At 45.2% G+C, this 60,948-nt stretch overlaps 2 non-coding genes and 1 pseudogene across 2 annotated transcripts; 1 reads left to right on the top strand and 2 right to left on the bottom strand.

Annotated features, from left to right (window-relative positions):
- Window positions 1–467: 467 nt before the first annotated feature.
- Window positions 468–13,921, top strand: LOC144947485 (E3 ubiquitin-protein ligase TRIM11-like; annotated as a pseudogene).
- An 8,993-nt stretch (window positions 13,922–22,914) lies between these two features.
- Window positions 22,915–22,987, bottom strand: TRNAR-CCU (transfer RNA arginine (anticodon CCU)). The gene has a single exon. It is a non-coding gene; the product is annotated as a tRNA-Arg (tRNA).
- A 1,552-nt stretch (window positions 22,988–24,539) lies between these two features.
- TRNAR-CCU (transfer RNA arginine (anticodon CCU)) lies at window positions 24,540–24,612 on the bottom strand. The gene has a single exon. It is a non-coding gene; the product is annotated as a tRNA-Arg (tRNA).
- Window positions 24,613–60,948: the final 36,336 nt, after the last annotated feature.

The raw sequence follows: 60,948 nt of genomic DNA, 5'->3' as shown, positions 1-60,948 counted from the left end.
GAATCTACAGGTACATCTATACAGGTTTGTGTGATGCAGGGCTTGTTTTTACATTCTTTAAACGTCTGAGCACATTCCTTAGGGTGCCTCGTGAGGTTTGTAACCCCGTGTAAAGTAATTTACATCCTTGTTTCTTGTCTGTGTCGGAAGTGCAGGGGAAGAACAACTATCTAAACACAAAAAGCAGTTTTAGCCAACACAGTGCGTGACTGGAACGCGAAGTCTACACAGGTGAGCCTGGCAGCCGTGTGGAACATTGCAGGGTGCGTCTCAAGGTATTTAAAACTTAACTGCAGGTGAAGTCAAGTTCATTTCCTTGCTCGCCTCTGCCGTGTGAGCTGCGCACAGAACACACCTCGTCAATGATTTTCAACATCTCAAGAGATTATTAACATGAACCTATTTTTGTTAAAATATATATTTTCCGAGCGACAGGGAGCGACTAACTTTGGGTGCATTCTCGATTAATGGCGAGCGCAGCTCCCTCTGAGAACGTGGACCGTGAGTTGAGCTGCTCCATCTGCCTGGACACGTTTGACTGCCCCTCCACGCTGAGCTGCGGCCACTCGTTCTGCCTCCAGTGCCTGAAGGACGCCTGGAAGGAGACAGACTCCTACTGCTGCCCGCAGTGCCGCAAGACCTTCCCTCGACGACCCCAGCTGACCAGGAACGTGACACTCGCCAACCTCAGAGCAGCTGCGAGTGATTAAGACCATGGCTGCTGTTGTTTTCTGTGACCACTGCCCAGAAGGCAAGACGCCTGCAGTGAAGACTTGCCTCAAGTGTGAGATGTCCTTCTGCAAGGAGCACCTCGTGCCTCACCTGGAGAGAGTGAAGTTGAAGGACCACGTCCTGGTTTCACCAGATGTGAACCCTGAAGAACGCAAGTGCAAGAGGCACAAAGAGGAGCTCAAGTTCTTCTGCAAGCAAGACCTCAGCCTCGTGTGCAGGGACTGCACCATCGAAGGACACCACACGGGTCATAAGTTCATCACACTGGAGGATGAGCATCAGACACGGAAGGTGAGGCCCGCGTGGGTTGAGTTGGAGCAACTCATGACCTGAGCCCATTTCATTAAATCAAACCATCTCGATGGGATGATTCTCTCTCCACGCTCTTTTTCCTTTAAAGCTGACTTCCTTGGACTCTTTTCTGGTGGGCAGTTATAGAACGATCACTGTGGAGGGCTCCGTATGGAGTGGGGCTGAGAGAGAACCGGCATAGGAAGTTGAGTCTCCTCTGGTGGAATCGTCTGTTACAGAGTGGAGTCGGAGAGGAGACGCGAGCGGTGGAAGAGAAGAGAAAGAAGGCCGAGGCGTCCCTGGGACGGATGGAGGCCACTCGCAAGGACGTGCAGGTACCCTGTGACCTCCACCCTGCGTGGAGTCTGTGACTCTCTCCCTGTGAGGACAACTCCGTAGATTCAAGTGAACTTTGTTAGTCTTGAGTCAGTGTGTAATAGCTGTGCAGGATATTGCATTATCATGGCTATGGGTGCTTGAAATATAAATTATAAAAAAATGCAACGTTTTTGTAAAAAAGTTCATATCTCGTGAGACTGCACAGCACTTCGCAGATTAACTCCAATGGCTTGCAATGCGTGAGATAAAATAATGCAGTATGGAGCAACGACTGAATTGAATTAAAAACTAGAAATTAAACGAGTGAAAATGAAATAGAAGTAAATCGACTGTTAAATGCTAGAGATGGGGCATCAAGAGCGTGTAGGGAACGCTGGAAAAAATGTTGCTCTCATGACACGCACCCAACTCTCAAGCAGACATAACATAGAGTCTATGACTATTTAAAACTTTTTAAATTGAATTTGCACGAATAATGATGTTAAAAGTAATACATCTTAGTGCCTACATTTTATTGGTAGGGATAATTACGTAATTGTGTCTACTTTTGATATATCTTAAACGATATTGCTATGAGTCTGTTTGTGTTTTTGCATGCAGAAGTATCCATTGTAATGCAGGGCATAGATCAGCGGGTGATATTCATAATTTACAAAAGAACGTGGAGAATATTAGTAACAAAAACATATATGTAGATAAAACCTCTCCATCATTTATCTGCCTCTATAAAAGTCATGAGAAAAAATTTACACATCCCATCAGCCCCACGACGTGGCAGTACATCGTTTCAAAGGTATTGATTCGGTAAAAAGCAAACTCTCGACTAATTTCCACACCCAGTGTATCGGTATCAGAGTCAGTCTTGCTTGAAGTAAGGCTGATGTACTGCCCTATGTTTATAGGCAAGGACCCTTTTGTAATGATATGGGTTCTAGTTAGATGCCAAATTATATAATACACAACACAAACATAATCATTAGACTCGTGGAGAATATAACTATAAAATAAAATAAACAGAAATAATTTCAATTTAAAGCGTTCGTGACTGCAGGGATTCGTCTTCTTGGTGCTTTCGGTAAAGTCACGTAGAAGGAAAATAATAAAATAATACAAATAAAACATAATAAAATAATTCTCACGACGTTTCGGCCACAACGCAAGCAGCCGTCTTCAGGTGGAGAACAGGTCTGTCGAGAGACAGACAGACTCTGTCTACGTGACTTTACCGAAAGAACCAAGAAGAAGACGTAATTTTGTTACACATCTGTCTCTTCACCTAATACATAACTTAATAAACATCCCATCCGCTCCACAGTCTTATGGGAGTGCATCATTTTAGCAGCATTGATTCTGTAGAGGAAACACTGGAATTTTTTATGCATCAAATAATTATTCGTCTGACTAAGATTCATATCATAGAGGGTTCTTCTCTATAACATCTAGCAGTTCACCTGCATTGATTCAAGCGAGTCTGACTCTGCTGATGAGACACTGCATGCCAAAATCTGTCCGTAGTTTGTTTGCACTGAATGAATACAGTTATGCTAGAATGATAAATCCCAAAAGGCCGTCGGGCCAATAGATTGTGTACAAAATCCGTTTATTGTTGATGTGGAGAGACAGGTCTATGAGGAAGGCGACTTGTGTGCTTATGTATTTTGTAAATAATTTACAGATCCTCACCAATACACTTTTGGATGAAGGCTTCCCCACATTGTGTTGATCATTGAGGCTCGTTGGTCATACTTAGTGGTGCGGATCAGTGCGAATTGCTGAAGGTAAAATCCAGAACTGGTTCATATCTCACTCATCATGCAGCTCTCTAATCGTTTGGAGGGTGGGGAGGAAGCCCAGCCTAGGGTGAGAGGCAAGTACATTCCAGTAATGTGAGGTAGTAGCAGCAGCATGGAAGTTTTAATGATGGATTTTTTTTAATGAATAGCGAAATAATTTTGAAGTTGTGACTGAGAATTTGCGGAGTTTTAAGGTCCTTACATATGTAACCACTCCAGGAGACATTGCTCTTGTGATGATATTTATTGACGACACGTTCACGTGACAGGCGAAGACCCCGACTCCAACAGCAGCCTCGAGCATCTCCTCTCGACCCCTTTTATCCCCAGCGTGGCCATCCCTTTACCCTTGGCCATGCCCCTTCTCTAGAACCTTCTCGATGGTTCTCAGCCCCTGATCCACACCCGCTCCCTTCTATCACTTGGCCACAGCCCCTATTCTAGATCATTCTCGTAGACCCGAGATCGTTTCCCTGTCTGTCCATAAACCCGCCATTACCCCCTGTGGCCCCTAGTCTCTTGCCATGCTAATTCCCCTGTCATTACCCCCTGTGCCCACTATGTCAATTAACCTGTCATTACCCTTTGTGGCCCTAAAGTCTCTTCCTTTGCTAATTCCCCTGTCATTACCCCCTGTGACCGCTAGTCCCCTGTACTGTTTTTACACATATTTGGCAGTTTTGTTCAAAAGGACGTTAAGGATGAAGGTATCCAGGGGGTACAAATTAGAGGTGATACAGAGGCATCAAGGTCAAAGTGGGCGGCCAGGTGGTATAACGGAACAAGAGGCTAGGCGGTCGATGATTTTACAGGAGTCAAAGATGGGGAGGATGGCAGTTTGGACTATATCATTACTGGTCATATGATCAATGTGAAGAACAAGATAACACCTAGATACTTTAAGTTATTGACCTGTTCAATGAGAGTCCAACGACAATGTCGAGGCAGGGAAAACTAGGTTTGAGTATCCAGAAAACAATGTGACTTTGGTCTTTACAGAATGGTATATAAGTTGATAGAATCTATCGCACGCTCCTTGCAGGATTCCATGGCCCAGACCAAGGCTCGCATCTCAGGCGAGTTCACCCACATGAGGGCGACGCTAGATGAGGACGAGAGGGCAGCTCTGAACCACGTGGACATGAAGGGACGTGAGCTGCTGTCCCAGATCGAGGAGAACATCGCTCATTACGAGCGCGAGATCAGCGACCTCCAGGCAGCAGCCACGCGCCTGCACGCTCTGCAGGAGGAGAGGGACTTGCTCACGTTCCTGCAGGTAGAACACTCACAGAGCCAGGGCGAGTGCCCCATTTCGTGTATATTCGCTGCATTTTTTAAAACGCAGCACATGCGATGCAACTCAATGCACAGGATAACGCATCTTGCATTGTCAATACAATGTATAGCCCATGTGTTCTGAAATTAAATTGAGAATGAAGTCCACCAACGTGGATTTGTATATCCTGATACAAATATAAATTACTGCTGAAATTCCAATTAATAAATGAACGACTAACCCTCGAGTTAATTGGTTGGTAATGTATGCAGACGTTGTCATTTAAAACTGTAACGGTATAGTCCTATAATATACAACAGACTTAGGCTACTTGACACTATATTTTAATTATTCATATAACCAAAGGTTACGCTGAAAATAGAAGTGCTTTTAACTTCAGGAATTCCACGGGGCGTTTTTTCAGCACTGACTGCTGACGAGTCCAATGTGGAGATTGCCTGCTTCAACAAATGTCCACCCTGTTCAACTATCGACTCTGCTAACGCGACGCTCTGGGTGTAATTCACCCTCACAGTGCGTATTTATTTTGAATGTTGGTTCACAATCACTGCGATATTGAGTGCCACGGACTCCTCTTGCCCATGACATCAGGTACCGAGTGGCAACGGTTTGGGAGGCCACACCTTGCTGATGAGAACCATCGAGTCCGAACGAGTCCGCGGCTTTGTCTTGTTGACAACCAACAACACTGGGATTTGCGAATGGCTGAGCGCAGCCCAGATCATCGCGTCTACCAGTCACCGTGTGGTTAACGTGGCTGGAGGTGAACTGACTCGCGCCCCCTGTGTCTGACTCCTGCAGATTCACCTGATGGAGACAACCCGGTATGAACTCATGAAGTCACACAGATTAACACACAGGGTGACCTTCTTGGTTCTTTCGGTAAAGTCACGTAGAAGGGAAATAATAAAATAATAAAAATAAAACATAATAAAATACAATTCTCACGACATTCCGGCCACAACGCAAGCGGCCGTTCTCAGGTGAAGAACAGGGCTGTCGGAAAGACAGCGTCTGAATGAACACCACCAAGCTTAGCAGCGTATATTTAAGCTGGGTTAGAGGAGGAGGGTGCCTTGACAAAGGAATTTGCATATCAACAGAGGAATTTAGCATATTTATGGTAAATGCAGATATGGGATTAGTCATTACTTGTGAAATGTTCTTCACCTGAGGACGGCTGCTTGCGTTGTGGCCGAAAACGTCGTGAGAATTGTATTTTATTATGATTTATTTTTTATTATTTTATTATATCCCTTCTACGTGACTTTACCGAAAAAACCAAAAAGATGAATCCCTGCAGTCACGAAAGCTTTAAATCGACACGGGGTGACGTCGTGTGTGGGACATGGGCTTCGTGATGATGATGTGTGTGATGATGATGATGTGGGGTATGATCCTGTGAGTGATGGTGTATGTTGATGCTGGGTGATGATGTTGTGCGTAATGATGATAATGTGTGGTATGATGCTGTGTGAGATGATAGTGTATTATGGGACCTTTTTGCCAGTATCAAAGTATGAAAAATAAGAATAGGTTTTACCCTTTCTGGCAATTAAACAGGTGTTAAGATCTACACTATGGGAACCTCATTTGCCAGTAAAAATATGATAATTGGTTCTTTACCCTTCTATCTGGCAACAAAACTGACACCTTTTTACAAGGAGTCATGTTTGCATAGACCGCAATACCTGCAGTCATAATACAAACAAAAGAACATAACTCTGATAATGTGCTCTGTCCTTGAAGTTGATTGATCCACACCCGAGACAGCTTTCCTTAGAGCCTAGTCTCATATGGGTTGGACCAGATGACGCCAAAAGGCGCACAACTCAAAGACAATGCACCATCAGAGTATGAGAGCTCGGGGCAAGCATCTACACTATGGGAACCTCATTTGCCAGTAAAAATATGATAATTGGTTCTTTACCCTTCTATCTGGCAACAAAACTGACACCTTTTTACAAGGAGTCATGTTTGCATAGACCGCAATACCTGCAGTCATAATACAAACAAAAGAACATAACTCTGATAATGTGCTCTGTCCTTGAAGTTGATTGATCCACACCCGAGACAGCTTTCCTTAGAGCCTAGTCTCATATGGGTTGGACCAGATGACGCCAAAAGGCGCACAACTCAAAGACAATGCACCATCAGAGTATGAGAGCTCGGGGCAAGCATCTACACTATGGGAACCTCATTTGCCAGTAAAAATATGATAATTGGTTCTTTACCCTTCTATCTGGCAACAAAACTGACACCTTTTTACAAGGAGTCATGTTTGCATAGACCGCAATACCTGCAGTCATAATACAAACAAAAGAACATAACTCTGATAATGTGCTCTGTCCTTGAAGTTGATTGATCCACACCCGAGACAGCTTTCCTTAGAGCCTAGTCTCATATGGGTTGGACCAGATGACGAGTTGTGCGCCTTTTGGCGTCATCTGGTCCAACCCATATGAGACTAGGCTCTAAGGAAAGCTGTCTCGGGTGTGGATCAATCAACTTCAAGGACAGAGCACATTATCAGAGTTATGTTCTTTTGTTTGTATTATGACTGCAGGTATTGCGGTCTATGCAAACATGACTCCTTGTAAAAAGGTGTCAGTTTTGTTGCCAGATAGAAGGGTAAAGAACCAATTATCATATTTTTACTGGCAAATGAGGTTCCCATAGTGTAGATGCTTGCCCCGAGCTCTCATACTCTGATGGTGCATTGTCTTTGAGTTGTGCGCCTTTTGGCGTCATCTGGTCCAACCCATATGAGACTAGGCTCTAAGGAAAGCTGTCTCGGGTGTGGATCAATCAACTTCAAGGACAGAGCACATTATCAGAGTTATGTTCTTTTGTTTGTATTATGACTGCAGGTATTGCGGTCTATGCAAACATGACTCCTTGTAAAAAGGTGTCAGTTTTGTTGCCAGATAGAAGGGTAAAGAACCAATTATCATATTTTTACTGGCAAATGAGGTTCCCATAGTGTAGATGCTTGCCCCGAGCTCTCATACTCTGATGGTGCATTGTCTTTGAGTTGTGCGCCTTTTGGCGTCATCTGGTCCAACCCATATGAGACTAGGCTCTAAGGAAAGCTGTCTCGGGTGTGGATCAATCAACTTCAAGGACAGAGCACATTATCAGAGTTATGTTCTTTTGTTTGTATTATGACTGCAGGTATTGCGGTCTATGCAAACATGACTCCTTGTAAAAAGGTGTCAGTTTTGTTGCCAGATAGAAGGGTAAAGAACCAATTATCATATTTTTACTGGCAAATGAGGTTCCCATAGTGTAGATGCTTGCCCCGAGCTCTCATACTCTGATGGTGCATTGTCTTTGAGTTGTGCGCCTTTTGGCGTCATCTGGTCCAACCCATATGAGACTAGGCTCTAAGGAAAGCTGTCTCGGGTGTGGATCAATCAACTTCAAGGACAGAGCACATTATCAGAGTTATGTTCTTTTGTTTGTATTATGACTGCAGGTATTGCGGTCTATGCAAACATGACTCCTTGTAAAAAGGTGTCAGTTTTGTTGCCAGATAGAAGGGTAAAGAACCAATTATCATATTTTTACTGGCAAATGAGGTTCCCATAGTGTAGATGCTTGCCCCGAGCTCTCATACTCTGATGGTGCATTGTCTTTGAGTTGTGCGCCTTTTGGCGTCATCTGGTCCAACCCATATGAGACTAGGCTCTAAGGAAAGCTGTCTCGGGTGTGGATCAATCAACTTCAAGGACAGAGCACATTATCAGAGTTATGTTCTTTTGTTTGTATTATGACTGCAGGTATTGCGGTCTATGCAAACATGACTCCTTGTAAAAAGGTGTCAGTTTTGTTGCCAGATAGAAGGGTAAAGAACCAATTATCATATTTTTACTGGCAAATGAGGTTCCCATAGTGTAGATGCTTGCCCCGAGCTCTCATACTCTGATGGTGCATTGTCTTTGAGTTGTGCGCCTTTTGGCGTCATCTGGTCCAACCCATATGAGACTAGGCTCTAAGGAAAGCTGTCTCGGGTGTGGATCAATCAACTTCAAGGACAGAGCACATTATCAGAGTTATGTTCTTTTGTTTGTATTATGACTGCAGGTATTGCGGTCTATGCAAACATGACTCCTTGTAAAAAGGTGTCAGTTTTGTTGCCAGATAGAAGGGTAAAGAACCAATTATCATATTTTTACTGGCAAATGAGGTTCCCATAGTGTAGATGCTTGCCCCGAGCTCTCATACTCTGATGGTGCATTGTCTTTGAGTTGTGCGCCTTTTGGCGTCATCTGGTCCAACCCATATGAGACTAGGCTCTAAGGAAAGCTGTCTCGGGTGTGGATCAATCAACTTCAAGGACAGAGCACATTATCAGAGTTATGTTCTTTTGTTTGTATTATGACTGCAGGTATTGCGGTCTATGCAAACATGACTCCTTGTAAAAAGGTGTCAGTTTTGTTGCCAGATAGAAGGGTAAAGAACCAATTATCAGGTGTTAAGATGTTAAAACAGCAATAGATACCTTTGACAAGGAATCAAGTCTACATTCACCACAGGTACTTGTGATGAACCTACAAACAAACATGTTCACTGTTCGCCTTTTGGCGTTCTCTGGTCTTACACTGGTGAGACTCGGCCATAAAGAAGGCCGTCTCTGTTCTAGGCCGATCAGTTTCAAAGACATTGCATCATATATAATTATCAGATCATGTTTGTTTGCATGTTCACCACAAGTAGGTGTGGTTAATGCAGATCTGATTTCTTACAAAAGGTATCTATTTGGTATTTGAACATCAGAGCACCTAGTTTTTTGCCAGAAAAGGGCAAAACTTATTCTTCTGTTTCATAAGATTGTAATAAAAGACTCCGTCAGGCACTGCTGGTCTCTGTTAGTCTTTTATTGGGTTCTTTCTCCGCACCCTGCGGTCCTGTCCGCGGACCAGCGTCGTCTCGCACGCTGCCCCGCACGTGCTCCCTTGGCAGCTCCTTTACTCTTCCTCACATCCCGCTGGTCCTGACAAGGGACCAGCGTCTCCTCGCGCGTGCCCGCGCACGCTCCTCCGTTAGCTCCTCCACTCCCGCACTCCGCACACCGCTGGCCGACGGGGTGCTGAAGGTCCTTCGGCCACGTGGCCGATGGCGCGGATCTCCTCTCACCACCCAACGTGGCTCAGTCTCTTAACTCCCGCAACTCCCCCGATCTCTTCCGGGCTCCCACTTATATCCTCTCCCCCACGTGACCCTGACTCCTCCCCTTCCGGATCGTCAGATCCGGCCTTCCCATACTGCCCTGCTGGCTCCACCCCCATTCTACTCGCTTCCCATTGGAGCCGAGGTGAACGGCGGCCCCTCCCACATGCCTCCCATACCGGGCTCTGTCCCCAAATACTCCGGGCCATGTGATTGAGCCAGAGCCCCAGCAGCAAACCCCATTTACTACACTCGCATTACATGACCCCCCCCTGATGAAAAAGCCAGCCGTCCTGGCTGCAATAGGATAAAATAATGCGAGCGACGGCATCACAATCAGGAATCACACCAGACACAATGGAGAGTACAACGACAACACAATTAACGAAAGGGAAGGGATTTGGAATAAGTGCGGGTCGCCGGCCTGTCCTTCACAAGAGGTGGTACCCTCGAAGGTCGCAGTCCCGACAGGGTTTTAGGAGCGGCGGAACCGGAACCATCCGCAGCTGGTGGAAGCCTGTCCGTCCCAGCACCCCGTTCCCCAGAGAGGTCCGTAATCGGGGCCCCCTGCAACTGCAACCGCGGCAGGGTTGGAGGGGCAGCGGGGCCAAGTGTCCCCGTCGCCGTGGTAGGCCCACCCGGTGCAGGAATCCATATGTCCGGCAGGATCACCGCCGGGCCGTCTGACATGATTGAGTCTCCGGCGTTGATGGCGCATCCCTGGTCGGGGACTCCGGGCGAAGAGGCGGATGAGGGCGACTCCGGCAGTCACGCGCGAAATATCCAAGACGTCCACAGCGGTAACACGCTAAGTCGGCCTGCCGCCCGGCTCCCTCGGCGTCCCGGCGATCCGTCGGCGGTGGCCCGGAGCGCGACACCAGTCCCCCTCGAGGAACCCACTGGGCCGCTGCCGCAGTGAGATCACCAGGCCCCCTCTCGTCCGGGACGAAGACGGCCTTCGACGGTGTCCACCCGACGGCGTCACCCTCCACGGTCGGGCTCCCCGTCCAGGCAGTCATCTGCGCCCAACAGCACAAGTTGAACTGCGTGTCGAGGCACTTGGCAGCCATCCGGGAGGTCAGCTGCTCGTGGCCGCACACAGGCAGTGGAATGCCCAGGTCCTTGGACAGCTCCAACATCTTACCCAGTATCAAGGGCTCCAACAAGTCGGGCTCGGTCTCGGGATACGCGGCCATGGCCAGCGCAATCACAGCACCCCGGAAGGCCACAGGCGATTCCTTCGGCGCCCGTTGCCTCTGGACAAATCTGCTATGTGCATCGTCCGGAGGCTCGTACGCTTCCGCCATCTCGTTGAATGCCCCTTTCAGCGTCGCCTTCTTCGCGGCCGCGATGGAGCGGAAGAATTTCAAAGACTTGTCGTCCAGGAGCATCGGCAAAACCTCCAAGGCCTCCGCATCCGTCCACTTGGCGGATCGGACAGCCGACTCAAAACGCCAAGCGAATGCGCTCCAATCTCCTCCAACTGTGAATTCTTTAATCATCGTCAGGCGGTGGCTGCGAGTCCCCGAGCTGCTGTCATCCGAAGCAGGCGCCCCACGTGGCGGTGACAAGATGACAGCTTCCCGCCGTTCAGTCGTAACCACACCCAAGATGGCGGCGTCCTGCCGCGTGTCGGGAAGGGCGGGAAGCCTCGTAGAGGCCCCAATGGTGGATGGCTCGGCCCCACCCGAAGGTTCCCCGCGTGGAGGCCCGACGCGTGGCTGTCCTGGCATCGTCGCTGGCGCGACCAGGGTGACCAAATCTCGCAGAACGGCCCGCAGCGATTCAAGCTGTTCAGCCACGTGCTGCCAGCCGTCCTCGGCGCCCGTTGACGCAGACGGCCCGACCACCGCTACGACATCTTGTACCCCTGTCGTGTCACTCGCCGCCGCTTCGCCCGCGCCCTCCATGGTCAGAACCGCCACCACTGGAGGAAGGTCCTCTTCGTCTTCTGAAGATGGCGTAGGTATATTATTTTTCTTGAGATGTTTTGACATCTCGAAGCACTTCTGACCTCAGTGTAATAAAAGACTCCGTCAGGCACTGCTGGTCTCTGTTAGTCTTTTATTGGGTTCTTTCTCCGCACCCTGCGGTCCTGTCCGTGGACCAGCGTCGTCTCGCGCGCTGCCCCCCACGCGCTCCCTTGTCAGCTCCTCTACTCTTCCTCACACCCCGTTGGTCCTGACAAGGGACCATTGTATCCTCGGGCGCGCCCACGCACACTCCTTCGTTAGCTCCTCCACTCCCGCACTCCGCACACCGCTGGCCGACGGCGTGCTGAAGGTCCTTCGGCCACGTGGCCAATGGCACGGATCTCCTCTCACCACCCAACGTGGCTCAGCTTCTTAACTCCTGCAACTCCCCCGATCTCTCCCACTTATATCCTCTCCCCCACGTGACCCTGACTCCTCCCCTTCCGGATCGTCAGATCCAGCCTTCCCATACTGCCCTGCTGGCCCCACCCCCATTCCACTCGCTTCCCATTGGAGCTGAGGTGAACGGCGGCCCCTCCCACACGCCCCTCATACCGGGCTCCGCCCCCCAATACCCCGGGCCGTGTGATTGGGCCAGAGCCCAGCAGCAAATCCCATTTACGCTCGCATTACAAGATGATGCTGTGTAAAACACGGGTTGTGTGATGCTGCTGTGTGTGATGATGCTGTATGTGATGCTGCTGTTTGTGTTGGTGCTGTATAAGACACGGGCTGTGTGAGTCACTGCTGGTTCTGGTCTCACAGGAGAGACGCTCAGAAGGGATCGCCACCCTCATCTCCCAGTGAAGAAGACATCGCCTCAATCAGCGCCCTGCAGGGAGCTGTGGTCAACCTTCTGGCATTCATGTGTGAGTTCCACGGACTCTTGCTACGTGTGCATCTGTTATTGTGTGTGTAATTGTGCTTGTACATGTATGTTGCAGAGCGGTAGTGTAGTGCTTAGTGAGCTTTGCTACGAACCTGGCGTCCCGAGTGTGAATCCCGCTCAAGGCCAACACCAGTGATGGGTTATCTGGACTGGTCCTGGACCTCCCGTAGGTCGACTCACCCTCAAATGAGTACCTGGTGTGGTGTGTAAACATCACCACTGGTGAGACAAAGGCGGCCTGACGTGGTGCTGGCAACTCACCCCCTCGTGTGCACACTAAAAGCACTTGCTCCTACAGTCTGTGAAAGGTTATATGGGAGATCTTTGTATTTGTTGTACACACACAGATGCTACGTGGTGTTGATATCCACGCTGCTGCTGCTGCTGCGATCCACTGCCACCCACGGGCGTTACCGCACAGAGCGCCCGCAGTGCGCCCCACCTCCTCGCATCTCACAAAGCCCAGCAGGAGGTGGGCCTGGGTAGGGATCACACGTGCGGCCACCACCGTGCGTAGCAGGTGCTATAGGCGGTGGGGCTACGTAGTGGGCAGCAGACGGCAGTGCAGACAAACGCACCGCTGTACTGTACTTCTGTGCTCTCGACAGCTGTGCCACCTGTCTTCGCCAACATGCGTTGACCGGCGTGGTGAAACATGGTCAAATATCCCCCACGACCCACACGGTATAGGGCAGCCCTCATTCAGCAGTGGATTGACAAAGTGCCCGTCACATCTTATCACACCGATAACTACGCATTACAACGTTGTATAAAAATGCTCATTATGAATTGCTCTATTGTAATGTACGTGCGTGTTTGTGCACGAGTGCTATTGTTATAGTTGTGCTGTTGTTACACGGGTACTGTGATTATCTTTACTGCAGACGGACGCTCACCGACTCTGGACCCAAACTCGGCCCACAACAACCTCCAGATTTCCTCGGATCTCAGGACGGTGATGCTGACCGCTGTCTTCCAGGGTCGCCCCGATCACCCACACCGCTTTGATGACTATACACAAGCCCTGTGCTCCGAGAGCTTCTCGTCCGGTCAGCACTACTGGGAGGTGGACGTGGGGAGTGCGGCGGGGGACTGGGACGTTGGAGTCGCGTACAGGACGATCGCACGGGAAGGGCATGGTGACGAGTGCAGCCTGGGACAAAACGACTCATCCTGGGTTTTATGTAAAATTAACAACAGCTGCTATGTGTGGCATAGTGGTGTGGAGACTTCAGTGCCGGTGAGGGATCCTCCCCGGAGAGTCGGGTGTCACCTGAACTGGGAGGCGGGGCTGCTGTCGTTTTACTGCGCTGACTCCATGGAGCTGCTGCACTCCATTCACCACTCGTTTAGTCAACCTCTCTACCCTGGACTGTATGTGTATGGTGATGATGGTGATTCCGTGAAGATTCTGGATCTGAGTCGTGCGTCCTGAGAGCACGGAGTGTGAGCAGCGCAGAGAAACGGGCACAACGCACAGACTCGTGCACACAAAGACACAGATCCCCCGTGTAGCCTTAAGAGAATGTTGGGGCAAGTGCTGGTAGGGAGCACATATGAAGGCCGACACGGCACTCGAGGGTTGGATGGCTAACAGCACGCGTGGCTTCCTTTGTCTCCCCAGTGGTGATGTTTACACACCGCACCAGGAACTTATTTGACGCTGAGTCGACCCAGGGGAGGCCCATGACCCGTTCACCAACACCTAGGAAGGCCGTGCCAGCCTTCCTAGGTAGTCGTGAACATCACTTGCCCCAACAGTCTGTTAAGGCTGCACGGGGGAATTTTGTCTTTGGGTGAGTGGGTTGGTGTGTGTATGCCTTTCTTCGTGTCCTTGTTATTGTGTCTTTGTGTCTGTGTGTGTCTTTGTGTATTTCTGGACATGGTGCTTGACACCCACCCCCTGTGTGCCACAGTGCCGGCCTTGAAAGTTGTTATTCGCTTCTTACAGCATTTGCCCCAACAGTCTGTTCATGGCTACACGGGCGATCTTTGTCTTTAGTGTATAGAGGGGCATGTGTGTAGTGTGGGGTGGAGCGGTGGTGCAGTGGTTAGCGCACTGGTGGGGGGTGGGGGGGAGTGGGGGGAGCCAAGGTTCTCTCTGACCCTATCGTCCCTCGCACCGCACCGCACGCCGCGTGGCGCTCAACGCCGAAAGGGCGGAGTTCCACTGCGGGCGCGCTGTGAACACGCGTCACGTGACGCTACGGAGTGACGCGCGCCGTCCCCTAGCTGTCACTCACTCGTTCGGCGATAAACCAGGGGTGGGAATTTTTGTTATAAGCAGGGGTCGAGTGACTCCCTCCTCACCCCCAACCCAAACTAGTTTTATTTTACAGGGCATAGAGAGTGAGAAACCACCCCTTGTAGTAGGAGGAGGTCTTTTGCCACCAATATTATTCATAATAAAGGTTTGTTTTGATAAATATTGTAATTATCTGCTCTCTGACTTAGACTTGTATATGCAGCCATAACCTTAAATTCATGGGAATACGCCTCCCACTGCCGACAAAAATGGGAATTGTCTTTTGTGTTATTCAATGGAGAGAGACACTGCAAACTCCAAATATTCAGCAGCCGTCGACCTCCTCCATACCAGGCGAGGGAGTTAAAATCTCCTAGCCACCGCGGCGCCCCTCCTTAACGTGAAACACCAATCTGGTGTGAACCCAACCTCGAGTCTCAGGCTGTTTAGCAATGCGTAGATGATATGAGACACATTGAATTTAACGCACCAGTTGTGTAATTTTGTGAACGATAATCGCATTGTGGTCTGGGCTGTGAGTGAGATTTATATTTGCTTCATTGTTGGCATGGGTTTGACTTGTTTTGCTTTTTTCATTTTTTGACCCGGGTAACTCTTTTCAATGAAACTCATCCTGATCTCCTGAGTTCTCGCCTCGTTAATCTCAAATTAAACTCCACTCGATCATCAGCATCAGCAGAAGTAGCATCATCAGCAGAATTAGTGACAGAAGCAAAAGCATCAGCACCTCCATCATCATCATCAGCATCAGGAGTAGGACCAGAAGCATCAATAATAATATTGCAATCATCATCAGCAGCAACGAAATCATCATTCATAGCAGAAGCAACATAATCATTCTTGCAACCGAGACTCATCCTGGTCTCTTGAGTTCTCACCTGGTTATGCAAATCGACTTTAACACTTAGGATTTCGCGACCAATATTATCAATAATAAAGGTTTCTTGGGTTAGATCGCGTAAATATAAATATACTTGATTGTGTTCTGGGTTACCTGTGAATTGGAATCGCATTGTGTTGTGGGTCAAGGGTCATTGTATTCTGGGTGAAAATCTGAAAATCTATTTTCAAGATTGTCATCCAGGCTGTGAATGTTCGTCTCAGAGCTGAGCATGACTAAATTCTGTCAAATTTCGATTTAAAGCTTTCGTGACTGCAGGGATTCATCTTCTTGGTTCTTTCGGTAAAGTCACGTAAAAGGGAAGTAATAAAATAATAAAAATAAAACATAATAAAACAATTCTCACGACGTTTCGGAGGCAACACAAGTCTCCGTCATCAGGTGGGACCGTCACAGCCGAATTAGCTGCATCAAGTGAAGCAATGATTCAAGATGTAATCCCTTATAAGCAAGTTGAAGGGAGGTGGAGAGGGGGGGGGGGGTTTGAAGAGCTTATCAGACTGTGGTAGCCAATGAATGGAAACGTATCGGGAGGGAGGAGGAGCGGTGATCAAAGACTGCACGTAGTACTCAACTGTTGAGTACTACGTGCAGTCTTTGATCACCGCTCCTCCTCCCTCCCGATACGTTTCATTGCTTCACTTGATGCAGCTAATTCGGCTGTGACGGTCCCACCTGATGACGGAGACTTGTGTTGCCTCCGAAACGTCGTGAGAATTGTTTTATTATGTTTTATTTTTTATTATTTTATTACTTCCCTTTTACGTGACTTTACCGAAAGAACCAAGAAGATAAATTCTGTCAACACGCATGTTTGAGATGGTAATTGTTATTTTGTTTGTATAGATGTTATATTATCTGAGACTAAACCCGGCACGGTTTGTAAATCTTCACAGGTAAGTGATGTCTGTAGCCTAGGGCCACATTCCATGCGTGTCTGGTGGTATTTATAGCTGCATTCTCAGTTGGGTTGCTTGTTCCTCGTCACGGTGATCTATGATGATGAATGGATCCTGACTGATGAATGATGATGAAGAGCATGATGATGAAAAAAACAATGACTACGCTTGGAAATGGTGACCACCACCTACTCAACTGCACCCAACACTCTCCTACCCGACACCTGCCACTCCCTAACCCACGACCCACCCAGCCATCTACAGAGCTCCTCCCTCCCACCTACCCACCCTGCCACCCGTTCCTCCTCCTACCCTCCCATCTGCCCACCCACTCGTCCACCTACTCGCCTGGCCACCCTCCCACTTGTCCACCTCATGCATATTCAAGCGCCCATTCATGGATGAGCGCAGTGGACCTGGCTCCCGTCTGGAACTGGTCAAAGCCGACCGTGTAATGTGTCTCACGGTGCGTCTCGACAGCTGCGTGCGATACGAAGCTCGTGTCTGTGACCTTGACCACCTGAGCACATTTCCACGGAGTGTCTCGTGAGGTTTGTAACCTCGTGCTAAGTAATGTTCGCTTTCTTGTTCATTTCCGATGTTGTGAGATCCCAGGATGTTGATGGTTAAAAACATGTACCTGGAAAGTCCCTCGATTGAACTTCTCATAGCACGGGTGTCCAAGGTATCAAGTGACACATAAAACGTTTTATTATATACTACATTTTTATTCTATTGTCTTAGTTAAGGCCCATTGAGCAATGTAACTCTTTAACAGAAACTACCTAGCCATAAATGAAAGCTCAACGAAGTGGCTTAACATCATGTGGAAATATGAAGCAGCCAAATACTCTAAACGCGTGATGTTCATTTTAAATGTGGAGGGAAAACCGGTGGACCCGGAGAAAACCCACATGACATCGGGAAGAGAGACACCAAAACCTCCAAATATGCAGCAGGTGTCGAGTTGGGGATCGAATCCAAGACCCCCTGCATACCAGGCGAGGGAGTTAACATCTAATCACACCAAATAAAAAGATTAAAATCTACATCTTACACGGTTTACGTTTATACACAACGTGAAACACATTGATACAGAGTCAAGAATAGAGGCAAGGCATCGCACCCACGAGCAGCCGAGGGCAGTCAAACGCACGAATGCGCGGTGCGCACCGCCGGTTCATGTGGGACATTCTCTCGCTGCCACAAAATAACTCAGAGCGTTCGTCAAATAACACTGCGTAGCCCTTAAAGGTAACATATATTAAACGCTGTTTCAGGCATCGGCCCTACTTCATTGCACATCATTGAGAGTCAAAGCAGAGGGCGATTCTGAATGAGTGCGTGTGTATTTGGGTTTTACTCTGATGATCGTTGCTTGAGTGAATTTAAGGGTTTGGAATTTGATTCCCACGCACACGTTTCTCTCTATGTGCACGTGGCAGAGTTTAGCGGATTTACAGCGAATTAATTAATAAATAAAAACGCCAGCTTCTGTAGCGCCGTAGCATGCCAAGCCGTTCTCAAATCACATACATGTTTTGACGGCGCTGCGGTTGGCAGTGGCGCACAAATAACAACAACAACAACAAAACAATCTCAGCACATTCGTAGAGTCGTTCTACCTCTTCTCCGGGCTCGCGATGTGCTGTGAAGAGGGGCCGTTGCTTGAAACGTCGCATGTTATATACAGTACTACCTTCTTAGGCCACACAGTGTCATGAATGAACGTGAGTTTTCTTTATTGTTAAAAATACGTGTGAATTTGCACGTATATATATTTGTGTGCATTTCGGTTTTTCCGTGTGTCTATGAGAGTGTAACACACACCACTGATTAGCTATGCGAGTGTGTGGTTATATTTATGAAGGAGTTGTAAATGCGTCTGTATTATCTAAATGAGAGTGACTAACACCGCTCAGTAGCTTTGTGAGTGTGTGTTTATATCAATATTTATGAATTAGTTATAAGTGCGTCTGTATTTTTATCTAAGTGAGAGTGACTCACACCACAGAGTAGCTATGCCAGTGTGTTTATATTTAATACTGAGACCCAAGCGATGAGGTTGTCTATAACATGACACATCACACTATCTACTGTGTACAGCTCAGATATAGTACACGTGTGTGTAATGCTGTTACATACCCTCACCATGTACTATAGCTGAGTTGTAAACAGTGCATAGTGTGATGTGTAATGTTGTTACATACCCTCACCATGTACTATAGCTGAGTAATAGACAGTGCATAGTGTGCTGTATAGTTTGATGTGTAATGCTGTTACATACCCTCACCATGTACTATAGGAGAGTTACAGACAGTGCATAGTGTGATGTATAGTGTGATGTGTAATGTTGTTACATACACTCACCATGTACTATAGCTGAGTAATAGACAGTGCATAGTGTGCTGTAGAGTGCATCAGAATTCAATCCATGCTGGACTAAGTCCTCAATTATTGTTAGGGTGTCCGGTACTGGGACTTTGGTAAACAAAGATACTACATCAAAACTGACGAGGATGTCATCAGGAGATAGTACCATTTCCTTAACCATAGAGACTAATTAGGTTGAGTTGAGTACTGCCGAAGAGGTCTTGCCTGTGAAGGGAAGCAGAGTATCTGATAGAAAACGGGCTAGTTTGTACGTAGGAGAGTTTATCGTCGACACGATGGGTCGTAGCGGGGTGCCTTCATTATGGATCTTGGGAAGACCATAGAGTCTGGGAAGTCTAGCCGCCGATGGTTTTAGAGAGGGACGTTTGCTTGGTTCGATTAGGGAAGTCGAACTCGTGATGATACTGTTGGTTTTTGTCGTTAGGCTTTTTTTGATGTACCTGCGCTGGTTAGGCATTGCCTCACCAACACCTATTTTACCTGGAATGGCACCTTCTACAAACAGAATGAGGGTATCCCTATAGGCTCCCCCTTGTCACCAGTTATAGCCAACATGTTCATGGAAAAGTTTGAATCAGACGCCATCCAGACATCCACCCTGCGTCCTTCCCTGTGGAAGAGGTATGTGGATGACACTTTCGTCATCTGGCCACATGGCCTCCCAGCATTGAACCACTTCTTGGACCACATCAATTCTAGACACCCATCCATCAGATTCACCATGGAAGTGGAGAAAGATGGTAAAATACCATTCTTGGATATTCTGCTTGAGAGGAGGCCTGACGGATCCTTGGGACATTCTGTCTACAGGAAAGCCACCCACACAGATTCCTACTTGAAACCGGATTCCCACCACCACCCATCTCAAAAGAATTATCTCATCAAAACGCTATACCACAGAGCCCATGGCATTTCTGACCAACACCACCTGGCCGGTGAATTAAGACATGTACATCGGGCCCTCAGGATGAACGGATACTCTGACCGCACTATCTGCCAAGCTGTTTCTCCCACCACACAGAAACAGCCACATGAAACTCCGACCAAAACTATCACGTTACCATACATAGCAGGCGTGACCAAAAAGATCTCCAAAATTCTAAACAAACATAAGATCCAAGTCCGATTCAGTACAGTGCATAAAATCCGTGATCTGATTCCATCTGTGAAGGATATCGTTCCTGACTTACAGTATCCTGGAGTCTACAAATTGAGTTGCAGTTGTGGTGATTGCTACATTGGAGAAACGAAACGTCATGTTTCTGATCGTGTCCGCGAGCACAAGTCAGATCTGAAACACGACAGAACTGATTCTTCGGCCGTTGCCGATCATTGCTACAACTCGGTGGGCTCTCATGAAATTGTCTTTTCCGAGACCAAGGTTCTCTGCAAACCTCCTGGCTACCATCAAAGGTTTGTACACGAAGCCATACAAATATACAAACACAGACATAATTTCAACCGTGATGATGGTTACAAACTGAGTAATCATTGGAAAGATGTGATTAACCATGCAAAAAAAAGATTTAACTACACTTATTTGGACCATCTTATTTGATAGACAACTATTACAGGTTATTGATAGACAGCCAGGCTTGTTTTACCATGTTTAGTTGTTTCTTTTTTCACACTATTGTTATGTAGGCCAGGCTTAGTCACAAACCGTACCTCTCCATAACAAAGGCTCAGCCTCTTAAGCCTCACCTTACCATATTAATAAAAAAGTGTGCCGTACTTGGCCCTTCCCCCCTCCCCAACCATTATATATACGGAGTGGTAGCTCTTGTAATCTCTCATTTACTTGATACAGCTGTCGTGGCTGTGACGGTTCCACCTGAAGACGGAATCTTGTGTTGCCTCCGAAACGTCGTGATTTTTATTTTATTTTACTTTGATTAATTTTAATGTTTTACCTACGTGACTTTACCGAATAAACTTAAGAATATTGTTACATACCATCACCATGTACTATAGCTGAGTTATAGACAGTGCATAGTGTGCTGTATAGTGTGATGTGTAATGTTGTTACATACCCATACCTGACAACACATACAATTTTACCCATATTCTTGTAAAGGGAAATTGAGTGAAAAAATTGTAGATTTGAAGTTTTCGTGACTGCAGGGATCCATACTCTTTGGTTCTTTCGGTAAAGTCACGTAGGTATAACATAATATAAAATAAATTAAGTCACGACGTTTCGGGCGCAACACAAGCGTCCGTCACGTTTAATCACAGGTCACTGCTTGCATTCTCAGGATGTGTTATTTTCACGATAGTGATCATGTTCTTACAAAGTCCGTTGTTGGCACTGGTTAAAGCCAACAGCGTGAATCTACAGGTACATCTAGACAGGTATGTGTGATTCGGGGCTTGTTTTTACATTCCTCACACGTTTGAGCACATTTCATGTGGTGCCTCGTGAAGTTTGTAACCCCGTGTAAAGTAATTTTACATCCTTGGTTCTTGTCTCACTCACCATCCACGCCCTGCTCACCACCCGATATTCACACTCACTACTCACTATCCACACACTACTCACCACTCACCATCCATCCCCACTACTCACAACTCACCATCCACACACTACTCACCACCGATATTCACACACACTACTCACCACTCACTCTCCACACACACTATTCACCAATCACCATCTACACACTACTCACCACCGATATTCACACACAGTACTTACCACTCACCATCCACACACTACTCACCATCCACACAATCTACTCACCACACACATACTACTCACAATCCACATACACTGCTCACAATCCACACACACTACTCACCACTCACCACCTGCACACCACTCACAATCCACACACACTACTCAGCAGCCGCCGTCTACCAAGGAGAACATCTCCCCCAGGAATAAACCCCTTTCGCAGATTTTCAGAAGGAGAGAATAAGACCAAGAAAGAACTGCAAAGCGTAAACAAATCCTCGCAGAAGGAAGAGGCAATGACACAAACTTGAAAAAATTAACCCGTAAAAACAAAGTTTTTCACTATAAATCCTTTATATGCGTGGCATCGGTTTTATTTTATTATTCATTTCTGTTTTTCTTGAGTAAGAGTTTCATTTTTATCACATTGGTATTTTAAATTAAATATAAGGAAAGTCGTATATAAGGATTATAAGGTTTTCAGTTTTTGTACGATTGTTTATATTGTACATTTTTGTTGTTTTCTTGAATAATTTTCTGTGTTTAGGAAAAATATATGATTGTGTTAGTGAATTTTTTTTTTCCTAAAAGGTGGAAAATTTTGGAATTTTTTTTTCACGAAAATAAATTGTCACGCACAACGAATCTGTGTGCAAAATGTCAGCTCGATTGGATCACGGGAAGTGGGTTAAAAAACGACCGGAAGATTTGCACGGTCGTAAGTGCACAAGCAAGCAAGCAAGTGAACTTAATATAAATGATTTAACAAGTAAACCAGTAAAAACAAAGTTTTTCACTATAAATCCTTTATATGCGTGGCGGCTAGAGTCCTCTCGTCCTCTGGCTTGAGATGGCTGCCACCTATGGGTCAGATGATTGCATTGCACGATAAAGCAATTGGTAATTAAATATAATATTTTTGTCCTATAAAGTGTCAAATTTTTGAAAAAATAATTTCACGAACATTAATTGTCACGCACAACGAGTCTGTGTGGAAAATGTCAACTCGATTGGATCACGGGAAGTGGGTTAAAAAACGACCGAAAGATTTACACGGTCATAAGCAAGCAAGCACGCAAGCACGCAAGCAAGCAAGCAAGCGAACTTAATATAAAGGAATTAACAATGGATATGTATTTCCCCCTTTCGTCCTCTCTGCTTTATCAATGTTGATTCCTGTCACCAAAGTACACTAATTTCAAACTCTCTTCGATCGGCACAGTACCACCTTCGCTTCTCATCGTCAGATTCATAAACTTGACGTCTACAAAATGAACAACTTTTCCTCAGCTACCTCAGGTGGGACTCGAACCCACAATCCCTGGCTTAGGCGGCCAGTGCCTTATCCATTAGGCCACTGGGGCTACATGTAGCATGATGAAAACCTGGCTTATATAAAGACTTCTTAAATAAACTCACAATAAAAAAAGATATGTTTTTCCCCTTTCGTCCCCTCTGTTTTATTCATGTTGATAATTGTTTTTTTCCTAAAAAGTGGAAAATTTGGGAATTTTTTTTACGAAAATAAATTATCACGCACAACGAGTCTGTGTGCAAAATGTCAGCTCAATTGGATCACGGGAAGTGGATTAAAAAACAACCGAAAGATTTTCACGGTCGTAAGCGCGCAAGCAAGCAAGCAAGTGAACTTAATATAAAGGATTTAAAAAATTAACCCGTAAAAACAAAGTTTTTCACTATAAATCCTTTATATGCGTGGCGGCTAGAGTCCTCTCGTCCTCTAGCTTGAGATGACTGCCACCTATGGGTCAGATGATTGTCTGGCAGCATTAAGCAATTGGTAATTAAATATTTAAATTTTTTTCCCTAAACAGTGTAAAATTTTGGAAAAAAAAATTCACGAAAATTAATTGTCACGCACAACGAGTCTGTGTACAAAATGTCAGCTCGATTAGATCACGGGAAGTGGGTTAAAAAACGACCGAAAGATTTGCACGGTCGTAAGCAAGCAAGCAAGCACGCAAGCACGCAAGCAAGCAAGCAAACTTAATATAAAGGATTTAATAATCACAAGTAAACCCGTAAAAACAAAGTTTTTCACTATAAATCCTTTATATGCGTGGCGGCTAGAGTCCTCTCGTCCTCTGGCTTGAGATGGCTGCCACCTATGGGTCAGATGATTGTCTGCCACCATTAAGCAATTGGTAATTAAATATTTAATTAGTTTTCCCTAAACAGTGTAAAATTTTGGATTTTTTTTTTCACGAAAATTAATTGTCACACACAACGAGTCTGTGTGGAAAATGTCAGCTCGATTGGATCACGGGAAGTGGGTTAAAAAACGAGCGAAAGATTTGTACGGTCCTAAGCAAGCAAGCGAACGTAATATAAAGGATTTAAAAATATATTCGCCTGTGGAGGACGCGGGGATCGATCCCGCGACCGTTGGCATGGGAAGCGAGGGCGCTACCAACTGCGCTACTCCGCCACGGCCTGTGGAGGGGTTACGCTCTGGGCTCTTACACTCTGACGTTCAGCCAAAGCCATGAATGCGTTCTATTTGAATATATGTAAAATAATTTTTTTTGCCTAAAAAGTGTACAATTTTGGGAATTTTTTTTCACGAACAATAATTGTCTGGCACAACGAGTCTGTGTGGAAAATGTCAGCTCGATTGGATCACGGGAAGTGGGTTAAAAAACGACCGAAAGATTTGCACGGTTCTAAGCAAGCAAGCAAGCACGCAAGCAAGCAAGCAAGCACGCGAACTTAATATAAAGGATTTAAAAATGGATATGTATTTCCCCCTTTCGTCCTCTCTGCTTTATCAATGTTGATTCCTGTCACCAAAGTACACTGATTTCAAACTCTCTTCGATCGGCACAGTACCACCTTCGCTTCTCATCGTCAGATTCATAAACTTGACGTCTACAAAATGAACAACTTTTTCTCAGCTACCTCAGGTGGGACTCGAACCCACAATCCCTGGCTTAGGAGGCCAGTGCCTTATCCATTAGGCCACTGGGGCTACATGTGGCATGATGAAAACCTGGCTTATGTACAGACTTCTTAAATAAACTCACAATAAAAAAAGATATGTTTTCCCCTTTCGTCCCCTCTGTTTTATTCATGTTGATAATTGTTTTTTTCCTAAAAAGTGGAAAATTTGGGGAATTTTTTTTTACGAAAATAGATTGTCTCGCACAACGAGTCTGTGTGCAAAATGTCAGCTCGATTGGATCACTGGAAGTGGGTTAAAAAACGACCGAAAGATTTTCACGGTCGTAAGCGCGCAAGCAAGCAAGCAAGTGAACTTAATATAAACGAATTAATAAGTATAACCCGTAAAAGCAAAGTTTTTCACTATAAATCCTTTATATGCGTGGCAGCGAACTTAATATAAAGGATTTAAAAATATATTCGCCTGTGGAGGACGCGGGGATGGATCCCGCGACCTTTGGCATGGGAAGCGAGGGCGCTACCAACTGCGCTACTCCGCCACGGCCTGTGGAGGGGTTACGCTCTGGGCTCTTACACTGTGACGTTCAGCCAAAGCCATGAATGAGTTATATTTGAATATATATAAAATATTTTTTTTTTGCCTAAAAAGTGTAAAATTTTGGGAATTTTTTTCACGAACATTAATTGTCTCGCACAAGGAGTCTGTGTGGAAAATGTCAGCTCTATTGGATCACGGGAAGTGGGTTAAAAAACGACCGAAATATTTGCACGGTCGTAAGCAAGCAAGCACGCAAGCAAGCAAGCAAGCGAACTTAATATAAAGGATTTAAAAAGGCAGCGCCAACCGACTCGCCCTCGCCTTAAATGGACTCGCTCCTCCCTACATTCATGACCTCCTTCAGCCACCAATATTTCATCAAGATCGTGAAGATCCTCAGCTTGTGCATTGCTCACTGTCCCACGGTCTCTAGGCTACACACGTGGGGGGTGACGGTGCCTTGGCAATCGCGGCACCTAAACTCTGGAACTCGTTGCCCTTCGAGGTCAAGGGGACTTCCGAGACACTGCTCATCTTCACATTTCGACTAAAGTCGTATCAGCCTATGGCACCCCCCAACAATCACAGCCTGCGGCGGCCCCAAACTGGTCAAGAAAATCCTTACAATCCACTCGCACAGCGTGCGGTGGTCCTTCATCCAGCAGTGGATTTAAGCACCAAAAAACTACAATACTAATGTAATTAGCACCGTGTGTATATGTCCGTACGTAATAGATGTGTGTGTAGTGCACGTGTATTTTGCCGTCAAAAGTATTATTGTAGAGTCCTGTAAAGAGAACACGAACGGCTTTGCTGTACTTGAAGACTTTCAATAAGTCGAATAAGAGCGGCTTTACACGGCTTTCACTTAAAACTTTCACTTTCCATACCTTTTTTGTCCCGCGATGTAACTTTCATGTGAATGAATGAAAATTTATTTTAACTTTAGTTGTGATATTTATTGATCAATGAAATAACTGTTAGGATGATTTGGCACTTGCGCTATAAAATTATAAAAATAACCTATGTAATTTTGCCTCAAATATAAATCGGCGCTTTAAAAGTTGTAGATGTTTTTGAAAATTGAGAAAAAATGTAAAGGCAAAAAATTATTGTAATTTAGAAGAAATACATACTCGGTTGTTGGGTTTCTTTTATATTAATCTTTTGGCAAGTTTACGCGTTAGTGACAGAATGACAGACAGAATGACACACAGAACTGTGTGTTTGTTATATTATTTTACTTTCATAGTGTAAAAAGTCAGCACTGTACATGAGTGCTGTACTTTTTTTAGTATTCAAATGCACTGCTGGATGAAGGGCCACCGCAGGCTGTGCGTTTGTCGTGGTTGGAGGCGTGACGTCATTACACATAAACGCGGCTGAGGTGTTGTGAAAGAGAGCTGACGTCACCGCCCATACCTGCGTGATTGGGAGCGTACATGTTTGTGAGGGCACACCTCTGGTTGGCTGCTTGCTCGCGGTCACGTGACCCACTTCAACCAATCCGTGCCGCGTTAATCACACAATGACAGAATGACAGAATGACAGACCTGGGTGTTTTTAAAAATATTTATTATTAATTTACCATTACTGAATTATTATTAAATCAGTAATAATACATTATTATAATTTTTAAATGTTGTGATTATATTATAGCATTAAATTATTCTGACACAGTAATTAAATAAATATTTATTTATATTTAAGTGGCAGTATGTAACTGTTATTTAATTATTATTAAGGTATTAATAGATACAATTATTATAAAAAAAATCGCCAGATCATTCTTTAATTATTATTAATATTCTTAGGTTTTTTCGGTAAAGTCACGTAGGTAAAACATAAAAAAAGTAATAAAAGTACTTTTATTAATTTTAATGTTTTACCTACGTGACTTTACCGAAAAACCTAAGAATATGAATCCTTGCAGTCACGAAAGCTTCAAATCTAGAATTATTATTAAATTCGAATTAAACTTTCTTTTCATAATTGTTAATACTTAATTCTTATGATTATAAAATTATATGTATTAAAATAGTATTACTTGCCAGTCACGCCAGTTGGTTCAGAGCACGGGGTCGGTAACCTGCGGCTCCGGAGCGGCGTGCAGCTCTTTGAGGGACGGCTGCTTCGTGAGTCGTTTTTATTTATCAAGGACCACCACCACCGTCTTTCATACTCACACCACGTTCTTATTTATTAAGGACCACTACCACCACGTTGCTTTGCGACTCCAGAAATAATTCGTTGACTGTTTTTTATTGAAATTACCGAATTGTTAAAAACTGAGAAAAAAGTATCTTCTTGTTATTTTCGATGGCAATACCCCTGGTTTGGGGAAATCATTTTTTTTTAACTTTGAATACGAACTTACAGCTATGTGAGTCAGGAAAGGATGCAGGACGGATAATTGACGTGGAAAAGACAAAGACGATGATGTTCGGAGGGGAAGGCATTGAGCAAGAAGTAGTAAAGAAAGCAGAAAGATTGCTAAAGTAAATTAATTTGTATACTTGGGCAGTCTACTGCCATGGGACAATGACTGCACGAAAGACGTAATAAGAGCAAGGATGATTCGAAGCTTTCCTGACTGCGAAAGAAGTTACACACATGTACACAGAGACCCACAGACACTCGGATCAACAGAGACTGACGCATACACAGACATCAGGAGCCTCGTGCTCCTGGTAGGGTCGCCACCCATGGGCGGCAAGGTCAAAGGTCAAAGGGGGAGGTTCCAGACTGAAAGCGATCCAAGAAGTTCTCAACAGCTGTGAAATCCTCCTCTACGGGGAGGATTTCCACGCAACTGACACTTAGCTTCTAATTTAGCAACCTTTGGAAGAACGCAATCAACCAGGCTATGCGTTAACCCTGTGCTAACCGACTCTCTGTGTTGCATTGCATTATACTTCCTAATTTTACTAAATTTGCTTTCCAGCGTGCTTGTTCCGTGCTTGCTTATAAGTCCATTCTCTCCTCCGGTCGCTATGGGCAGGAATTCCAACGCTCCATGCTTGTTTGTTTAGAAGTCCAGTGTCCAACTCGTCCGTCCGCTATGGGCAGGAATTCCACACAACTCCCCCTCTGCCCCCCCCCCTCTCTCTCTATTTAAGGCCTCGACACAGATACGTTGTCTTTCTGTGTGCCAATGTGTGTGTCTCTCTCTGTTTGTCTCTGTGTGAGTCTATCTCTGCTTGTGTGTCTCTGTGTGAGTCTCTCTGCTTGTGTGTCTGTGTGTCTCCGTGTCTATATTTTATCTCTCTCTCAAATTTAGCAACCTTTGGAATAACGTAATCAACCAGGTGGGGTGTTGACTGTTGTGTTGGCTGACTCTCTGTGTTCTATTGCATTATATTTCCAAGTTTAATATGTTTTTTCTCATTCATTTGTACCTGATGATGGTTGCTTGTGTTGCAATCGAAACGTCGTATTCTAATATTATTTAATTTAATTTCTTTCTACGTGACTTTACCGAAAGAACTAAAGAGTAAGAGCAAAGATCGCAAAGGCAAAAGGAGGAACGGCAGGATTCAATAATATTTGAAAAAGCAAGCAAATCAGCTACGAGACCAAACTGAACATCTTAAGAACATGCGTGTTCAGTACAGCTTTTTATTCCTGTGAGACTTGGACTTAAAAAAAGACTGACAGAGATAATATATTGTCACTCGAAATGTGTTGCCACAGAAAAGAAACTACATCTAAGCTGGACCCAAGAGTGACCAAAGTAGAAGTAAACATAAACTATTTTTTACATTTTACCAGGTAAGGTCCACTGATCTATATAGCGCTTTTTCAAAAGCGACCTGGCCACAAATGATAGCTCAACGAAGTTGCTTATCATATTAAAATGTATGACAACCAAATGCTCGAGATGAATGTTTCTAAATGTGGGGAGAAAAAGCAGAGGACTCAGAGACAAAGCTACGGGACCACGGGTAGAACATGCAAGCTCCAAATATGCAGGTGCCAGGGTATGGATTGAACCCACGGACTCTGCATATGAGGCGAGGCAGATAACATCTCGCCACCTGATATAGGCAATAATGAAAAGGAAAATGGTTCTATCTACAGTCTACACACACATGTAGGATGGGCAACAACAGGAAAAATAACACATTCCTGCGGAGGGAGCTGGTAGGAACGTTGGGTTGCTCGGTCAATGGCCAGGGTCAATGGCGGCGTGGTGTATTCCGCAAATATGGCCGACTGTGAGGGTGGGCACAAGCCGGCGTGAGTGTTGCAGAGAGAGTTTTAGAAGGGCACCACGGGGTGACCAGCCCCTCCCCACCCGGCCCCACCCCTCCCACCCCCCACCCAGCCCCACCCTTCCCACCCAGCCCCTCCCCACCCTCCCCTTCCCACCAGACCCTCCCCACCCTCCTCACCCAGCCCCTCCCCACCCTCCCCTCTCCACCCAGCCCCACCCCTCCCATTTTTGGATGCACGACGGACGGATGGACAAAATAATCCCCTGTGAGCTGGTATAACCAGGAGTTTCCTACCAGTAAAAGTGTTGTTCGTAACAATGCAAGAAACCGTGAAGAGAGGAAGACATCACAGATAATGGCTTGATAACATAAGAAGAGATTGGTGCCAGACAGATGCGGCACTACTTGAGCATATTGTGACTACAAGCCAGAGAGAGGACAGTGGAAATAAATCAAGAAATGGGCAGTGGACACGTACTACGGGCTATATGCGCAGACAATATACACAATACTATGATACAAAATGCTATAACCTACACAATACAAAATCTACATTACACTACACCACTATACACTATACTATACACAATACAATACTATACACTAAACTGTACAATCTTACCTATTAAGGGTATTTTTGTCTGTCTCTCTGTCTGTCTGTCTATTTGTGCATGGCTATCCTTGCAACGCTATTAACTGACACAATGTTGGGTTTACGTTTTAACAAAGTACACATATACAACACACTAAGCCCATTGACGAAAACGCGCCATTTGTTTTGCCCTTGGTCAAATGTAAACTAAGAAAAGCACACTTTTTAACTATTTACCCTGATCGCGGTGCCAAAGCATGCATCTGCACATGCGCGGAAAGGCTGACTCACGGTTGCACCACTAGCTTGCTGAGGGGCGACAGGAGAGAGCTTCTCCTTCGCGTAAAAAATAAAAAAAATCAAGCATAGTTACTGCTGCACAAGCACACGCTGATGTAAATCCTGAACAGTGTGATGTACTCTTCTCCCCCCCCCACCCAAGGTCTGCAAGTTACTATTATACAGTCAGTAGATACTACTGTAGAGCCAGATACTACTTATAGAGTCACTAGATACTACTGACTCTATTGTATGCGCAGTGTTGTGGATTCTGGAGACGTCGGCGACGGATCTTGCAGGCAACACTTTTTATTTAACACAATACTTGGCAGTACAACCCGGCACACTCAGGGCAGCGGCCCTTCTAATACCACTGCCTGAGGAGATACTGCCTCCGGGTTAACGTGCCCTAATACGGGACTACAACTCTGGGTCCTCCGGCTATGGGTGCCTCAGGGAGGCTATTCTAACCCGACCTCGCCAGGGTGCGGGTTCCGACCACTGGCCCACTCGGACCCGGCCCTCACAAGGACGTCGGGCCGGGGGTTCCCAGGGTCTCACCACTGAGTCACACAGAGTCCCGGCCCTGACAAGGGCAGAGGAGCGAGGGGTTTTTAGGGTCTTATCTAGCTGGTCTTTTTGCTTTTGTATTGGACTGGCCGCGGATCCTTCCAGGGTCCGGCTTTTAGACACAGCCTGGGTACATCAGCCCTGACTCCGCTTACCTTCCCGAAGGTTCCATTGGGAGGGGTCCCGGGGGATCCTAGACCACCCAAAGCCCCCTCCTACTCTGGGGCTAGGGATATAGCGATTGCCCCTGCTGGACTGTGTCTGCCCCTACAGGTAAGTGTACGCAGTCCATTTACATCGCTACATCTGTAGGGTGTGTAGGTATATATGCCTACAAAACAAAAATGTCTAGGGGGCAGGGGGTTGACAATTTTTCGATACCTTTTAGATCAACTATTTACCCCCAACTTTCTATTTTTATTTTTTATTCAGGACTTCTGCAAGCCTCTTCTAAGTTTGTTGACGGACAAATGGACAAATGGAAAGCCGGGCTTTCACAATAGCTTAGTATTTGTGTATGTATATGTTATGTTTTTTAAAGAGTAGACAAGTTTTGAAATATATATTTTTCCGCCGGGCATAGCCGGGCACTTCCTGCTTGTACACTATAAAATACACTACTATGATGTGCACAATGTGCAGTGGACGCCTACTACTGGATATCTGCCCATTGATGGGGATGATGATGTGGTATCAGCGTGACATCATGAGGAAATTAATATTTTCGGATCTCTGGTACAGCGTTGCAATCGTTGGTGCTCGGTAATGGTCTATGGAGGCTGATACAACATAACTACTCCTGGATCCCTTTAAGTGATCTTATCTAAGACAATGAGGCAGCACTTCCAAACGCACCCACCTGCAGAGTGTTGCCTGATGAGGCTGGTTGAAATTACCAGTGAAACTTTCGATTTAAAGCTTTTGTGACTGCAGGGATTCATCTCCTTGGTTCTTTCGGTAAAGTCACGTAGAAGGGAAATAATAAAACAATAAAAATAAAACATAATAAAATAATTCTCACGACGTTTCGGCCACAACGCAAGCAGCCGTCTTCAGGTGAAGAACAGGTCTGTCGGAAAGACAGCGTCTGAATGAGCACCACCAGGCTTGGAAGCGTATATTTAAGCTGGGTTGGAGGGTGGAAGGGCGCCTTGACAAAGGCATTTGCATATTAAGAGGAATTTAGCATATTTATGGGAAATGCAGATATGGGATTAGTCACTACTTGTGGAATGCGTAGGAGGTGGGGGGGGGGGGTTCAAAGTCATATTATGCCCGTGCATTATGCAGTATGCAGGATAAGCAGCATCAAAGGGAGGGAGTAGGGTTAGCAGTAATAGAGGGAAGGAATTTTAATAGAAAGGAGCTGCAGCAGCTAAACCACCACGTAAAAAACTAAAATATAAACTACATCAGTATCATCTTCTTGGTTTTTTCGGTAAAGTCACGTAGAAGGGAAGTAATAAAATAATAAAAATAAAACATAATAAAATGAAACAATTCTCACGACGTTTCGGCCACAACGCAAGCAGCCGTCCTTAGGTGAAGAATGAGACAATGAGACAATCCAATATGCTCGGTTGATGTAAGAGAATAAAGTTTAGATGGAAGCATATTATATAACTTTTACGACGTAGAATTGTAATGTATTACTTGCTGTTAGTAACTCAGCTTATTGTAGAGTATAGTAAGTATACTGATGGTGCTATGCAGTTTATATTTTAGTTTTTTGTATGTAGTTTATACTTTAGTTTTCTACGGTGTTGTTTAGTAACTGCAGCTACATATCATTGGCATTCCTTTCCTTTGTTAATGCTAATCCCTGCACCCCCCCTTGGTGCTCTTGATCCTGCATAGTGCGTGGGCATGGTATGACTTTGAAGCCCCCCCGCCCCCTGCGCATTTCCCATGTATATGCTAAATTCCTCTTGATATGCACATTCTTTTTGTTAAGGCGCTCTTCTCCCACCCCCAACCCAGCTTATATGTAAGCTCCCAGCTTGGATTGTCTCATTCTTCACCTGAGGACGGCTACTTGCGTTGTGGCCGAAACGTCGTGAGAATTGTTTCATTATATTATTTTTTATTTTTATTATTTTACTACTTCCCTTCTTCGTGACTTTACCGAAAAAACCAAGAAGATGAATCCCTGCAGTCACGAAAGCTTTAAATCGAAATTTACATCAGTATCATCAATATACTAAATATACTCTCTCGGTTGAAATTGTCTCTGTGTTTGTATATGTGGATCGCCTCATGCACGAATCTCTCATGGTAGCCAGATGGCTTGCAGAGAACCTCTGTCTTGGAGAAGTCAATGTCATGTGAGCCCACTGAATTGTAACAGTGATCTGCCACGGCTGAGGTGTTTGTCCTACCGTGTTTCAGGTCTGCTTTATGTTCACGGATGCGGTCTGAGACATGTCGTTTGGTTTCTCCAATGTAACTGCTACCACAGAGGCAGCTTAGTTTGTAGACGAAACGTCGTGAGAATTATTTAATTATGTTTTATTTTTATCATTTTATTATTTCCCTTCTACGTGACTTTACCGAAAGAACCAAGAAAATGAGTACCAGTGAAACGTTGTACTCGAATTGTAAATGTTGCTGGATTTTTCTCCAACACACCGGCTAGTGCTAAACTAGTAACGAATTGGCATGTTTTGTTTACGTGACAAACCTTATGAATTGGATTTGTCGGGGTGGTGGCGCATTTAACGACACATTTATATTTACACTATGAGATCTCTTTTACCAGTGGCAAAATATAATGGTAGGTTTTTACCCTTTTAACTGGTACAAAACTGACACCTTTATTCAAGGCATCATGTTTGCAATGACCAGTTAAAAGGGTAAAAACCTACCATTATATTTTGCCACTGGTAAAAGAGATCTCATAGTGTAAATGTTTACCCCGAACTCTCAATACTCTGATATTGCACTGTTTTTGAGTTGTACGCCTTCTGGTGTCATCTGGCCCTACACCAATGGGGACTAGGCTCTAAAGAAAGCCGTCTCGGGTGTGGGCCAATCAACTTCAAGGACAGTGCATATTATTATCCTTATCAGAGTTGCTTATTTTTGTTTGCTTTATTGACTACTTGTGTTGTGGTCATTGCACACATGATGCCTTGAATAAAGGTTTCAATATTTTACTAGGTCATTTAATTTTCGTGTGCCTGTATACTCCTCTCTATGTGTGCCGTTGTGATGTCTGTCTGCTTGTATGTCGGTCTATAGTTTTATAGTTAGATTTTTGTTGCTATTTCTTTTATGCCTGATGATGATTGCTTGTGTTGCAATCGAAACGTCGTAATGTGTTGTTTTATTTTGATTTATTATTTTATTTTTAGACGTGACTTAACCGAAAAGAACCAAAGAATAATTCCTGCAGTCACGAAAGCTCCCAAATTAAGATTGAATAAAGGTGTCAGTTTTGTACCAGTTAAAAGGGTAAAAACCTACCATTACATTTATATTTACCCGATCTTCCCTAAAAAACTTCTGTAATGGAAAACATTGGTCGTGAAAACCTCCTACGTGTTAAACAGAGTGAAGTAATGTTCGCCCAAGTGACGGTCGCACCAATAATTTTAATTATCAGGCAAGGATTTTTAGAAAATCTTTCACATACCCAAACTCTATACAATGTGTTTGTGTGTGTTTTCTCTCATCAATTCACTACACCTGAGCACTCCGTTTAATCGCAGGTGACTGCTGGATTCAAACCCAGGATCTCAGAATAGGTTGCTTTTTTTTGGCTGTGATTATGATCTTAAAACGTGTTTTGGGACTGGTCAAAGCCGACCATGTAACGTATCTCACGGTGCATCGAGACAGCAACGTGCGACACGAATCTCGTGTCTGTCACCTTGACCACCATTCCACGGAGTGTCTTGTGAGGTTTGTAACCATCAATAAAACTGTGTGGCCTTAAAAAAGACGACTTTCATCAACCCCTATGTATTTATTAAAATAATAAATTGAGAACCAAGGGGGTCCGGGCTGCTGTTAAAGGTTAAGAACCCCTGGTCTACACTGAACTCAGCATAGTCATCAATGCCACTGTGGCCTTAAACAAAAATAATATATTTAAATATACAATATCTGACGTTTGGGCAATGGCCCTCTTCCTTCTCCTTCTTCTTAGAGCGTGTGCTAGGATGAAGAAGTGCCACTGACCAAAACCTCGCAGAATATATTGGGTTTTTAAGGGAACGTATCTATGTTGTATGTTGTCAATGTAGTATAGTGGTGTCGTATATAGTAGTTTAGTGGAGTCGTATATAGCATGTGGATTGTAGTGTATAGTACACTAGTAGATAATAGAGGGTTTTTTCGGGTTAGATCGCGTATATATATAAATGTGTCGCTAAAACCCGCCACCACCCGACACAGCCAACTAGTAAGGGTTGTCACGTATACAGAACATGCCAATTCGTCACTAATACAGCACACCGGTGTGTTGGAGAGCGAAGGCACACCATTTACAATCTGAGTACGACGTTTCGCCATTAATTACAACTAGCTTCATCAGGATACAGCCATATTTGTGGAGAAGTCTAACTGTTTCGTTCCTTATATAGGAGGCATGGATGTGGTGATCACGCTTCTGCGCTCTTGCACAAAGTGGGGGGGGGGGGGGGGGAGTCGAGAATACTGAGTCAACGTACATTATTGCATGTGCATTATGCGAGCCCTTTGATCTTGTCCTTCCTGTCTATTGTGTGTATTAAAATAGCCCTATTGTAGTATACTGCCCTTTGTAGGCATACATTTAATTAACGTGTTATTGAATGATTCGCTTCCACGCAGCACGAAGGCGGAAGCTATTCGAACGGTAAATTTTTTGTTTTTCCAATTTAGATAGATTATCTAATTAGTCTTGGCCAGTAGTAGCTAATTTTGCACAGAACATCAATATTATCAAAATAAATTGAGTCTCCTAAATTGAGTCTCCTTGTTGGCACGTGTGTTCTGCTACTGCTGACAGTTGTATTTGGGATAATTTTTATTTTTCTCTTATGTTCTTTTAGTCTCGTTCTGATCATTCGTCCTGTTTGACCAACATAACATTTTCCACACGTGCAGTTAATCCTGTACACACATTCTGTTAATAGCTTCGGTAATACATATTTTGTACCAGATATTAATTTCTGTACTCTTTGGTTCTTTCGGTAAAGTCATGTAGGTAAAAAATAAAACAAAATAAAGATAATTATTGTTTTAATTTTGTATTATCTTAGATTCTTGCTGTCACGAAAGCTTCAAATCAAGATTAATTTCTGTATTTTATGCACCGTGCCAAATCTGACTATGATGTTATGTTTTTTCAAACTTCTCGCTAGTTTATCAGTTACTCCCGCAATGTACGGTATTTTGAGCGTTTTTATTACTTGGGCAGTTTCAATACTCGTGTTATTTGATTTGATTTTGACATTCAATGCCCTGTTGATTTGTGCATCAGCGTAACCGTTCATTTGCAGCGCTTCTTTAACATGTAGAATTTCACTTCTCAGACTGTCACATTCTGACACTTTCTTAGCTTGATGAATGAGCGTCTTGATAAGAGCAGATTTTTGTGCGGGGTGATGGTGTGACTCTGCACAGAGATAGGCGTCAGTATGCGTTTTCTTTCAGTAAACGACACATTTATATATTTACGCGATCTAACCGAAAAAACCCTCTATTATGGATGATGTTGGTTACGAAAGCCTACGTGTTAAACAGTAGTGTCATGTAAAGTAGTGTATACTATGTGGTGTTTGGTGTGTAGTAGTGTATAGTGTGTGGTGTGTAGTAGTGTATAGTGTAGTGTAAAGTATAGTGCAATGGTTCTTAACCGAGGGTGCACGCACCCCTGGGGGTGCGAGATGCCTTTTCTTGGGGTACGAGATATGGCAATTTTATTTAGAAGGTAAATGCATTCTATAGTTATGATATATATTAGGTTTGAAGAACGGATCTACATCAACGATTTTGACAAAGGGTGCGATAACATAGCGACAACCAAAGGGGTGCAGGCAGCAGGATTTAAGGTTAAGAACCACTGGTATAGTGTGTAGTAGTGTAGTTGATAGTATAGTGTGTAGTCGTGTATTTTATAGTATAGTGTTTAGTGTGTAGTCGTGTAGTGTACAGTTGTATGCTTGTATAGTGAACTTATTTCGCACCGTACGTAGCCAACCGTGCTAATTGGAGGTGCGGAACACGGTTATTGATGAATGTGTGTTTTGTTAGTTATACCTGTGTACCACTGCCAACGAAGCATCATCAAATAATGTCCTTATCTCAACCAGAAGGGAGCAATTACTACCCCAGCTACATTGTCGATGTTCCACTAATAGCGGTCAAACCACTACTTTGCAATGTTCAGAGCTGGACTTTGGCTAAATGAATCGCAGATCCAAGCTCAGAACGCGTTTCTGTTCATTCACAGGAAAACCGCGTTTAATCACAGACGACTGCTTGCATTCGAAAGCCCGCATCTCAGGATGTGTTATTTTCACGATTGTGATCATGTTCTTACAAAGTCCATTGTTGGCACTGGTTAAAGCCAACGACATGGATCTAAAGGTACGTCTAGAAAGGTATGTGTGATACGGGGCTTGTTTTTAACCATCTGAGCACATTCCATGGGGTGCCTCGTGAGGTTTGTGACCCCGTGTAAAGTAATTTTACATCCTTGTTTTTTCTTGTCTCCGAGCCCTGATAAAAATATCACCACTCACCATCTACACACTACTCACAATCCACACACTGCTCACCATCCACATACTACTCACCATCCGATAAGCACACACTACTCACCACTCACCATGCACACACACTACTCACTATACATTCACAAACACAATCTTCACGTCACACATTTCGGAACACACATATAGAGTGTTTGGCTGCTATAAATATCCAAATGATAAGCCACATTTTTGAGCTATCATTTTTGATAGCCAGGTGGCTTCTGAAAAATAGCTTAATATTTCAGTGAGCTTTACCTGGTAAAATAGAAAAAGTTTCATTGTTTTGTTCTTAACAGAATATCTCTGAGCGACAGTGAGCGACTGAATCTGAGTTAATGTCACGGGACCACGGGGCAGCTCCAAGTGACGGAGTAGATGGTGAGTTGAGTTGCTGCATCGGCGTGGCCACGTTTAAACTAAAAACGATCCGAAAAACATTTTTTTTTTATTTCACCCTTTGAGTTATATAGCTCTTTCTCAAAAGTGACCTAGCTATGAGAAATTATAACTTAACGAAGTGGCCTTTCATCGTGTGGACATTTATAGCAGCCAAATATTCTACACACATGATTATAAATGTTGAAGGAAAACTGGAGGACCCAGAGAAAAATCCACGTGACCATGGGGAGAACATGCAAACTCCAATATACAGGCGTCAGGGTCAGGATCGATCCCACGACCTCCTGCATACGGGTGGAGGTAATTAAGATCTTAAATCTACCATGGCACCCTTATCTTATCTGCCCACCTGCTTGCCCACCCACATAATCTAATATAGTGACGTAAATGGAGTCACTATTGCGTTTTAACGCCAGCTACCGAGAGAAGAGTGCAACTGTGCGTGTTAGAGCCGCTCTCTGGCACCAGAGTAGGTATGGCATGGAAGCAGGCCCTAGGGGGCATCGGTTTGGTGATGGTCAGAGGGAGGGAAAGTGAGGACGTGACAGTCTTGGTGAACCCGAGAGGGCATGTGACTGGGACCGTAGTAGCGAGAGGGCCCAAAGCGGGTTTGAGGGACACGTGATGAGGGGCTGAGAACCTTCTGGTGAGATCCAGAAGGGGGCGTAGCCGAGGGCGGAGCGAGGCCACGTTCCGGAGCATAAAGCAGAGGTCCTGAGAGCAATCTTGGCTGTCTGTAGGAATGGAACCCGTCGGTGCTACGTCTCTTCGATCCGCGGTCTTTGGTATTCGGTCTTTACACTCCGCATCGTGATTCAGGCATTGTGTTACTAACTGGACTGGTTATGTAGTTACCCAATTGTGGTCTACTTAACCGGTGGAAGGGCTTAGGGCAGTACAACGTGGATGCATTGTCTTGGTTGCCTCAGAAAGAATGGTGTTCATGTGTGTCGGGTGCGGGGTGGTGTAAACTCCCTGCAGCTGGGTTGCCAGAGGTTGTAGCTGCACTAAATGATGCAGAACCAGCCAGGGTGGTTACACCTATGGATAGCACTTTGGGGCTCATGCTTGCGGAATGGGGGCAACTGCAAATGGAAGACAGCTCTTTGTTAACTTTGCAGCACTGCACGAAAACAAATCGCGACAACCCTACCTCTACGGGAGTCTCGCAGTTTGTTCTCCATGAAGGTCTATTGATGAAACGGGACGAGGTCTCTCAGCATCGAAGCCTAGTGGTCCCCACTGCCCGATGGGGTAAGCTAACGTGGGTGGTACATGACAATAAGTTACTGCACCTCGGGCATCTGAAAAGGGTGTTCACCCTGCAACGCGACTTTTATTGGCTGGAAATGTCTTCCGATGTTCACCATTTAGTCATGGGTTGCACGAAAGCCTGCGGTGAAAAAGTCTCAGCCCCCGTTGCATTCCATCACAGTGTCCCAAATCAATTAATTAGTTGCGCTCAACATCCTGGGACCTTCTCCACGTACTAAAAATTGGCACAAGTTCCTTCTGGTCGGGGTGGAGTATTTTACCCAGTGGCCAATGGCTTGGCTATTGGCTGGCCAAACAGCTGCATTCATTGCATGAAGTGTGTGATACACTGGGTACGTAAAGATTAGAACTTCATCATACCATCCTCAAACGGATGGGATGGGGGGACACTTGCACAGGACTATAACATATATGCTCTGTCAAGTGGTTAACGAGGCACAAACAGATTGGGGATGTTATCCTCTTTTTTCGAATTGAGTACGACCTCGGGTAAGAAAAGTCAACCATACCCATACCTTGGCAGGTTACGCTCGGTCGTGTGTCTGAAGCGCGCAAAGCAGCTAGGGAAAATACTGCCAGAGCGCAAGCCACTAATGAAAATAACACAGGACAGCGTGAGCACGTGCTTCAATGGACATTTGGGAACAGAGCATGGTTATATTGCCTACAGGTGCTGCCACGTACGTTCCCCAAACTACACCGGCCATGGCGTGGTCCTGTGGAGGTAATAGAAGTGAAACGGCCGCAGTGAGTGTGGATACGGGCAGAGAGTCGCTATTGGTTCGTCCTCTAATTACGCTTTAAACCATACGTACATCCCCACCCAGACAGCTCATCCGCATGTCCTGTACGGCCGGTGTCTGGTGTGTCTGACGTGCCGGGGTGGTTGGCCAAAAAAAACGTGCGTCAAGGAGAATGCGTTTGTGCCGCCCACAGTTTTCGAGCCCCTGATATCCGGGAAGTCACAAAAATCCGCTACGTGCGATGGACTGGTGTCTGGAGCCCAGTCAAGTTCTTCAAAGAAAGCCAGGGATGAGCCCACCACTTCAAGGCTTTTGTGCGAATCCTTGATGCACAGGGAGGCACAAAAATTTGCAATGGGTGAGGAACCAGCATCAAGGACCCGGTCAAAGTGCTTAAGAATGTGTTAGTAGAGCTGCCAATCCCAAACCATGGATTTTGAAAATTTCCCTCGAGCAACCATGGTGGTATGCTATTGGTGGCCATGACGGTTTTGATTGTTGTTGTGGCGGTTGGTCGAGGGGGGCAATATTGGGTTGTTGATTGTTGTTGTTATTGGGTGGGTTGGTTCATACCGCTCACCCATCATAATCGGTCATTATGATTGCGATCGTCAGGCGTCGGATTATTTTTTCTGCAGTTATTCTTTTTAAGAAAAAGGGGGGGGGGGGGAGTGATGTAAAGACAGTGCGTGGACTAGTGGTCACGAGCGGTAATTCCAGGTGTGAAGACAATATAGAAGGCTAGCGGTCACAAGTGGTAATAACAGACTAGGTGACAGAGAAGGGAAGAGATCTGGAAGCTCCAGGAAGGTTCAAGAACGCCAGAGAGTTCAAGAAGTAAGGGCATAGCCAAGGGTAGAGCGATGGCCACGCCGGGGATAAAAAGGGCGAGGAGCAAGGTTCGGGGCTGCTGTGGAAGTCGGGGTCGTCGGGAGCGCTGTCTTCACGTCGCTGTCGTTGTCTTCAGTCGTCACTGTCTTCATGACGTCACTGTCTTCAGTCGTCGCTGTCTTTGCGTCGTCCATGTCGTCACATCGTCGCTGTCTTTAAGTCAATCTTAATTTTAGAAACTTTCGTGACTGCAGGAATTATTATTTGGTTCTTTCGGTTAAGTCACGTCTAAAGATAAAATAATAAATTAAATTAAATGATAGCATACGACGTTTCGATTGCAACACAAGCAATGATCATCTTTAAGTCGTCGCTGTGAAGCGATGAACCAAAATAAAAAACCTTTCTAGAGTCCGTGTCTCTGAGAGTCTTTATACATACGTACATACAACCACCATCCACCTAGAATAAAACGGTCTCCTAGCAATACATAAATGGATAAATATATTTAACAGATGAACAGAGGACGCATTAAGCCAGTAGTTAAAATATTAGTTGATGAAGGTTGAAGACGATTACATCAGAAAGTCTGTACAAGGTGCGGTTCCACTATGGCAATGCACACAGCCTGACCCTTGCTGGTCATTCAGTCTGTGGGACAAACCATTATTGCTGTGTCCCTGGCTGCTACTGCTGGGTTTTGTTTGTACAAACCTAACACAGTTGCATGAATGGAACCCCACGTCTGCACAGGTGAGCTCGGCCGCGTTGTGGAACATTCCAGGGCATGTTTTGGGGTATTTATAACTTGACTGCGGGTGAATTCAGTTATTTTCCTTGTTCGCCTATGCCGTGTGAGCTGCGCACACAGCATCTCCTGAACAGAACATATCTCACCAATGATAATCAACATCTCAAACTATTACTAAAGTAAACGTATTTTTCGTAAAAAAAATTTCGAGCGACTAATTTTGGGTGCATACTCGGGTCACGGCGAGTGCAGCTCTTGCTGAGAACGTGGATCGTGAGTTGACCTGATCCATTTGCCTGGACACGTTTGACTGCCCCTCTACGCTGAGCTGTGGCCACTCGTTCTTCCTCCAGTGCCTGGAGGACGCCTGGAAGGAGACAGACTCCTACTGCTGCCCGCAGTGCCGCAAGACCTTCCCTCAACGACCCCAGCTGACCAGGAACGTGACACTCGCCAACCTCATAGAGCAGCTGCGAGTGACTCAGACCATGGCTGCTGCCGCTTCTGCTGCTGTTGTTTTCTGTGACCACTGCCCAGAAGGCAAGACGCATGCAGTGAAGACCTGCCTCAAATGTAAGATGTCCTTCTGCACGGAGCACCTCGCACCTCACCTGGAGAGGGCGAAGTTGAAGGACCATGTCTTGGTTTCACCAGATGTAGCACGCAAGTGCAATAGGCACAAAGAGGAGCTCAAGTTCTACTGCAAGCAAGACGTGAGCTTCGTGTGCACGATCTGCATCAACGCAGGTGACCATCGGGGTCATCAGGTCATCACACTAGAGTACGAGCATCGGACACGGAAGGTGAGGCCCACATTGCGGGCAGTAAGAAGCACTGAGATGTGGAAAAAAAACATGAATTGAGATTATTTAAATTATTTGGCTGCTATAAATTTTCACATGATAAGCCACTTTATTGAGCTATCATTTGTGGCCAGATCGCTTCAAATAATAAATTAATACCTCGGTGGGCTTTGCCTAGTATCATGGGAATGCTTTTGTTGTATTTGAATGTTAATGGGTGATTTGTTTACCATTATTGTACTTTGCACCCCTATTATGTTTGTTCTAGATTTGAAGCTTTCATGACTGCAAGGATTCATACTCTTAGGTTCTTTCGGTAAAGTCACGTACGTAATAAAATAATAATAATAAATGAAATAACTGCTCCAGTAAAATTACTGTAGCGTGCTTTACACGCTACAGTAATTTTACTGGAGCAGTTACACTTGATGACGGATGCTTGTGTTGCTTCCGAAACGTCGTGATTTAATTGTTATTTTCAGTTATGATTATGGTATTATTATTATTTTACCTACGTGACTTTACCGAAATAACCTAAGAGTAGTATGTTTGTATTGTTGTTGTAATGAGTTTACCCACCCCGACTGGACATTTGTATTCTTCCAGTATAAATCTAATTATGATATCTTAACTTGAGCTGATAAAAACTGTCACCCGGGAATAATAGAAACATCACTGTGGGTTGATTCTCTCTCCGCGGTCCTTTGCCTTTTAGACTTTTTAAGTCAGTCTGGGCTGACTTCCTGATCACTCTTCCGGTCTCTTCTGGTGATTTCGTCTCTTATAGAACAAAGTCGGAGAGGAGACACGAGCAGTCGAGGAGAAGAGGCGGGAGGCAAAGGCGTCCGTGAGACGGATGAAGGCAGCACGCAAGGACGTGCAGGTACCGGGCATGGGCTCGATTACCCAATGACCTCAACCTTGGATTATGTGACTGCTCTGTGAGGATAACTCCGTTCATTCAAGTGAACTTTGATAGTCTTAAGTCAATGTGTAATACGTCTGCTGAATATTGAAACATTAATGTCATCGGTGCTTGAAATGTAAATGTTTTAATCTCGAGAGACTGCAAATAATTTCGTAGGATTACTCGAATGACTTGCAATGGGTGAGATAAAATAACACAGTATGGAGCAACAACTGTATTGAATTAGAAACCAGAAATTACACGAATAAAGATGACGATAAAATAGGCAGAAAATCGGCTGTTAAATGCTAGAGTGCAGGGAATGCAGAAAAACACTTGCTCTCATGACACGCACCCAATTAGAAAGCAGACACAATGTGGAGGCAATGACAATTTAAACTTTTAAATTGAACGTGCACTCGTCTTGATGTATTAGTGATTAACTTTTTTGGTGTCGTACATGTTAATGATAAGGAAAATTACGTAATTGCGTCTACTTTTTTACGTCTTCAACGATATTTTTATGAACCTTTTTGTGTTGTCGAATGCATAAGTATCCATTGTAACACAAATCCTGCTGTAAAACAGGGCATCAAGTCATCTGGCATTATTAATAATCTGCAAAAAATTACCACGTGATGGGAAATGATTTGTTTTTTCGACCGCACGTCGTTGACTTTTGAGGAAACAAATGTAAAATTTCCCCGCAGACACGTATTTATGGCCTTTTCGACTCAGTTCAGATAAGTCGAAAATGTACCGTAAAACTCGAAAAACGTACTGTACAACTCGTATTTCGCGAATGCGCCGCCGTCTTCTCAGTCCCATCGAGTTCTCTTCACGTTGTATATAGCGAGTGCTCCTTGTTATGGACGTGGACTTCATCTCAAAATATTGTCACAATCCAACAACAATGAGAGGCAAGCGTAGTGCTAGTGACAGTGCAAGTGACAGTGCACGTGGTGAGCATAAGCAAAAGCACAGTAGTATTATGCTCGATATTAAAATAAAAGTGATAAAGCGTGGTAGAAAAGGTAAACTTTTGCTTGATATTGGGCGCCATTTGAATCTTCCTCCAACGAGTGAACGTACGATAGTGAAGAATGCTGATTAAATAGAAAGCAAAGCTAAGCATGTTTTAAAGCATTTGGAGGTTAAAATTGCATGGCAAGCAAGTGTTTTCATGGAAAAAATGCAGCGATTGCTGGTGCTATGTATCGAGAAAATGCAGATCAGATTAGTCATCATTTATTAGAAGGCCCTAAACTCGTATGAGGACTTTAAAAAGGAGTTGGGATAGGAAGAAGCAGCGAAAGAGAAACCCTTCAAGGTCGTACGTGGATGGTTTTACAGATGTCAGGCACGATATAGTTTAAAGGATGTAAACATACGGGGAGAGTCAGCCTGTGTGGACGTAGATGCTACAGAAACGTTTCCAGAAAAAAAAAGTTTAAAAAACTAATAGACAGGTGTTTAAACCGATTCCAACACCTTCTCCAATAAAGCACAATTCATCCCCTCCTCAAGGTAAGATAATACAAATAATAAATCAAGGTATTTTCTAAAATGCTGTTTAAGATTCTGTGCTTTTTAACTATAAAATTGTTTTTGTGTACAGGAATGCTTCGAAATGTTCATAAAATGGTTTTAAATGAAGTGGTTGATAAGTATACATTATGTTTAAAATTTCTTGAACGTAGAATTGGTTGTAAATTTGTAGATCGTGTTGTACAGTATAGTACAAGTACGTATTTTTGTAGCTAGGTATGAAACACAACATTTACACAAGTTATGGTCCCTATCCCTACCTTATTCCATTTTTTCTTATGGGAGAAACTGCCCTGCTTTGCGTCACATAGACAATGTTTATGCTTTTATGGTCTCTACTCTTCCCATTTTCCATTATTATTATCTTGGAAAATTCCCCGTTATACATTGTTTCGTTATCATCTGCAACTTTTCGGTCCAACCCTCACTTATATTGGGGAACCCTGTACAACACGGCATTGTTGAACTTGACTGCCTTTTGAACTGGTAACCAGTGCAGCTCCTTTACAAGGGTTGAAGAGCTTATGAGAGTATTTGCGACATCCTCGTACATTCAATTTCTGACGTTATATAGAGCTTTGGCATGTGAGTGCGGGACCGGATTAACTCGCCGATACATTTTTTAAAAGGAAGATGTTTAATTTATTGAACTGCCTGCCATGACAATGGAAACTGGCACGTTCAAACATCGTGACTTCTGACAAGTTACAAGGTGCAGAAGATGACAACCTTCCCATGGTCTCCACTGTTACGTGCTTGTCACAAACTAATATCATATACCCGGCAATTGGACGCCCGAAGAGCCTCCCAATCAGGATTGCAACACCCAAGGTCCTTTTCAAGGCTAAACTTACCGCAGAGTAGGGCTGCACATGGCTCCCTTAAGCCACGACCCTCTCTACCCCGTTCACCACCTGCAACAGTACAGCGCCCATTCTGGTGTCGCTGGCATCTGCATCTAGCATATATGGCAGTGAGAAATCGGGGTACCCAAGGGGAGGCGCATTGGAGAGGCCGTCGCAGAGCGTGACAAACGCGGCCTCCTCCTCTTCCCCCCATCTAAGTATCTGGCCCTTTGTGGTGAAGGCATGGAGCAGTTTAGCGATTGTCGCAAACTTGGGTATAAAGTGGCGGTAATATAGCACGAACCCGACAAAACTGCATGCGTGCGCACATGGCCGACTCCCACGTCAGTGGATGAAGTCGGGATCCGTGGCTATCCCGGACTCACTGACAATGTGACCCAAATAGCGAACCGATGTCTGCAAGAGATGACAATTTTGCGGCTTAAATTTAAGATTGGCCACCCGCACCTTGACAAACACTGGCCGTAACTGCTACAGGTGCTCCTGGAACGTGCGAACACGATTACATCGTCCAAATAAATGAAGCACGATTCCCATTGAAGACCTACCAAAACCAGCTCCATAAGTCGCTGGAATGTGGCTGGAGCTGAGTGAAGTCCCATCAGGAGAAAGTTAAATTGAAACAACCCCTGGGGTGTTCATAACGCGGTTTTAGGTTTGAAACTCTTATCCAGAGGTAACTGGCAAAACCCTGACAGCAAGTCGAGGGTGAAAAAAAAAACGCGCACCCGACAGGGCATCCTAGGAGTCGTCCATCCGTGGGAGCAGGTATGCATCCTCCACAGAGACTTTATACAATTTGTGGAAATCTATACAAAACCACAAACTCCCATCCCGCTTTTTGACCAAGACAATGGGAGCTCACCACGGACTGGTGGAACTGGTGTAATGTCGGCGGTCACATCTCATCGGCGGCCTGGCGAACATGATCCTTTTCCTTGGGACTGAGCCTGTACGAATTTTGGCATATAGGAGCAGCGTTAACTGTATCGATGCGGTGCTGCAATAGTGACGTGTGGCCAAGATCATATTTTCCCTGACTAAAAACGTCAGAAAATTCCCAGAGCAACACGTGCAACTCACCTCACTGCTCGCCGGAAAATTTAGAATTCTCTTTGCACAGCGCATCCATTCAAGCCTTATCTGGCTGGTCTCCCCACTCCACCGCGGCAACGACCACCGTGGTCACATCGCTGGCCTCCTCACAACACACGGCCCGACGTTCAACACCTGCAGAAAGGGGTTTCAGTCCCCCTTAACTATTGTCTGGGCCCCCACCAAGGCGTTACCTTGAACCGCTCTGTTCGAAGGGGTTAAAAGAACCTTTTCCGTGGTGTCTTCACGATCAAACTGCTTCCGCAGCCGCAACATCTGATCACCAGGAGCAACCATGACGGTCTCTTTCACTAGGGCCCGAACCGTGGCGTTGGCTCTTCGCAATCGAGTTGGGGACGTCAAAAATGCCAAACGATGCCCCGACAGCAGCTCAATGCACCCTTGGTCCACAATCATTTTAAGGGGCATCCTTCCGAGAAAATCGTTCCCCAACAGACAGGGCACAGCCAACATCTCAGAGACTAACACTGGGACCGCAAATTCAAGGCTCCAATTCGTACTATCGCCAATATCTGTCCCATAACACCCAAACTCCTGCCATTAGCGATGACACATGTCCTATTTACAGGATTAAGACAACATGCCTTCGACGGCAAAAACTTATAAATGAATTCCGAAATAATACTAGCGGATGCTCCTGTATCAATGAGCACCCTTAGCTCGACACCCTGCATGAAGCCAATAACCACGGACGATCCTGCCGCCGCTTCCACGATTTGATCCACCAACGCGGTCCACTGCCCCATTCCCCGTAGCCATCCACCACCTGCCAAAGCCCGAATTTCAGGTGCCATGAAATGATGAGTGTGTGAACCCAACATGCTCTGAGAGGGAGATACATGAAGTGACTGTGTTGGCCGGGTGTCTGATGCATAGCGACTTGCCTGTGGGCCCAGGGAAGCGGAGGTCAGCAGGGCGGGAGGCGGCGAAGGCAGGGAGAACAATCCAGGGTCAGCACTGCATTCGTTGGAGATGTAGCCCCTCAGGCCGCACTTAAAACAAGTGAATGGGGACCTTCATGGTGGATGGGGGTCCCACTTTGTCGTTCCCACTCCCATCGTCGTCCCACACCAACCCTCTCACATGGACTCCTGACGAATGAAGAGCAGGCCTGTGTAGTGCTTGAAAGACGCGTCACGCTCTGGGTCGGTATGCACGCACGCGGCGGACAGTGAGGGCGAATGAGGACACAGGGCACTGATTGGCTGGCCGTTGTTGTTGTCCAAATTAAGGTGGCGTGACAGTTAAGGGGGCTGCAGGTGGCCGGGGGTAATTAAGGATGCAGGGTGTTGATTGGACGAGAGGGGCTGTTGTTTGAGATTGGCGCCGGCGTGTCTTGAAAAACAACGCCATGTGGCACCGGGGGGGGGGGGGGGGGGGGGGGGGGGGGGGGGGGGGGGGGGGGGGCTGGGGGCGAGTGGCGTCGTGGGGGATGACCTAATTAATTAGAGGTAATTGGTTCAGGGATGAAGTGAGAGATTGTGGAGTGAGATGGGAGTTGGTTTCGATTTAAAGCTTTCGTGACTGCAGGGATTCATCTTCTTGGTTCTTTCGGTAAAGTCACGTAGAAGGGAAGTAATAAAATAATAAAAATAAAACATAATAAAACAATTCTCACGACGTTTCGGCCACAACGCAAGCAGCCGTCCTCAGGCGAAGAATGAGAACATTATCAAGCTAGGAGCTTATATAGGTGTAGCGAGGAGGAGCGCCTTAACAAAAGAATGTGCATATGAAGAGGAATTTAGCATACCAATGGGCAATGCATAGGAGGTGGGCGGAGGGGTTTCAAAGTCCCATTATGCCCATGCATTATGCAGGATCAACAGCACCACGGGGGGGCGCAAGGAACAGCGTTAATAAAGGAAAGGAATGTTAGTGATATGTAGCTGCATTTGCCAAACAACCACGTAGAAAACCAAAGTGAAAACTACATAAAAAACTAAAATATAAACTGATACTTACAGCAATACAGTATATAATTTAATGTTGGGTTTATCTATGGCAGTATATAGTACTGTATATGCTAAGAGAATAAAGTTTAGATGGAAGTATATTATATACTTCTTACGACGTAGAATTGTAATTTATTATTTGTTGTTAGTAACTCAGCTTATTGTAGAGTATAGTAAGTATCAGTTTATATTTTAGTTTTTTATGTAGTTTTCACTTTGGTTTTCTACGTGGTTGTTTGGCAAATGCAGCTACATATCACTAACATTCCTTTCCTTTATTAACGCTGTTCCTTGCGCCCCTTTCCTTTATTAACGCTGTTCCTTGCGCCCCCCCGTGGTGCTGTTGATCCTGCATAATGCATGGGCATAATGGGACTTTGAAACCCCTCCGCCCACCTCCTATGCATTGCCCATTGGTATGCTAAATTCCTCTTCATATGCACATTCTTTTGTTAAGGCGCTCCTCCTCGCTACACCTATATAAGCTCCTAGCTTGATAATGTTCTCATTCTTCGCCTGAGGACGGCTGCTTGCGTTGTGGCCTAAACGTCGTGAGAATTGTTTTATTATGTTTTATTTTTATTATTTTATTACTTCCCTTCTACGTGACTTTACCGAAAGAACCAAGAAGATGGGAGTTGGTGCCTGGGAGAAGAGACAGACGGATGGAGAGACAGAGCAGTGGACAGAGTGAGTACAGCATCGGGTTGCAGTGGAGAAGAGTGAGGATAGTGTAGGGTAGCAGCGGAGTAGCGCAAGCATCAGAGAGAGAGACGACGGAGAGTAGGAAGCGGCTGGGTGTGGAAGGAGAACAGAGATAGTTACGACGGAGTGAGACGGCGGAGTTGATAAAGAGCAGCCGAGCTGGAGAGAGAGGAAGAGCGGAAAGGAGAGTCGACAGAGGAGCAGAGGGAGAGCGAGCGAGGCCAGCGGAGCACAGCGAGCGAGCGGAGGAACATTGAGCGGTGTTGACGGAGAGTTGTGGGTTGGTGTGAACGGAGGAACTTTGAGCGGTGGACGGGAGAGATGTGGAAATATATACGTGAATAAAGAAACGAGGACAGACAAGAAGCAGTCGTGTCGGTTCGGGCACTACACTTGCATAAGCTCCTGATGCTCCAGCTCGTCCTCGTCCTCCGAGAATCCCACGCAGGCGGCCACCCCGGGCCATCGCTGTAGGTTGAAATGGGCTTGGATGGATCGGGCTACCTTCAGCGACGTCAAGTCGTCCTCCTCCGTGGCAGCCAGAGAGACGCTCATCTCCTGGGCCAGCGACAGGAGTCTTTCCAGAACCAGAGAGTTCAGCACAGTCTGCTCCATCTGCGGATATGCGGTGTGGGCCAGCGACAGCAGCGCGCTGTGAAAGGCGAGGGGCGTCTCGGTCTCCCCCCATCTTCGCAGCACAAATTTCTGATGCGCGTTTGACGGCAGGTCGAAAATTGCAGCCATCTAGGCACAAGTTTGAGGCAGCGTCGCTCTGTCCACTGCATCGAACGCCGCCAGTGAGTCGTCGTCCAAGGTGATGGGAAGAGCCTGCAGCGTCTCCTCGTCGGACCACCGCATGAGGGCGCAAGCAGCAGAGAAATGGTGCTGAAAAGCCATCCAGTCGCTCATTGAGGAAATAAGATCCTCCCAAAATTTGGTGCTGCAGTGGCAAAGGCTTTGTCACCTATTCCAACGTTTGTTCTTTTATATTTAAAATGCAATTCGATGGATGCCTTAGGTTGCTTACATTTGGCAATGGGGAGAATGAGTTAACTAAGTATACTGTAGATTTGCCAATTAGGATTTTGTGGATGAACAAGGCTCAATGTAGATTTATTCTTGGATCCAGTGATGTGAGATTGCATTTTTAAGTTCATGTCACAATGGTGGGTCCTGTGTGGCACATCCAGTGCAAATGGAAGAGCAGAATGATGAGGTGAATTTAGTTTGTTTAGTGATTCATTAGTAGCTGATATGTAAACAGCGTCACAGTAGTCAAACAGTGTTTGATTGATAGCTTCAACAATTTACAGGCGTAATCAAATGGGAAAACAATGTTTGTTGTTATATAATCCAGAGATCAATTTGATATTTTACTATTTGGTGGTCTATAACAACACATCAGAGTAATTTTTTGGTTACCTGGAGAATAAATGATGAGCACTATATATAAAAAAAACCTCGGTTGATTACAGTAGCGAGTTGTATGCAACGTAGGTCAATCATATTTTAGGAGTGCATTATCTCAAGGCACTTCATATATTTTTAAACAGCGGTCACCAATAGGTGTAAATGGCAGGGGCTTTCAAGGGCCAAGAAATCCATGACGTTTAAAAGAGGGTGCATAGGGGTCACGGCAAGGCAGATGAGGGAATGGAAGGAGTCGCTGGTCGAGGGAAGAAAAATGGAATGGGTGAGCTTTGAGAGACGAACGAAGATAAGGAGGGGGATTTCTTAATGTAGAGGGGAACGGGGAATCACTAGAATACGCGTGTCTCGACAGGGATCTATGACTGGGGTGAAGGAGCGAATCAAAGCCCAGTTCAACCGCCTGAAAAAGGCACTGGATGAGGACGAGAGGACGGCTTTACATCGCGCGGAACTGAAGGAGAAGGAGTTGCTGTCCCAGATCGACAAGAACATCGCCCATTACAAGCACGAGATCAGCGAGCTGCAGGCAGCAGCTGCGCGCCTGCGCACTCTGCAGGAGGAGGGGGACCCGCTCACGTTCCTGCAGGTAGAGCGCTCGCGAAGCCAGGGCGAGTGCCCCAGATTGACAGAGCCCTTAGCAGTAGAGAGACTATTGGCTCAAGGGTTCAGATGCTTGGAACACAGCTTCATTAATCATAACAATCCCACTTAACCACGATAGTGGCTGCATTTGAAATCCCACTATCTATCTAAATAAAGTATTTCTCTTATCGCATTGTCTGCAGATAATTCCACATGTTACCGTGAAGGTGAAATTCAAATTAAGTTGAATTCTAAATACCTGATGTTATGCTATTCAATCGACTATTTTCTAAACAGTTGCTCTGTTGCTCTCAGGTATTTGATATCCATTCTCAAGCACCTTTCATTCACAGACATGAGTTGCCTCTGCAGAAATTAACATTGCTTATCATTTTGAAAGGCTGTCTCTAGCCACAGGAAATTAGCACTGCCCAAGGCTCAACGGGACTGAAATCCTGGCTAAAAGGTTGAGATGCTCCGGTCTTGAGAACATTGCTTCACTTGTTATACTAAAGATGCGGACTTGTCCTTCACGGGGTCATTAGCCAAGACGTGAGATTCATATTCCGGTCGTGGGACTCGCAGAGGGAACTCGAGCGATGCCTTGAGAGTGAATGGAGGCAGAATCACGTAACGCTTCTCTCTGTATCCCACAGGGGCACCTGGAGGAGACGCGCAGGTACAGACACTCAACCATCACAGAGCAGCACCACGAGGCAGTGCAGTATGGGAGCCTTCAGCTGTGTGTTACTTGTACAGTGATTTTAACCACCGTTGTGATTGTACCTGTATAGTGATTTGAATCCCTGTAGCAGCAATGGAATTAAAGTTAACGTCCGGTGGTTCTGATGTAACCGTACGTTTGAATTTATTTAAACGATACCTTCCGAGCTCATTTATTTAAAACTGTTTTTTATGTTTAGTTTGCTGTCCTTCCCCCACACCAGCGATTCGCACGGTTGGCTGTGTACGGTGTCAAATAAGTTAAAAATACATACACACTGCACTATACACTACACTATACACTCCTCCCCTATACGAGATTGAAAACTGTTTTTTTAGAACTGCTTTTTATAGTTAGTTTGCTGTCCTTCACATACACCTCTGATTAGCACAGTTAGTTTCATTAGGTGAGAAAGAAGTTAAATATACACGCATACATACGTGTGTGATGATTCTCTTTGTGATGGTATGGGCCATAGACTGCGTGTGCTGGTGTTTTCTGTGATTATCTCTATGTGTAACATCAGTTGTTTGTATTGAGCCTGTGTTAGAAACTGGATGTGTGTGACCACGCTAATGATGTTTGAGTAGAGGGCTACGTATTGCACAAGTGCTATGTATTGGAGATGAGCTGTGTGTGGGACAGATGTTCTATTTCATAATACTGCGTTTGAAACGTTGTCTGTATGCTGATGCTGTGTATGTGGGGATGCTGTGTGTGTGGGGGGATGCTGTGTGTGTGTGGTGATGCTGTGTTGTGTGTGGTGATGCTGTGTTGTGTGTGGTGATGCTGATTGTTTTTTTCTAATCTTTGTCACAGGGGGAAGGTCCGTAAGAGGTCTCCGCCCCCAGCACCTACTCCACTGGACGTCCCCACAATCCGCTCCCTTGAGACTATCATTAACAGATTACTTGTCTGTGAGTTCTAACTCTTACCCAGTATAGTCATTTTCATCATGTGCTGTGAGTCTAGCCTTAGCTTAGACTCCAATTGTTGCACAACAAACACAACCTTCCATTGCTAATAGCACCCAGTTCACTCTCACTCAGGAGCAGGGGCAACAAAATCAGAGTCAAATCATTATGCATTTGACTCAGTGTTAATGCCTGCGACTCACAGAAGCAGAATAATGTCTCATTTCGGAATGTCAGGATTCATTTTTCCTGTTTGAGGTTGTTATATTCAGGCTCGTGCAACTTTTAAAATTTGGAGGGTTTAGTGTCAATAACCCAGGCTCACAAAATAACAGCATTAATATTCTCAAATGATAATTTATCTAGATTTGAAGTTTTCGTGACTGCAGGGATCCATACTCTTTGGTTCTTTCGGTAAAGTCACGTAGGTATAAAATAAAATAATTATATCACGACGTTTCGGATGCAACACAAGCGTCCGTCATCAGGTTGGACAACCACAGCAAGAAATAACAGCTGCTGAAGTGGGCAAGAAGGGACTTGCTTAACACGAGGCCATATAGGCAAGAGACGGGGGGGAGGAGCCAGGGAGGAGAGACAGGGAGGGTGGGAGTGTGGGGTCGGGGGAGTGGAGGACACAAGCACGGCAAAAAATGCCAGTGTGGGGAGGGAAATTGGGCGGAGCTGGGAGTGGGAGGGTTAGGAAACTGGAGATGCAGATATGAAGGCAGGCCAAAAGCAGTTATGGTTTTACCTGGTTAATAACATCTTTCCAATGATTGCTCAATTTGTATCCATCTTCCCGGTTGAAGTTATTTCTATGTTTATATATCTGGATGGCATCATAAAAAAATCTTTGATAGTAGCACGAAGGTTTGCAGAGTACCTTGGTCTCGGAAAAAAACAACATCATGAGAGGCCAAAGCGTTATAGCAATGATCAGCCACGGCGGAGGTATTAGTTCTGCCGTGTTTCAGATCTGCCTTGTGCTCGCGAACACGGTCTGAGACATGACGTTTCGTTTCCCAAAAGTAACAATTACCACAGGTGCAACTTAGTTTGTAGACTCCAGGCTGTTGCATTTCAGGAATGACATCCTTCACAGATGGGATTAGATCACGGATTTTGTGGACTGTACCGAATTGGACATAGATCTTGTGTTTGTTTAAGCTTTTGGAAATATTTTCGGTAACGCCTGCTATGCATGGTAACGTGACAGCTTTGTGGATAATGCAGTCCGAATGTCCATTAATCTTAAGAGCCTAGTGTACGTGTTCCAGTTCACTGGCTAGGTGGTGTTGGTCAGAAATGCAGCGGACCATATGGTATAGTGTTTTGATGAGGGAATGCTTCTGTGCCGGATTGTGGTGGGAATCAGGTTTCAGATAGGAATCTGTGTGGGTGGCTTTCCTGTAAACAGTGTCCCAAGGAGCCATCAGGTCTCTTCTCAAACAAAACATCCAGGAATAGTAGCTTGCTGTCCTTCTCCAATTCCATTGTGAGTTTGATGGATGGGTTTATGGAATTAATGTGGTTGAGAAATTCGTTCAATGCTGACAGGCCATGTGGCCAAATAATGAAAGTATCATCCACATATCTATTCCACAAGGAAGGACGTAAAGTGGATGTCTGGATGGCATTTGTTTCAAATTTCTCCATTAAAACATTCGCTATCACTGGTGATAAAGGGGAACCTTCATTTTGTTTGTAGAAAGTGTGGAAACCCTCCCCGGAGAGGCTGTTCAATCTAGATTTGATAGACCAACAAATAGACCAACATACTAAAAATGTCATTACTCAAACACTGCTTAATCAGTGCACGATGGGTGCTCGATCAGTGCTCGATCAGAACTCGATCCATGTTCGATCAGAGCTCAATCTATGCTTAATCCGTGCTCGATCAGTGCTCGATCCAATTGAACAAAGATCGAGCATGGATTGCGCTCTTATCGAACACATATAGAGCACCGATCGAGATTGGTTTGAGCACTAATGGAACACGAATCGAGCTCTGATCGAGCTCGGATCGAGCATGGATTGAGCTCGGATCGAACATGGATCGAGCTCGGATCGAGCACGGATTGAGCACGGATCGAGCAGGGATCGAGCACCGATCAAGCTCGGATTGAGCAGAAATTGAGCTCAGATCGAGTTCAGATCAAGCACCAATCGAGCTCGGATGAAGCACAGATCGAGCTATGATCCAGCATGTATTGAACACTGATCAAGCACGAATCAAACACGGATCAAGCACAGATCGAGCTCTGATATTTGGAATACCAGTGTGTATGTGTTAGAGAATGGATAAAGCGTGAATCACGCTTTGTAGCCTTGAAAATCGGTCGATTCCCATTTAATCCAGCATTGGATCATTAAAAAGCGTCTATTCTCATTCCAGTATTTCTTATATGGGCAAAGCCACGCCAAATGACTCCATATATGGGCCTAAAGCATGAACATATTTTATTATTCGTTCTAACTGATTCATTTAATCCTGTTACTACTACACAGAGCACCCGCAGTGCGCCCCACCTCCTCACATCTCGCAATGCCGAGAATGGGTTGGGTCTGGCTAGGGCTCGCATGGGTGGCCACCAACATGCGTAGCAGGTGCTACAGGCTGCGGGGCTACGTGGCGGGCAGCAGGTGACAGTGCAGTCAAACGCACCGCTGTACTGTACTTCTGTGCTCTCAACAGCTGTGCCACCAGCCTTCCCCAACACTCAGTGACCGGAATGGTGAAGTATGGTCAAATATCCCGCACGATCTGCATGGTGTAGGGAGGCTTTTATCCAGCAGTGGATTAACAAAGTGCCCGTTACATGTCATCACACCGATAGCTACGCATTACAACGTTGTATAAGAATGCTCATTATGAATTGTTCTGTTGTAATGCACGTGCGTGTTAGTGCACGACTGCTATTGTTATGGTTGTGCTGTTGTTACACGGTGACTGTTATTATCGTTACTGCAGACGGACGCTCACCGACTCTGGACCCAAACTCGGCCTATGACGACCTCAAGATTTCCTCGGACCTCAGGACGGTGACACGCACCGCTGTCTCCCAGCGTCGCCCCGATCACCCACACCGCTTTGATGGCTGTACACAAGCCCTGTGCTCCGAGAGCTTCTCGTGGGGTCAGCACTACTGGGAGGTGGACGTGGGGGGGTGCGGCTTCGGGCTGTGAGGTTGGAGTCGCGTATGGGACGATCGCACGGAAAGGGCGTGGTGACGAGTGCCAGTTGGGAGAGAACGACTCATCCTGGGTTTTATACAAAAATATCGACAGATGCTACGTGTGTCATGGTGGTGTCTGGACCTCAGTGCCGGTGAGAGATCTTCCCCGGAGAGTCGGGTGTCACCTGGACTGGGAGGCGGGGCTGCTGTCGTTTTACCGCGCCGACTCCATGGAGTTATTGCACTCTTTTCACCACTCGTTTAGTCAACCGCTCTACCCCGCACTACGTGTGTGGGCTTATGATGACTCGGTGAGGATTCTGGATCTGAGTTATTCGTTCTGTTAGCACGGAGTGTGAGAAGCGCAGATAACAGGCACGACGCGCGCTATCCCCTCTCGGTAACTCGCTCGTTGGGCGATAAACCCGGGATGGGAATGGGATGGCATCACTAGGGGGGACTACTTGTGTTCTGCCGTGCGTCGCTGGGCTTAAACATTTTTGTCATAACCAGGGGTCAAGTGACTCCTTCACCCACACAAAGTAGTTTTATTTTACAGGGCATCGAGAGAGAAGCCATTTTAACACCTGGTAGTAGTAGGGCTGTCGCAACCAATATTTTTTGTAATACATTTTTTTTTTATTAAAGATTTTAATAATCTGCTCTCAGACTTAGAATTTGACCTGCAGCCACAACATTCGATTCATAGATTAACGTCTCCCTCTGCTTACAAAAATTGGAACTGTATTTTCACTTTGAAGTGGGTTATTTAATTAAGCGCCTGATATACATCTAGAGTGAAAATCGATTTTTCACTACAACACGACTAATGTTGTCGCAAAACGCATTAATAACACACCGACACTGCACCGTTGTTCGCTCCTTCACAGTCATCGATGTTAATGTGGCACAGAGTGTTAGGTAAGAGTCGAAAAGTTTAACAAGTAGTAAGATTTCGCGACCAATATTAGTCATATTAGGTTTTCTTTTTTGCTTGGGTGGGATCGCATAAATATAAATGTGTCGTTACCCCACCACCACCCGACGCAGCCAATGAGTAAGGTTTGTCAGGTAAATAAAACGTTCCAATTAATTCCTAGTTCAGCACCCCGGTTGTGTGTTGGAAAGCAAACCCACAATATTTACAACTTGAGTAGTGGGAGGTTTCACTGGTGATTACAAATCAGCTTCATCAGGCAATTTTCGAGAATTGTGATTAAGTCTTCCTGTTTCTGTGGTTCCTCCTCGCGCCTCTGAGTCGTCCCCTCTCTCTCTCTTCATTGAGAGTGAATCGTGCGTGCCAGTGGCATGTTACAAGTCGAGTTATTATTACTAAACTATTAAACAAAACTACTACGAAACTATTTTTATTTGTCTAGGTGTCAGGCCCCACTGAGCTGTGTAGCTCTTTTTCTGATGCGACCTGGAAATCGCAAATTATAGCCCAACGAATTGGCTTATCATCACGTGGATAGTGTTATGAGTCAAATACTTGAAATATGTGACGCTGATTCTGAGTGTGGAGGGAAAAACTAGGGGACTCGGAAAAAATCAATTTGAACACCACAGAGACAGATACTTCAAAAATCAAATATATAGCAGGGGCCAGGGTCGGGGTTGAACCCACGAGCTCCTGCTTATCAGGCAAGAGAGTAAACATCTCACCACCGGGGCGCCACTCAATGTGAGATACCAATCCGGTGTGAACCCAACCTCGAGTCTCAGGTTGTTTAACATTACATGGATGCTTTGAGATGCATTGATTATATCGTACCAATTGTGTGAAAGCTAATCGCATTGTGCTCTGGTCTATGTGTGAGATTTATATTAGCTTCATTGCTGGCATGGGTTTGACTTGTTTGCTTTTTATTTTTTATTTTTGTGACCCAGGTCACTATTGTCAACTGAGACTCATCCTGGTCTCTTGAGTTCTCGCCGGGTTAAATCAAGGGACTTGATTGCACATAAACTTGATTGCGTTCTGGGTTACCTGTGAATTGAAATCACATTGTATTCTGGGTCAAGGGTCAATGTATTCTGGGTGATTAAAAATAAATGTGAAAATATATTGACTGTGCTGGGGTGTATGGGCTCAAGTGTGGATGAGTTTCTTCGTAACTAGACGGCTGGGTGGTGGAATTGTGACAACTTGATATTAGTGGTGGCTATGCATGTGGCCTGTAATCCCTCAATGTGGAGGTGAGGTTGGTTGATTGTCCAAATATTGTGAAATTTTCTTTCCATGGGAGTCGAGTAGGTGCAGTACTCTGCATTCTCCATCAAAGTGCGGACTAAAATCATGTCCCCTTCAAAATGGGTTACAGTGCAGCCATATCGCAGGCGTGGGTTTTCTCCAAGGTAATCCGGTATCCTTCCACGTGCATACAAACTCATTCATATATATGGTGGTGCCTCACCTGATGTACGCTCGCGGGATCGTGGAGAGGGCTGCAGCCACGGGTGGTGGTGCAGATTGAAGTGTGCCACTCGCCAGTCTCAGAGCGCCCTTGGGTTTACGAGGCTGATTGCAACGGGGATTTTACACATTTGCTTGTGAACGACAACCACCGGCCACATCAACCAAGACCTCAACAACGTTCCTTGCCACAAACTCGAGTCTTGACCCTTTGTATGGGATTGAGCTGTCACCATCCTAGTATCTCACCCAGATCTGGTTGATGGCTGCTAAAGAGTGAAACGGCGTCCAGAATAAACACCTCGAGACCCGCATCTCCTGGCTTTGACATTCCTTCTCAAAGACACTCACGGAACCATCAACCGCATCAGAACATAAACAGGTCAATGTGCACTTCTCCTTCCGTGAATGGAAAATTAAAAACAAGCCACAGGATTGCAATTGTGGTCATGCAACTCAAACTATAGAACCATAAAATTAACCACAGTGCTCTGCACTCCTTAAACAGAGAAGTTAAAAATCAACACGAACCCTGTCCTGAAGCCCTCTCAACGTGGCTTGCAGAACTCGACTGACATTTAGCTTCGTTGAGCTATCATTTGTGGCGAGGTTGCTTCTGAAAAAGAGCTATATAGCTCAGTAAGCCTTTCCTGGTTAAAATCAATTAAAACATGCTTAGTTTCTGTCCAGTTCAGTTGCTGTATGTTAAATTATTTTTAAGATGGTCTGCAAGTGGACGATGGTGTCGGCACGACGGACCTGGAGACTCCTTCAAGATCAGTTCTGTTTAATTCTCAACTCCAAACCCGTACCACAACAAGCACAACACGAGGCCTCTGAGTCCACGCCATCCACGATGTGAGCGCCCATCATCCACCAGCCTCTCGGGGAGATCATCATTTATCACAGATTTACAACTAAATTACACAATATTGTTAGCAACATTAACCAGCACCGTATTAAAGCATTTGACATATTTACCCTCGCAATCATTAGATTTCAACTCTAAGAATAACCGGTAATTTATTACACATCTAATTAGCACGGTTGGCTACATACAGTGCTAAATAAGTTCAACATACACACACATAAACGATCTGAATGAAATGCAGTAGCATGACTCATTATATAGCAACACATTATGTGCTCTACTGTTCTTGAGTCATACATTTTGTGAAAATTATATATGTCACTCTGAACAGACTAAAAAGATGCAACATTATATCATGTTGGTACTTAATAAGTGTTCCCAGTATTTAAAGACATTCTTTCGAAATACATCTACTGACATTCATTATTACCTACTATAATCACCCAGAAATGTATGTCCGTCCTGCGCGTGACGTCACTCAATATGAGCCCCACCCCCCTCATTAACATTCATGAGTGGGTGGATTTTTACACTAACGCAGAGGAAGGTCGAGCTGAATTAAATAATTTATTACGCAAAGTTGCTTCAAATGTGACGTTTCTTTACAGAAAGTGACGGTAAAAATAAATCTACGCATCACAGTGCTACATCCGTGCGTGACGTCATTGCACAAGAGCCCCCCCCCACTTAATTAATATTCATGCCCGCGTGGAAATTTACACTAACACACAAAAAGTTTGCACGGGCATTAAACAACTTTTATGCAAATGTATACAAAAGTTGACGTTTCTTTATAGAAAGTGAAGGAAATAAATATGTCTATGCAGCATCACAGTGCATTACCTTTTAAATCCTTTACATTAAGTTCACTTGCTTGCATGGGTGCTTGTGTGCTTGCTTGCTTGCTTACGACCGTGCAAATCTTTCGGTCGTTTTTAACCCACTTCCCGTGATCCAATCGAGCTGATATTTTGCACACAGACTCGTTGTGGGTGACAATTAATTTTCGTGAAAATTTTTTTCCCAAATTTATCACTGTTTAGGGAAATTTTTAAAATATTTAATTACCAATTGCTTAATGGTGGCAGACAATCATCTGACCCATAGGTGGCAGCCATCTCAAGCCAGAGGACGAGAGGACTCCAGCCGCCCCGATGCCACGCATGTAAAGGATTTATACTGGTAGGAACGAAGGGAACCAGCCTACAATAGATTATATCGTCCGTCCATCCGTCCGTCCGTCCGATGTCCGATTAGGTGTAGCAACATCGCCCCCTACTGCAAACACTTTGCAGGACCCTACAACAACCTTTAGACTCAGTGAGGCTTTCCTGGCTAAACAAGTGCAAGATTCCCTTATAATTCCCTGAGATAGCTTTTAATTAAAACATTTAAATTAAAAATTAACTCACAGCGGCCTAAAGCCTACAGCTAGACCTAAAGCCTAG

The sequence above is a fragment of the Lampetra fluviatilis genome, chromosome 45, assembly GCF_964198595.1.
Source record: "Lampetra fluviatilis chromosome 45, kcLamFluv1.1, whole genome shotgun sequence".
NCBI classification, from domain to species: Eukaryota; Metazoa; Chordata; class Hyperoartia; order Petromyzontiformes; family Petromyzontidae; genus Lampetra; species Lampetra fluviatilis.
Note: the sequence above shows the minus strand (reverse complement) of the source record. Positions and strands in the feature narration are given on the sequence as shown.